Source organism: Cajanus cajan, chromosome 10, assembly GCF_000230855.2.
Source record: "Cajanus cajan strain Asha chromosome 10, NIPB_CcT2T_4, whole genome shotgun sequence".
Classification (NCBI taxonomy): Eukaryota; Viridiplantae; Streptophyta; class Magnoliopsida; order Fabales; family Fabaceae; genus Cajanus; species Cajanus cajan.
This window is the reverse complement of record NC_138526.1, coordinates 18366133-18422118: the sequence shown is the minus strand read 5'-3', so window position 1 is coordinate 18422118 and position 55986 is coordinate 18366133. Positions and strand designations below refer to the sequence as shown.

The window sequence follows — 55986 nt, the reverse complement described above, 5'->3', positions numbered from 1 at the left end:
GGAACGGCCCGTTCCAGGTGCAAAATTAACACACTAAAAGTGCAACCAGAACGGCCCGTTCTGGTTTCAGAACGTGCCGTTCTGGTTTCAGAACGTGCCGTTCTGGTTCCAGACTGTTAAACATAAATGATCAATGATTATAGTTCACGGTTGTGAATCATGGAAGGAAAAAGACCCAAGGTACAAAGCATTTCAAACACTGAATTTGGTAATATTGTCAATGGAAATTTAACTTCAATTGCTAAACAGTTAGGCTATACAATGTATTATTAAGGACAATGCAATGTATCACTAAAGGATGAACCACTTACTACCAAATTGACACTACCAAATTTTATATTTTATTTTATTGTTTAATTGTTTTTTATTTTGTGGTAAAATTATATTCATTTTTAATGAAGAAAAAATTTACTTACTTCAATAGTAAGTCTTGATAGATTTATTGTATTTAATAATTAATGTTCTATATCAAATTTTTAAGAATTTAATTGTTAAATTAAAAAGTTTTTCATATATAGATCAAATTTATAAAAAAATTTAAAAATTTAAAAATCATATAATATTTCGTTAAATTAATTCAAATTAACATATAAAATATTTTTATTTTAAATGAATGTAAAAATTTAAAGGGCACTAAAAGGAAATAAATTAATAATTTTATTATGTTTATCCTATTAATTTTTATCATTTTATTCCTCTAATTTTAAATAAGTTACAAAAAATTATAAAGTGACACTTAAATATTTCTCCAGATAGAAAGAAAAAAAGAAAAAGTTATTACTCTATTTATAAGGCAATTGTATTTTATAAAAATAAGTAATTTTAAAATTTTTACTATAAAAAAATATTTTTCAAAATTATTACATTTTTTAATAAAATTAATAAATAATATTCTATTCAGTTTTGGAACGGGCCGTTTTAGTTTCAGAACGGACCGTTCTGGTGTACTCTTGGTGTGTAAATTTTGCATTTGGAACGGCCCATTTCCGATGCAAAATTAACACACCAAAAGCGCATCCAGAACAGCTCGTTCTGGTTTTAGAATGGGCCGTTCTGGTTCTAGGTGTTTTCAAAAAAATTTCATCCACGTGACATTCACGTGGCATCCACCTATGCATCTAGGTGGCATCCACGTGGCCAATAGTTAACTCCGTTAAAGAAATTTGGACGGAAGTCTCACATTGAAACCAATTAATTTATTAGGGACCAAATTGAAACCAATTAATTAGTTTGGGACCAAATTGAGACAAAAAATAAAGGTGGGACTACATTGAAACAAAAAAAAATTATAAGGGATCAAAATAGGTATTTAGCCAATTTAAATCGATATATAAAATACTTTTATAATTATTTATCAATTTGAATTAATAAAATAAAATGTTAAATAACTTTTTGAATCTTAAAAAAATTGTAAACTTAATTTATATATTAAGAACTTTTAATTTAACAGTTGAATTGGTAAAATATAAAAATATTTTAGCATTTATATTTCATAGACTAAATATTTATTATATATAACTAAAATTTATAATAAATTATATATACAAATAAATATTAAATTTAAATATATGAATTATATTTAAATTTTATATAATTATTTTTTAAACATGTAAAATTATAAATTATATTTTAAATTTATATTAAATAATTTATATTGTTAATATATTTTTTAATTATAGATCATTTATTTTAAAAATATTAAAATTTAATTCATAAATAAGTATAATAAATAAAAATTAAATTAATTAAGAAGTTCAAAAAATCTCATACTAAGTAAAAGTCTCTAAAATCCCTCACATTCATATCTTATCTAAAATCTCATATTCCATAAGTTTGACTTTGTCGGTGACTTAAGGAATTATGGATTGACCATATTTGAGGGTATTTTGCAAAACCTTATTAATATTATTATAATAATAAATTTGAGAGCTTCACGCTAACTAACTAAAACTACAATGCAGAAAAAATTGAAATTACAATCACCTCAAATTCAAGTGTGTATTTAATGTTTTATGAACCTATCTTTGTATATCGTATCATAAGTCATCTCTGGCCATTTACGTTGTTGACACTTGACATTAAAGACTTAGAGTCATTGCTGATATGAAGATATCATTGTTCATTGAAACAAAAGCTTCATTGTTAAGGAAAATATACGTTGAAACAAACACATGCAATTTATGAACCTCGAAGCTTTCCCCTTCCAAAAGTTGATTTTATTGAACAGATCCACTAACTGCCAACTACTTTTCTTCTAACACAGATAAACTCATCCTTGCACAGCTACACTAACTAGTAACTGCTACCTGACGGAATATCCTTTATTTAGAGCTTTCCCTCAATTCCATTTGATTAATCAGGTACCATTTTCATAACAGAGTTATTGTTATTCTGTTCATGGGGCAGCATCATAAAGCAATTGATTGAAAAGCAGAAACCATGATACTTGTTCCTTGAATCAAATGAGTTTCCATAATAGAGCCAAATTCACATTAATAAAAATTAAGCTAAACTAAAGCAAAGTCCATTATGCATTTTGTCCTCATCTCTTCACTTGCACAAGACCACAAGGCTTTCCTTATCCGAAAACAAGAGAGGGGCAATTTGGTCATTTCCAAAATGATGAGTTAAGAAATCAAATCAACAACAATTTTATGCTTAAAAATATCCTATGATAAAGTCCTATTTTTCAAAATACTAATAATTCATGTAAGAAAATACTCAAGCATAATAGGGCCCCAAAACCACCTGTTAGTGCTAGTCAGCATCAAACACTTATCTAAGCCAAATTCAAAAAACATCACCTGCCGAACCATAGTTGAGAATAAACAAAAAGAAAAACCCACACCAAACATAGGAAACCAAACCAAACCAAACCAAGAGGGGAGAATCTCTCTGGTTGTTTGAGTTTCAAGCCACCCTTCCTCTCTCTCCTTTTCTTTCCTCAATGAACATCCTCACAACAAAAACAAAACCACCACAAGGTTTCTTTTCTTCCTGTGCTTGAACTCCACAAAGCCAAGGAAGGAAACCAAACAAAACCAAACCAAACCAAACCAAATATCCCTTATTTACCAACTTGTTCAACCTGTAGTTTTTCCTTGGAATATGGTTCAAAGAAAGGTGCCTAGCAAGCTTGGTATCCAAGAGGAACATGTTAAATCAGATAGGAGGTTGGCAAACATGAAGCTATCTTTATCTCAGCACCAAGATGGAAAAAGTAGAGGAGCTGATATGAAGAAGAAAATGAAAAAATCAAGGTCAATAAAGCTTTCTGATCTTGAGGCTCTTCAATCGACACCATCATCATCACCACCTTCAACGAGAAGCTTATCTCAACCAGGAAAGCCACCCCCTCTTCATGTTCCAGCAACTGCAGCATCAGCAACAACATCAACATCACCACAGAAGCAGCAACCTTTGTTCAGAACAGTAGATGGTTCACCCAATTACATGAAGCCAACAAGCAGCTCTCATGCAAAAAAGGAGCTTTTCCCGGTAAGCCACAGGAACACTCAACCTGGTTCTGATTTTAAGAATCTTCCAAGAAAATTTTCCAGTGATTCCAAATCTGCCTGTGTTAAAAAACCAACAAAAGCGTTGACTAGATCATCTAGTTTGAGTTTGGTGAGAACATTGACAAAAACCACTAGTTTCAAGGCTTCTAGAGCTTGCTCTAGAAAATCCCCCAGGGCTGTTATGTGTGCAGATATGAGTGCACCACATAGAGCCACTTGCTCTTCAACTTTGAAGGACTCAAAGTTCCCATCATTTCTCATGCTTAACCCTGGGGGAACTGAGTCAGAGGGCACTTCAACCATGAAGGTTTGCCCTTACACATATTGCTCTCTTAATGGTCATCACCATGCTGATTTGCCACCATTGAAGAGCTTCATGTCCGCGAGGAGGCGCCTTTTGAAGACGCAGAAGCGCGCAAAGCTTGAAGCTCTTAGCCCTCGGAATCTGAAGGGTGCCCTTGAGGCAGAAAAGGAGGACTCTGATGTTGAGCATGAGCTGAATGTCTTCGATGCAAAACCTGCTTGTGATGAAATTGGCATTGATATCTTCATTGAAATCTATGCCAATGAGAAGGATGCAAAACCTACAGGAGAAGAACAAATGGGGAAAATAGATTTTCTCAAAGAGATTGAGGATCAAGAAGATAACAAGTCCATAATTGAGGATAATGGCATAGCAACAAGTGAAGAGGGTGTCATGCAAGTGATTTCTCCAAAAGTTATAGGTATTCCTTGTCCCCATATATCTGAGATTGATCTTGAGGAGGATTTCAAAAAATCCCTTGATGATGTTGCAATTGAAGTAGATACCAAAGGGAGCTTTCTCCAAAAAGAAAATGCAGAAGTTGCAGCAGAAGAAGATCACCAACCTGTTGTCTGGTTTCATGAAGAAATGAGTATGGGAAGTTACTGCAGTGATGGGGAACAAGACATGGATGATTCTGATTTCAAAACCTATGATATGGAGTGGGAGGAGGAGCGATTGTGCGGATTTGATCATGAAGAGGATGCTGATTCTTCTGTGTACACAGAAGACTCAAAAGTTGAGTCCTCATCAGAGATTTCTCATGATGTGTCCGTGACATGGTTAGATGATATCCTTGGTGGCTATTATGAGAACTTTCAGGTTGATGAAACACAAAAACAAGTCAATTCAGAAGAAAGCACCTACTTTGAAGAACAACGTAATCGCATTAGTTATGTTCTTGAGGACGCAAGTGGAAGCACCGAAACTCAAGAAATTGAATACTCCTCCACAGAAATGGGTTGTGACCAATCTTCTTTTACAGAGGAAATATTTAAGTACCTTACAAATGCACAAGATTATGGTGGAGAAAATAAAGAACTTGTGGATGATGAGGCCAGTTGCAACATGAAGGCACTTGATGAAGAGAAAGAGACAATTGACAATTCTCAATGTCAGAAGATGAGTGAAACATGCAAAATTGATGAGGCCAGTGAAGATGGAAACTCAAGCAGCCTAGAGAACATTGATGAGAGCAACAAAGGGGAGAGGCAAATTGAGTTGGTTGAAGAAAAAGACCAAGTCAAAGCTAAAAGGTTCCAAAGCACAAGTGACAAAGGTGGTGAAGAAGAAAGCACAAGCAAGAATTGGAGAGGTGCAATTAGGAGAAAAAGGGGTGTTGAAGATGATGATGAAATGAGAAAGTTCAACCCAAAAGAACCAAATTTTCTGCCCTTGGCTCCTGAGCCAGAACAAGAAAAGGTTGACCTGAGGCATCAAATGGTGGATGAGAGAAAGAATGCCGAGGATTGGATGCTTGATTGTGCACTCAGACAAGCTGTCACCAAACTTGCCCCAGCTAGGAAGAAGAAGGTGGCACTGCTTGTTGAAGCCTTTGAAACGGTAATGCCAGCAGCACCCAAATGTGAAACCAATGCGAGAAAAAATTCAGCATTTGGACATGCAGGACGAATTCAAGCTTGTAGCTGATGAATGCTGCTTAGGTAAAATTCAATGTATAACCTCTTTTTACATTCTTTCTAAGCTTTTCTCATTAACCATCCACAATTGTTACAGTCTTTAAGCAATTTAAAGTTTATGGAATTCTGTATGGACGGTTAGGTTATGTTATTTATATCACTTTAGGCATACCTGTGTTATTTGGATTTGCTTCTTGATTGATATGATTTATTTTCATGATTGTTTTTAAAAAATAAGCTATGTAATGATATCTGACAATAAAAAGTATTTTTATAATAGAATTTAATGGTCATATATTATTAGTTTAAAATGTTTTACATAGTCAATTAATAAAAAAAATTATAATTTATGAGATTTTTAAGATAATTATTGTAAAAGTTAATAAAGTTATTATTTGTGATAAATTGTGATTGGATGACATTGTAAACTACTTTACACCGTCAGTATACCATCATTAAATCCTTTATAATATAATGAATTTGTACTTGCACTATTAATCAATCACAAACTATCATATATTGTAAGTTTGATTATTTTAACAATAACTACTTTGAAAATTATATTAATAATCATTTCAGATTGGTTGATAATGAAAAACATTTTATATTAACACTGAATGACTATTATTTTTCTTTTTCAATTTTAAAAGTCTCATTTAATTTATTCTTATATAATAAAATAACTATATACTCGTAAACACTCTAATAGGTATCTCGCTATATTTAAGAAGTTATTAACAAGAAAGTTATAATGATACTTATGTAACTTCTTTTTTTCTTGGTTCGTCTACTGGTATAAGATCAACCAAGTCAAAGTATTGCTTGCACTCAAAGCATAACCAAACCTCCGAGGAGTAATGTGCATGGCCATTGCAACAAGTAATTTTTGGTCGGGCATCTCCACCATTCTCATAATGGAGAAACTCTGCTTGGAGCATTGAGGGATATGTGATTGTTGAACGAAGAGTGAAGCTCAAGAGAGGAAATTTATGGTTACTATTTAGTTACATAGGTTTGCTTTACAAAAAAAAAAAAAATGTTTGCTGAACATTAATTATGTGTTGTATACTTTGTTATGTTTGTATCTGACGCACGAATATATTTGTGTTATAAGATTCTGTTAACTTATTAGTTGTAACAAAACCGAATACCAACTAATTATAATGTACTATGTAATATTTATTTTTTTTTATTTTTTTTTCGTTCCTGGAGTATCCACTGCCGATAGCAGTGACTAATCTCCTAGTTACGCTGGAGGTGACTAATCTCATAGCTATGCTGGAGGCACCTCAAAGGGTGGGATAACTGGCCCCAAGATTTAACGCAACTGCATACAATTTATTTTTTATTTCATCATCGGGAATTATAAAAATATCATATATGTAACACATTTAAATTTACAAAACTTTTAATATACTTTTAATTGTTATAATTTACTAAGAAAGATTAACACACCAATCCAAAAGTTACAACAATATAACCCTCGCTTCTAGCTAAGAAGTATGACCAAGAATTTTTTTTGTACGTATGCCCAGGTGTAGAAGCCGACCTTCCAACACTAGCAGTTCCTCTACTTGTAGAAGACCCAACATGCTTCCACTTCGTCCAGCTTTACTCCCATGAAACTTTTGCAGGTGCGGAGTATGACTCACTCTTGCTTTGACCTCCAAACCTCCCATCTCTGATAGGACTCGCACTCTTGTAGTGTGTAGTGCATGCTCCGTTATCTTGATCGTAGATCCTACAATTGTTTATCAGCGTCAAGTAATGATAGATCTTCTAGTAGTCGATCATCGTCTTTATCTTTAGATGGAGACCATTCACAAACTTAATGCACTTTGCCCTTTTACTACCTTCACCATGGTAAAGAGAGCAACAATGGACCAACCTCATTGAATTTGGCAGCATATTTTCCCACGGTGCCATCCTACTTTAACTACAAGAATTCCATCCCTCTATGGCTTCGCACATCATCTAGGAAATAATTTTTCAAGAAAGTCCTTTTGAAGTTATCCAGTGTGCCTTCAAACATCTTTCTTTGCAAGGCACCCTTCTACTAGAAATGTGCATTTTCAGTTAGTTTAAATGTAGCTAGATTCACCTTTTGACAATAGAACACTCCATATAGACTTAAACATATTTTCCATGTGTTAGTCAATCAAATCATAATAGCTTCAGGTTCATATCCCCCTTGAATGAGGATGGATGATGATGCTAAAACCTCTCTAACCAACTAGGCACAACACCATCTATCAATTTCTATCGCTCATGTTAATGCTCGAAGAGCATCAACGACATTACAGACATTACAATCATTCCTACCAAATGATGGAAGGTGGCTTAGTTCCATGCACGCCCTTGATCTTGGTTCAACAAGGGAGACTCCAAAAGATGATGAAAAATGAAGGAGATGGTGGCGGAAGCACAAAGGTGAAGGTGAAGAGGGTTTGCTCAAGGTTGTTTCATCCAAGTGTAGGATGAAACCTATTTAGGGTTTTGCTTTTATGGTGGAGATGGGAGGAGGTTAGCCAAAGGCAACCTAGTGCTAAGGAAAAGGTTGGTGTTTAGGGTGATGGAGGTGGCGCACAAGGTGTATGGGAGGTGTTTGGTGGGGTGTTGCTCCTTTTGGCTAGCTCACTTCACTAAGGTTGGTGAAGGCCACCCAAGGTAGGCCAAACTCACTCACTCACGGTGGTGGAAGGAGGAGGAGAAGGGGAGGAGGCCGTGGAGTTCCTAGAGACTAAGGAGAATGACAATGAGGCAAAATGCACACTCAATATCATTAATATCCAAAGTGTCTACAAGGAGCTAGACTAGGGGAATATATAGGAAGGCTTGCATTTAGGGTTGCATTTAGGGTGAGTGGCCGAATTTCACTAGGGAGAAATGCACCCTAAATGAAATGCCAAATGCAACCCTAGATGCTACTTGGTGGCCAAGTTTGGCATCTTTAAGGGTTTAGGTTGGCTACAACAAGGTGCATGATAAGTCCATGCATCCTTGGCCCTCCAATTGGGCCTAAGCCTACCTAACACCAAAAAAATGACCAAACAACACCACTAAGTGTGCGTCACCTCCTTAATGGATGCACCCTAGCCTAATTAAAATCCTAAGCATCTAAATTACCCCAAAATACAAGGGCAAAAATGGGAAATTCAAAGAAATAAATCCTAGGACTAAAATACCCCAAAATACAAGGGTAAAAATGGAATAAAGCAATAAATTCTATACTACTCAAATTAGCCATAGTCATGAACCATGTGATGGGTCTCACATGAAGTGAAGTACCAAGGATGGTCCTCCATCATACCCTCCTTCTTGAGAAGGATTTGACCTCAAATCTTTAAGCTCTTCCATTCCATTGATCCTTCAAAAGAAGTGAAACCACAATTAGGGGAGTAAAAATTAAAACTTAACTATGCAATCCTTAGTACATAATTTGTTGAATGAAAGTGCTTAGGGCAAAGGGGAGAGCCAAAGAGGCATCACCAAAATTTTATTGACCCATGCAATTCATTCACCAAATCATCTAACTTAGGATTGGGTGCCTTTTATGCAATGATGGCTTTTTAAAAAAGGTGCTCATCCTCCATTGCCATCTTTCTTTGGCACCAAAAGAAGGAGGATGGCACAAGGGTTAAGGTTCACTTGAACCTAGCCCTTTTTCTTCAAAGGAAAAATTCTTTTTTTCTTTTCTTTTCTTTTTGTTTTTGTTTTTGCTTTTCTCTTCATCATCTTTCTTAGCCTTTAGTTTGAGTTGGTCCTCATTCACTTGAGAGGGTGATAGAGGACACCACACAAACTTCTTACCTAAGTGTTGGAAACTTATTTTATTGGTGAGGCCATCATGGATTATGTGCTTGTCAAATTGCCGTGGCCTCCCAAGCAAGACATGACTAACCTCTAATGGCACTATGTCACACAAAACATTTTCTTTATAGTTGCCAATAGAGATTGGTATGCTTGCTTGTTGGTTAACTACAACACCTCTATCCTCATTGATCCATTGCATTTTGTAAGGTTTAGGATGAGGTTTTGTAGTCAAGGCTAACTTATCAACCAATCTAGTACTACAACAATTTGAAGTAGACCCACTATCGACAATGAGAGAACAAGTACTTTCTAAGACATTGCATTTTGTTTGAAACAAGTTCTCTCGTTGTGATTGGTCAATTTCACTAGATTGATTGTTAAGGAGCCTTCTAACCAACAATAAGTCTCCTTCACAAGGTAAAATTTCTTCCTCGGAGTCTATGGCTTCTTCTTCACTAGAGGAAGATGAAGTAGCTTCATCAAGGCTACTATAGTGATCTTGGGCTTTTAAAACCATGGTTTTCTTTGTAGGACATTGAGAAGCAATATGTCCTCTTCCAAGACACTTAAAGCACTTGATTTCACTTGACTTAGACTCTTTGGAAGGGGCTTTAAAAGATGAATTTTCTTTTTCTTTTTCTTCTTTGGGATAAGGTAGGGAAGAGTGGCCCTCCTTCTTAAAACTCTTGGAATAAGAGGGAGTGGAGTCTTTTCGAAAAGGTTTTCTTGTAAGTTGATGCTCCACTCTTGAACAAAGTTGAACAAGTTCATTCAAATCCTTATAAGAAGTTCAACTTTGTCTCTTATCTCAAGATTAAGACCACTTTGAAATCTAGAGATTGTGGTCCTCTCTTCCTCCCTAATCCCAGCCCTCATCATTAGCAACTCCATAGATTGCCTATATTCTTCCACACTAGAGGACCCTTGTTTCAATCTTTGAAGCTTATCCATAAGCTCTCGGTCATAGTATGGAGGAATATGCCTCCTTCTTAAGGCACTACGGAGCTCATTCCAATATTGGATTGGGGGCTCATGATTTATTCTCCTTTCTTTTTCTAAGGAGGTCCACCAATACATAGCATGCCCTTGGAAGCTAAGGGTTGCTAAAGAAACCTTCCTATCTTCACTTATTCCATGGCAAGAGAAAAGTTGCTCAACTTTCATTTCCCAATCTAAATAATTTTCAACATTATCCTTGCCATGAAATGGGGGAAGATTGATGTTAGGTTCCCTATTGGAGGACTCCCTATTTCTATGATGTCTTGGGGGCCTTTGATAGTAATCATCATTGTGATGACTACTAAAGAAGATATCACTTGGAGGTTGGGTATGATGCCCTTCCTCCTCATGAGCACTTGTATACATGTGCCCCTTTCCTCTTGAGGGTTGAGGAGAAGTGACTTTTGGTCTTGAACCACTAGCCTCTCCTCCCACAACTAATCTTTCTAGCAATCTTTTTATTTCTTCATTATTTCTTTCTTGCTCTTTTTCTTTTCTTCTAATTTCTTCCTCTCTTTTTATATTTTCTTCCTCCTTTCTTCTTAGGTAATCTTTCAATTGCCTAAGCTCATCCCTAACACTAGACCTAGAACTATGCGAATTATGACCATGTACACTAGAATGCTCACTCATCTTTGATCAAAAGGTTTTCACAAAATTTTCACAAAGAGTTAAAAAGGTTTTCACAAAGATTGAGTGATAAAAAGGTTTTCACAAAAAGTTTTAAAGGTGCAAGATAAGTAGAAAAGGCCTAAGTATACAAATTGAACCTTCAAGGGGAGGTGGACTACAAAGAATCACTTAATAACCAAGCCCTTTTCAAGTAAAAATCACTAAGCCCTTTTTACCTTTCTTACAAAAACAATTTTGACACTACCAAGTGTGTGTGTGCACGCACCCCTAGTAGGCAAAAGAATTAAGCCTTCTAAACGTTTTGGAAGCAAAAGTAAAAATCCTAGACAATTATACTAGTAAAACTATAAAGCATGCAATGGAAAGCAATTTAGAACATACACTAGTCGAGGTCCTAGTGAAGGTTTTCAAATCACCTTCTCTACACGCTCTAAAACCCAAGTTGAAGAGGTTTAAAATGGCCAAAATTACAAACCAAAGGGAAGAAATGAATGGCCTAAAACAAAGTTGGCCGAAAACAAAAAAGCAAAGTAAAAGATGAAAGCAAGAAATTGAAGTCTTCAAAACTCCTTCTCTTTGGCTCCTTCACAAATAGCAAACATGTTAGCACCTCTCCAAAGTGTTTACTCTCCTTTTGGTTTAATGAAAACCCTTCCAAAGGCTAGGTTGGGTTTTGGTTCACTCCTCCACTCAATCCACCAAAGAATTGCTACTTTGCTAGATAGGTGCTTCACCTACAATCAATGAAAACCAACCAAGAGCAAGAGTTCCAAAAAGATAAAACTGAAAAGGCACAATTAGGAAAGCTAAACTCAAAGAGAATTTATGGAGACAAACAAAAGAGGCCAAAAGAAAGACAAGCAAAAATTAAGACTCAATCAATAAAAGATAGCACTCAAAAGAATAAACCTAGAATGGCACTAGAATGGGTTTGTGTTTAAGTTTCACTTGCTTAAATCTTTTAATGTTTTCGGTCCAGCCAAGGTATAGTCCCAAAAATATGTCCAAATTGTCAAATGTCCAACTCCAAATGCAAAGGTAATGGTCCAAGTCCACAAGTCTAGCAACAATTCCTTTTTGTCCAAGATTTTTGTTCTTGTTCTTTTTGGTCACGGCAATTGGCCTTTTAATTGTCCTTGGGTCAATTTTTTTTTAACTTTTTTTTTTTTCAGCCCAATTAGTTGCTTAGGTTTTGCACTTGTGGTGGCACAAAAATTAGGTCAAAAATATGTAGCATAGGAGCAAGACAAGTGGCGCATCCTTAGAGGTTCTTTAAGGAATATTTTGAGTGGAATTGGTTTTGTACTATTTAGGTCAAGTTGTTTTAGCACAAAATATCCAGCACCCCTTAGATTCTTTTAGGGTTCTTGGAAAACAAGAAAGCAACTTAGACAAGTGAAAATGCAAGGGTAAAGATGGGCGGTTTTTCTAGCATGTGCAAGAAGGTTCACACATGGAAAATCATGGCAACATAGAACATGCTAGAAGCTATTAGCATGCATGAATGACCTAGATAGGAATTCTATATGACACGCCCACTTAAGATGTATGCATCATGGTATTTTTCATGTTTTCATGCAAGGTGTTTGGGCACATACATGGAAAATATGTAAGACAAAATATAGGAAGTAAAAATGACAAAACAATAGGTAGATTCAAAAAGAAAAATGCATGAACATGTAATACTCAACCTAGCATAGAAATATGACAACCTAACAATGGAACCTAAAACATGGAAGGTTCAAGGAAAACAAGTATGAACCACACAAAAAATATTCGGTCAAGAGAGGAGAAGAAGAGAAATGACCGAATACCAAAAAATAGAGAACAAAGAAGACTCAAAGGAAAATAAGGAAGGAAAACATTTACCCTTGAAGAACCATGGCTCTAGATACCACTTGATGGAAGGTGGCTTAGTTCCATGCACGCCCTTGATCTTGGTTCAACAAGGGAGACTCCAAAAGATGATGAAAAATGAAGGAGATGGTGGCGGAAGCACAAAGGTGAAGGTGAAGAGGGTTTGCTCAAGGTTGTTTCATCCAAGTGTAGGATGAAACCTATTTAGGGTTTTGCTTTTATGGTGGAGATGGGAGGAGGTTAGCCAAAGGCAACCTAGTGCTAAGGAAAAGGTTGGTGTTTAGGGTGATGGAGGTGGCGCACAAGGTGTATGGGAGGTGTTTGGTGGGGTGTTGCTCCTTTTGGCTAGCTCACTTCACTAAGGTTGGTGAAGGCCACCCAAGGTAGGCCAAACTCACTCACTCACGGTGGTGGAAGGAGGAGGAGAAGGGGAGGAGGCCATGGAGTTCCTAGAGACTAAGGAGAATGACAATGAGGCAAAATGCACACTCAATATCATTAATATCCAAAGTGTCTACAAGGAGCTAGACTAGGGGAATATATAGGAAGGCTTGCATTTAGGGTTGCATTTAGGGTGAGTGGCCGAATTTCACTAGGGAGAAATGCACCCTAAATGAAATGCCAAATGCAACCCTAGATGCTACTTGGTGGCCAAGTTTGGCATCTTTAAGGGTTTAGGTTGGCTACAACAAGGTGCATGATAAGTCCATGCATCCTTGGCCCTCCAATTGGGCCTAAGCCTACCTAACACCAAAAAAATGACCAAACAACACCACTAAGTGTGCGTCACCTCCTTAATGGATGCACCCTAGCCTAATTAAAATCCTAAGCATCTAAATTACCCCAAAATACAAGGGCAAAAATGGGAAATTCAAAGAAATAAATCCTAGGACTAAAATACCCCAAAATACAAGGGTAAAAATGGAATAAAGCAATAAATTCTATACTACTCAAATTAGCCATAGTCATGAACCATGTGATGGGTCTCACATGAAGTGAAGTACCAAGGATGGTCCTCCATCACCAAACATAATACTAATACACAGAACAAACACATTAACTACCATATGATGGAGGACCATCAGAGGAGAGTTCACATATGAGGACCATTGGGCCTTTAACTAGGTCCATTGTTAGGAGGCTAAAAGAGGCTTCTATAGAGGAGGTGTTTCATAGACCTATACTCTACATGAGCATTGAGTACGATTTCTCTTATTAGTCTCTTAGTTTGCATTATTGTATATACATTGTATAGTACTTTTACACAGTAGACACTTATATAGCTGTATTTTTGCCTTTGTATTTGTGAGACACTTTTTTCTCTCTTTGTTGGTCATACCCTTAGGATTCTAAGGTATGTTACTTGGAGACTTTTGCTCCATTTGACCTTGTATTAAGTGTCATTGATTTTTTATTTTTAGTACTAGAAGTGGGAGTGGCAAATAACAAGTATGTAGGTGAAGTTAGTAATTAGGTCTTTGTTGGGCCTAAGCCAAATTTTACATATTAGGCTTGTTTTCCTCCCTTTTTTCCAAGGAGTTGATTTAGCTAGGTCTCACCAACATTTGGTGAACCTAACTAAACCAATTCCAAGAGTTTTGGATTGGATTGGATGTAGGAAACATGCCTTGGCCACCTAGCTCCTTCAATGGCCGAATTCTACTTAGCTTCTTCTACACACTTTGTTCTTGTTAGCCAAGGAGACAAGGTGACACTTGGCACCTCTTGATTGACTATTCTAGATCTAGGTGTCTCCTCCAAGAGACAAGGTGACACTTGGCAAGCTAGGATTGGCTAATCTAGATCTAATTCTTCCTACTTTGTCCCTACCTTGTCTAACTTGCTCTGCAAGCTACTCCACCTCTATATATAGGTTGCTTCCTTTGTAAAACTCACTTTGGAAGATATATTTGAGAATTTTCGAGTTTCTACTTATAAATTCTCTCTCCCTAAAGTCTTAAAACCTTTTTGATTAAGTTCCAATTCTCTTATCCTCTTCCTAAAGAGTGTGGTGAGGATTGAAGTAGTTCATCTTCTTCCAAGGAGTGGCATCACTTGAAGAATGTTTTTCACCTCCTAAGGTGAAAACTGAGACCTCTATCTCTATTAGAGGTCTTGAAGAAGCTAAAGAAGTGTCAATAAACCAAAGGTCTAGGGAGGAACTTGAAGGAGAAGCCATGACAATTCGAATTCTACTATATGGTGCCTAACACCTTCCTTACACATAACCGACTCCCGAGCCCAATTTTAACTATGAAGGCTGTTTTTGGTATTTTTAAAAATCTTTTCCTTTTTTCAGATGTTTTGAGTATAACATCGATGAAAACTCCTTCAAACTCTTTTCAAAACCATTAATTAAGGATTAGTCTAATTTCTGACATTCCTTAATATATGAGATTTTCAAAACGGAAGTCCTAATCATTTGTGGGCAAGATCAAATTTTTTTGGGTTCTGACAGTTATAAGTCATTTCTAACGCATAAGAAAAGGTAGGATCTCCTTTAGGTGATGTCACACTCATATGTTATTGATAATGCTATCGCATGCTATCAAATAAAACTAGGTTTTCCCTCAGAAAAGTATTTGGAGTATAGGGAACAACTTAGGTCATCTCCACGAAGGACACAATTAATAGGAACTTGAATTTTATCAACAATTAAAGTGGGGGACTTTTATCAAACACTTTATGGACAATAATTATAAACTGAAATTTAAACTCTACAAAATCACAAATTTTAAAATCCAATAGGGTGAAACATCGATTTAAGTTTTGATTATTCCAGTATAAAAAATGTAATCTTAATTCCAACATTTAATATTTAATTCAAATCAAAGAACAAAGAACGCAATTGTGCTCTATGAAAATCCTACGAAGACAAATTTGTTTCATATTGTTCCAATCCGAATTGAATCCAATTCAGTGTTCTAAAATTAATTTGAATTAATTATATTTTTTAATAAATCAAAAATTAAATTTATAATCATAAATTTAATTCAAAATTAATTAAAGAATAGAAAAGAAGAGAAGAGAGGAATTCGAATTTGAAAGGATTTTACCACATAATCGAAAACTTGAATTGATTAAGAAAACTTAGTCGCGCATCTCTATCATTATCCACGCACAAATCTGTTCGGAGAGAAGATGAAGAGTCTCGACCAAAATAGGGAGGAATTTATGAAATAGAAAAGAAAAGAGTTGAGAGAAAATGAGAGAAGCTTCTAGAGCAAGAAATCTGAAATATTAAAAATGAAGTGTAAAGTGTACACAACAAGACTCGCTAATCACACCCATGACTAATTCTGATATATGCAACTTTGATTATTTCAAACTTGTTTCTCATCTCACTGCCAAAACTCATCAAAATTAACCATCAAATCGATAGAATCATAGATTAAAAGTCTAAAACCATTTATCAACCCATTAATTACATATATTAACATGCTCTTCCTAATTCCTTATACACACCAAAATGCATTCTCTTAAGGCTCCCTTAAACTGATCATAACTTTTTTTTTAAAAAAAACATAACTCCTTCTTAACCCCTCAATTAAAACATTTAACCATGTTGGTCCCACTGTACTAGAATCTAGAAAGGGGGTTGAATAGATTCTATCCTAAGATAACTCTTTTTTACATTATTCTTGAAAAACAACCTCTCAAGAAATCTAAAATGCAACCATAATGCAATTTGAGTAACAAACAATAGTAGATTACAAGGTTTATTACTGACGTAGTATAATATCAAAGTATGAGCAGCAAATCAATGACTTGTAATCAAGGTTGATTTTATATTACCTTCCTTTTACTCAAGTTCAATTACAAGAATTAAGATCAGAATTGGTACTGTAATTGAAATTTCATTTTTCTCAAATCTTTAAAATCTTTAAAACATGAATTCAAAAAGATTCTTTAAAGATAAGGGTTAGAAGATAAAGAACACATAAATTTATACTAGTTCAGTCACCCACTTGGCCTACATCCAGTTTTCCTTGATTTAGCACCCCACCAAATCAAAGATCATTAACTATTATATTGTTTACAAACACCTTGCACACACAATATTACAAGAATATCAAACACAAATCAATCTTGACACCAAAAGATTGAAAACAGTCAAAATTTCTGTACCCCACAAAAATTACTTGAGAAACCCTTCTCAAGATTTCACCATCTCTTTTTGAGACACCCTATCTCAAGAGATACATCAGTCAAAATGAAAATACAAGTTTAAAGATCAGAATAATATCACTTAATTCTGTGAAGATGTTGATCTTTCACTCTTGAATACAGTTCTTGAATTTCTTCTTTCAAGAATTCATGTCCTATCTTTGCACTTCTTGAAATTTTAGAAAGTTTCTTGGGTAACACCTTAATCTTGTTTCTGAAAATATTTCTTTTCTAAAAATATTTCAAGTTCACTCGGATCTCTTTTTAAATTTCAAAAATATTAATTTTATAGAGTGCAAGACGTGATTCAGTTATAAAGAGTAATAACAGAAGTAATCTACTACCTGTGAAGGCATTCTGTTACCAACTCTTTAAAATTGAATCAGAACATGAAAACTGTCCAGGGTAATCGATTATCCCAGGTGGTAATCGATTAACCCGAGCTTGAAAAATCCAATAATTTCATTTCACTCTATGGTAATCGATTATCTATCTTGGTAATCGATTAACACGATGAAAACTTCATTTTTTCAGCCTTTTTTCCAAGCAAGAGACTGTTTTAATCTATTACCAACTTTGGTAATCTGTTACCTCAGAGAGTTCTTTAAAAATATGTTTAGTAATAGACTTGGTAATCTATTAACACAGAGGATATTTGAATATTATTTTCCAGTAACAGGTTTGGTAATCTATTACCTTGAATGGTTATTTGATTAACAAAGTTACCTTGAAAACTCTTGTTTGAATCAAGTCATATTTCTATGTTTAAACACTTGGTAGTAAATTACCCTTTTCAAGATAATTTATTACTTCATGTTTACTCATGGAAATACTTAAAAAAAAATTCTTGGATTCTTTAAAAGCTTGACAGATTCTTAAATTAAACATACATCATCAAACATAAACAAACACACACATAAGAATATATCTATTACAATCAATACAATATCCTTTTTCATAGGCTCAAACATCATTTGTACAATATCATCAAAACTAAAACTTCTTTAGGGGTCTTCTTGTCATCTCAATGAACTTCATCATCTCAATCCATCTCCAAAAAACCACAGTTATTAATTTTCTTCCCAATAATTAGTTAAACAAAACATTTAAATAAAATATTTAATTAAACCAACTTATATTATATTCCAAAGCATATAAAATAATTAAAATAAATATTAAATAATTTCATTAGTTAAAATAAAAATAACAATATTATTAATTAAATATTTATATAATATTTTATGAAAAATAAGGTGTTACATCTACAAGGGTAAGCAAAAATTGCAGTCATCCTTGGATGATATGTGATATTTGAGATATGCAAAGTGTCATCAGTCTAGTGCCTCTAATAAAGACAAGATTGAATGTCTACCTTACACTGTTGGAAGAAGCATGTAGATATACCAAATCCCCTCTTCAACTATGTCGTCCATCTCCAACACTCTCTTCACTCGTTGTAAGATCTATCGCTACTCCTCTCCCTTTACTTTTACATTTCATGTTTTTCTCCTTGGTAACATTTTTATATATAGAAAAATTGTTCATATGCCCACCTTTCATCAACTAGGTTCGTCTGCTCCACCCAAACTCCTCCCCTTGCCATTGAAGGGGATAGAAACAACCTTCTTGCTGGACTCTTTGAGGCTCTTCGTTATGCTTACTAGAGGCAAGCTTGACATGATAGAAAATTCCACAAGTTGCTTTGTTTTCTAAACATCGAATTAAGCTTTGATGAAGAGGAAGAATAATCTTTGGGCTAGCTTTTGTTGGTGCCAAAAGAAGGAGTAGACATTATGTTTTTAAACAATTTTTTTGCTCTATTGTTTTTTCTCTGATTATAATTTTTCTAACTTATAACAATATGCTTTTAGAGAAAGTAAAAATGCTTTTACGTCAATATCAATCTCTTTTAGATCATGCATATTTTCGAGAGGAGACCCTTGTGTATTTTAATTCACACTTATATATGCTTTTGTATGTATGTCATGCATAAGTATATGCTTTAAAAAAATAGACTCTAATATGCATGATAGATAACATGCTATGATAGATATCTAAGGCTCTGATATGCAAAAAAAATTTGATATGTTCACTCTGATAGGTTTCAAAATGAATAAGTATTGCTAATATACATATTTGCTCAAATATTAATAATTTTCCGATATAACTAATAAGATCAAGATAATATGCTAATATACATGTTTTAAATGAATGCATGCGTAAAATCAAAATTTGTATGATCTTATACACAATTTCTAAAGAATGTGTTCTTATATCACTCTGATGAAATTATAATGCTTCCATGTCTTAAAGAAAATTACTTTCTAGATAAAAATGATTTTCTTGAATTAATTTTTTTTGTAAAAATTATTTTGTATTAATAAAAAAAATATTTTCTAAGTCAAGCAAAGCCTTAGTTTCCAAAATGTGTCACCATAAAAAAGGAGAGATTGTTAAGTCAAAAGATGATATTGGATCCTCAAGCTTTCAAAATTTCAATGATAACAAACAAAACATTTTTCTAAGAGAAAATGTTTTTCACAAATATAAATCAAATGAAACATAAGACACAAATTGTTAGATAGATGATGTGTCATCAAACGAAGCATACAATATGACTTCATAAAGTCTTAAGTGCATATCATTTATAATGAATAACGACTACTAGTTACATGTCTAACTAATTCCTTAACAAATCTAACAAGAATCATGCTTTGGAACTAACAAATTTGTTAAAGTGAATGAATTCCTCCTTTGTGTGAGAACCAAGGACAAACAGATCTTTGAAATCATAGAGAAAGTTAGCAAAAGTCAATGCAGAACCCACTCCTCACTGACACATATTGTAGATGGTCCGTTTTGTATCCTAAAGTTCATAAGTAGCCTCCTAAATTAGATAATAAGTGACAATTTGGTGAAATACATTTAATGCATCAACGTATACTTCTTACCTCAAGGAACCTGAAGTAAAGACAAATGAAGCAAGCTTGTGAGGAACCCTCAAGGTTTTGCAACGATCATCTCCATCTGGCTACAATATAAAAAGTTTCACGATTGAAAAGAAAAAGAACTTTTAAAAAAAAATTTGAAAAGAATTTAGTACAAATTATTATTAATTCATTCTTGTTGTAAAAGCTTTTATTCTTAATTGGTTGTATCACATCTTATTTGTAAGATGAACTATTGTTATAAGGTTGAGCTAAGAGGGACTAGAGCGAAAAAGAATACTTGTTTAAGCCTGAAGAGGTTTGTCTACAAATGAATACTTGTTTCAGCCTAGAGAGACTTGATTGCAAAAGAATACTTGTTTGAGCCTAGAAAGACTTACTTGCAAAAGAATACTTATTTGAGCCCGGAGAGACTTTGTTATAAAAGAATACATAGTATTGAGGCTTGAAGAGGCTTTGTGTAAAAGAATACTTGGATAGATTGCTTGAAGAGGCAATCAAAGAACGCTTAGGTTTAAGCCAAAAATGGCTTGTTGAAAGAATATTTGTATCTTGCTCAAAATAGTGGAACTCAATCTGGAAAAAATTGAGAATTAGACGTAGTCTCAATGGTTAAGATGAATCTATATAAGAATATAGAATGTCTCATCTGCCTCTTCTCCAACTATTTATTGTTAACATTACTACTTCACAACTTGAAAAAGTGAGAGTTTTTAATTGACAATATTCAACCTCCTTTCTAGAGAAAAATTTGTTTTTTGTGCCTTAATTCTTTTTAAAAAAAATTAGTCCCTATAATTTGAAAAAAAAAATCTTATTTTAGTGTTTATGGTCAAATTCAATTAGTGAATCAATTAAATGATGTTGCATAAAATCCACCTAATAATACTATTATAACTTAGTTGATATTGCATATTATCTCAATTTATCGTTGTGAGTTATGTTATTAGTGTCTAATAACAGACTAAAAGAAAAGTGTTTTCTTGTTAATTACAAGACTAAAAAAGTTAATTTTAAATTTGAGAAACTAAAAATATATTTAAACACAAGAATATATAAAATACATGTAAATCTAGATACCTTAGTAGGTTAGATGTCCGGTCCAGTTTCTAAAATATTAAATACTATGTACAAAAGTTTTTTTCTTCTTTTTGTTGAAACCGTCCATAAGAATGACAATTTTAGTTTTTTATGTTCATCAAGGGTTCAATGTATTAATTTAATCATAATATATTAATTATAATCACCTTTATTATTAGAATTATTATTCTTAATTATTAATAAATTAATAAACAATAACAAATCACTTATTTATTAAAATAACAATAATAATAATAATTATTATTATTATTAGCAATAAAAAATATGCTATGTGCCTTTGTAAAAAAATAAATATATATTTTTGAAAATAAGTGGATAGTTATTATTTTTAAAAAAAGTAGTTATTATTTTGCATATATACATTATATTCCTTGTTTTAATTTTAGATATATATTAATAAATAAAATAAAATAAAATATAAGGATATAATTTTCTTTGAAAAAGTTAACATCAAAATGGAATATCTATTATTATTAATTATAATAATAATAATAATAATAATAATAATAATTATTATTATTATTATTATTATTATTATTATTATTATTATCAATATTATTATTATTATTATTATTATTATTATTATTTATTATTATTATTATTATTATTATTATTATTATTATTATTATTATTATTATTATTATATAAACATTGCATTTCATCGATTTGAATCATTATAATAATTGTAAATGAAAAAGGGAGAATTGAACGAGTTAAGATATCAGTACTAGTAATTATAATATAATCTATACTAAGAGTTCATTACAATAATTTTTTCATTTGAGTCAAGAACTATGTATTTATGATCTCTAAACAAGAAATTGACTATATCTGAATGTTTTCTTAACTCATCAAATTTAAAATACTTTCTCGTTACCAAAGTTTCACAAAAAGGAAAGAAAGGCATGCTTTTGTGACAAAAAAAGACAAGCAAATCTCTACAAACCCAAAAGTTATAGTCAAAAATTGTTTACAACATCTTGACACATGCATGATTCTACCTACTTGATACCAAAAGGTGATAAGGAACTTTTTTGATCAGATAGGAAGTGACAATTTGATGAAAGCATTTAATTCAAGCATTTATTATGCCAATAGAGATTTCTCTCCTCAAGAAGCAAATTATGAAGACAAACAAAGAAAAACATAAAAGAAAAGATAAAAAATTTACATCCATAATCTTCACTAAAGCCTTATAAAACGAATTTTAAATTTCAAGAAGGGAATGACGATTGTATTATTATTTCTTCATTTTTTGTGTAATCACTTTTGCACTTAACTTGTTGTATCAAGTCTTAAAAGGAAGACGAAACAATTTTGTAAACCTTTGTAACTTTAAGTTATTAGGTTTAAGCCTATAGAGTTTTGTTTGTAAAAGAATACTCAATGTTTGAGCTTAAGAGGCTTGTTTGAAAAAAAAATACTAAATGTTTGAGCCTAAGGCTTGTTAGTAGAAGAATATTCGATGTTGAAACTTGGAGAGGCTTTGTGTAAAAAGAATACTTGGGTAGATTGCTTGAAGATGCAATAAAGAATACTTAGAATTGAGCCAAAAGTGACTTGGTAAAGAATACTTGATCTTTGATAAGATAGTGGAACTTGATTTGGTTTGATGAAGAACTAAACATAGTCTCGATGATTGAGACGAACCAATATAAATTTCTGAGTTCATTCTTTGATTTGTCTACCTGCTTATATGCATTACATTACTACTTCATTGCTCTGCAAAAATGGAAGTTTTTTATACAGTCTCCTTTTCAAATCTCAATAGGACAAAAAATATCATTTTTTAACTTTTCACTAATTTTTATATTTTATGCTTAATAAGATTTTAATTAATTATCTAATATATTAGTTTTAGCGTGCTTTGTCCTTATTCATTTACTTTATGAAAAACTTCATAAAAGGTCACTTTTTCCGAAATTTCTCCAATCCAAGCATGCTTAATTGTGGAGTTCTTAATTAATGAGTTACAGAAAAATAGATACATCTTGTTAGTATAGGTGATACAAATTAATTTCCTTTTAAGTTATCCTTAACTATACAATATCACACATACAAATCTTTTGATTCCTCTCATTCTAGTGTGTCCTGACTATTACAAGCCCACCCAACTTCCACTTTGTTCGTCCTCAAACCACATCGTATTGGGAGAGAAGACCTTCTCCGATACCAATTGTAACACCCCTAAGATTTGATGTTTTAACGACTCCAGTCCACGACACTTCACATAATGACACTTCACACAACTCCTCGTTGGTCAGAACTCTCCATGGGTACCCCTTCCTAAGATGTTTGATCATTGCTAAGATCAATGACCGTCCCCACAAACCAAGACAAGAATTTTCAACATGCTTTGTCCTTACTCACAAACTTTCTAGAATGTCATCCATTCCTAAATTGCTCTCAGCCAAACATGCTTAACTGTGGAGTTCTTAAGTGATGAGCTACTAAAAGTAGATGTATCTTTGTTGATATAGGTAGTACAAATTAACTTCTATTAAGACATCCTCAATTGTACAATCTTACACTTGTACAAATTGAAGTTTAGTGGAAAACACACAGAAGGGGGGTTGAATGTGTGTGAATGAAGGATTTTAAAAAACATTTTCGCAAAGGTGCTACTTTCCGTTAGAAAATAATATTTCAACTACGTATGGAAAGTGCAAGATTGGTTAAAAAGAACTTTGCGTCTGAAGATCTATCGTTGGTTTCCTTAGTCAAACAAATATAAGTTCGTCTAAATAATGTTTAGAAAATAAATAGTAGTAGACGAAGTTTTTCAGAGTGATAAGTCAATGTAAGTAAAACAACATTTCTAAATCAAATGACAATGAACATAGTTTTTATACTGGTTCACTCGTTCTAAGCTACGTCTAGTCTCCTTCAACTGAAGGGTTCCACTAATCACAATGAATTACAAGTATTCTTAACCACTTCTGGTTCGTCAACTTCACTTGCTGATGCTAGTATTCTTAAACCACTTATGGTTTCCCAAGTATTCTCAACCACTCCAGGTTCGTCAACTTCACTTGCTGACGCTAGTATTCTTAAACCACTTCTGGTTCTACAAGTATTCTTTTTCTAGCCTCTTCAGGCTTTACAGACAATAGTTGTTTTGAGTGTGTTTGTAACTCTCAAAAAGAGAATGGAATGGTTTCAACACTCACTAAGGTTTTCAACCTTTGTTTTACAAGAATGTGTTTAGAGTGTGTATGTAACTCTCACAAAGAGGATAAAATGATTTCTACACTCGCTAAGATAAACTATCTTAGTTTTACACGGATATTCAACTTTTTCACATGAAGAGAGGTAAGATTGTTTTGACGCTTGTTTTTGCTTATTGCTTATTGCTTCTCTTTTCTTCTTTCTTTTCTTCTCAGGTCTTGCTATTTATAGCCTTGTGATGGATCTGCCCGTTATTTGAATTTGAATGTGTCTGTTGAGGCGGAGCTTTTCATTGGTGCAGATAAACGTTCGTTCATGGCTACACAAATCTTTTTCATTTAATGCGTTTGATTTTTCATTAAATACTTTGCTTACTTAATCTGTGTTACGTGAAGTCCTTTTCATAATTTGTCTCCTTTTATTTCTAACTTCAATCATGACCTAGGTATGTTTGTCCTTTTTCTGTCATTGTAGCTACGGAGGCGTTGCCTTTCTCTGAAAAGTAGGTGCACTTGCCCTAACACACGCAACTTTGATTTATGAATTCGCGCTCTTGCATTTTTCTTCTTTCTTTTCATATCTTTGATAACTTCGTGCACTTTTCTTATGAAAGGAAATGATGTATGATTTTCCTCGTTGTGACTAGAGGACCCTAGACGCTTTTCATCATGCTTCGTTTGCGTCTAGAAAATTGAGTCTCCGTCTAAGTATTAGACTTTGACTTTTTCATCTCGTCTGATCAGTCTTGAGGGTGAATAACTTTTTATTCCGTCTGGAATGTTTCTTCGTCTTGTGTTATCCAACGAATCATGATTTTTTTGTTGACTTAAATATATATGGTTGATCCTTGAGCTTCGTTTTATGTTTATTTGGTGCTTGAGCCAACTCTGTCTTGGTCTTGCTTTGCTTCTTGTTTCTGATTTCTTATATTGCGCTCTAGATTGTTCTTGGCGTATCTTCGTTTGATATTCATTATCGTCTAATACGCAAGCCATGATCCTTCTATTATTTGGATTGTTTTGTTGGATCCTTGTTTTGCTTGACCCTGCTTCATGCTTTAGTTTTGCCTGTTCTTATACATATCTGAAACACTACTACACAGATTAGTAATAACAATGTGTATTATATTTGTCATATTCAAAACCTTGCTGGGAATTGCTTCGTCTAACTTAACACAAATCTCTAGATTCCTCTCATTTCAGTGTATAAATCTCACTTGATGAAGATGAATAGCAACAGGAAAAAGAGGCAAAATTGAGAGAGGGAAGTGGAGAAAATAATTAAAAAAAATAGAAAATGTAAAAGATAATGTCATAGAGGGAGAAGAGTTGGTTGAGGAAGTTGTTAAAAAATCAAAGAGCCAGCTAGCAAGAGAATTGAATATGAATTCCAAGGTGTCTAGTACCAAGGATGTGGCATATCCCCAAGCCCCAAGCAAGAAGGATAAAGAGAAGCAATTTGCACGCTTCATGGAGCTTTTTAAAAAGCTTCAGATCAACATTCCATTCTCAGAGGCATTAGAGCAGATGCCTACTTACGCGAAATTCATGATAGAGCTCTTAACCAAGAAGAGAAAATTCATTGAGCAAGAGATCATTGAGTTGGAAGCGGGGTGCAGTGCCATAATTCCAAAGAACTTATCTCCCAAGTTTAAGGACCCTGGAAGCTTTACAATTCCAATTACTATTGGGAACCTATCAGTTGGAAGAACACTGCTAGACTTAGGTGTAAGCATTAACCTCATGCCCTTGTCTATGTTGGATAGAGTTAGACAGGTGGACGTAAAACTGACACGTATGACTTTGCAATTAGCTGACCGATCTATCAAGTACCCATATGGTGTGATTGAAAACATGCTAGTTAAAATTGACAAATTCATATTTCCAGCTGATTTTGTGATTATGGACATGGAAGAAGACTTTTTTGTTCCTATTATCTTGGGGAGGCCATTTATGAAGACTGCCCGAGCAATCATTAATGTAGGGGATGGTGAATTTAAATTGAGGGTCCAAGATGAGGTGATCACTTTTAATGAATGATAAAGGTGCTAGTTTCCAAATGGATGTGCTAGATGAGGTAGTGCTTGAGGCTACAAAGACACTAAAAAAATAATCTTCTCTTGAATGTGTGTTGACTGATACTATGGATGAACTCAATGAGGAAGGTGTGATTGAAATGTCTGAATGCTTGAAGCATCTAAATACCTTCAAGGAGATTCCACCTAGTGATGCAAATCATGAAGAGTTAAAAGGTGATAGCACACTAGTGAGCACTATGCTGGAGCTGAAAATACTTTCAATTCACCTCAAATATGTCTTTTTGGAGCCAAATGGTGAAAAACCAATCATCATTAGTAACTCGTTGGATCAAATGGAAGAAGAAAAATTGATTAAAGTCTTGCAGGTTCATAAGGAAGCTATAGGGTGGCCCATTTCTGACCTTAAAGGCATCAATCCAGCCTACTGCATGCATAAAGTAAACATGGAGAGTGATTACAAACTAGTAGCTCAGCCTCAAAGAAGACTAAATCCCGTTATGAAAGAGAAGGTGAGAAAAGAGGTTCTAAAGCACTTAGAAGCTGGCATGATATATCCAATTTCAGACAATGAGTGGGTGATCCCCGTACAAGTCATGCCAAAGAAAGGAGGAACGATTGTGATTACCAATGAGAAGAATGAGTTGGAGAATATGCATAGACTATCGGAAGTTAAATCAAGCCACAAGGAAGGATCATTTTCCTCTTCCTTATATGGATCAAATGTTGAAGCGACTGGCTGGTCAAACTTACTACTATTTCTTATATGGGTACTCGGGGTACAACCAAATTGTGGTTAACCCAGAGGATCAAGAAAAGATTGCCTTCACATGCCCATTCAGGGTGTTTTCTTACAAAAGAATGCCCTTTGGTCTTTGTAATGCACTAGCTACCTTTTAGAGGTGCATGCTGGAAATTTTTGCTGATTTGGTGGAGAAATGTATTACGGTCTTCATGGATGACTTCTCTATTTTTGGGGCTTCATATGATTTGTCTTTGGAGAATCTTGAGCTAGTTTTGAAAAGGTTCATTGAGACCAATTTAGTTCTGAATTGGGAGAAGTTCCATTTTATGGTTCAAGAAGGCATTGTTCTTGGCCATAAAATTTTAGCCAGAGGAATAGAAGTGGACAAGGCCAAGATTGATGTGATAGAGAAGTTGCCTCCCCCAATTAATGTTAAGGGTGTTCGTAGCTTCCTTGGGCACTCCGGTATCTACAGGAGGTTCATCAAGGACTTTTCTAAGATTGCCAAACCATTGTGCACCTTACTGAACAAGGACCAACCCTTTTCTCTTTGACAAAGAGTGCATGAAAGCATTTATGACCTTGAAGAAAAAGCTCACTACAGCTCCTTTGATTATTGCTCTTGATTGGAGTGAGAACTTTGAGTTAATGTGTGATGCCAGTGACTATGTTGTTTGTGCTATCTTGGGGCAACAGAGGAATAAGGTGTTTCACTCTATTTATTATGCCAGTAAAGTGTTGAGTGGAGCACAACTGAATTATGCAACTATAGAGAAAGAGCTGCTAGCCATTGTGTATGCCTTGGAGAAATTTCGATCTTATCTTATTGGTTCCAACGTCATCGTATACACGGATCATGCAGCCATTAAATACCTGCTCACCAAAGCTGAATCAAAACCTCAACTAATCCATTGAATCTTACTATTGCAAGAATTCAATTTGGAGATAAAGATAAGAAGGGGTCTGAGAATTTAGTGGTTGATCACCTCTCAAGATTGGTCAATGAAAAAGTTACTTGCAAGGAGGGTGAAATCAAGGATGAGTTCCTAGATGAAGCTTTGTTGTTAGTGCAAGAACATCCGTGGTTTACTAGCATGGTGAACTTTAAGGCAACTGGTATTATTCCGGAAGATTATACCTGGAAACAAAAGAAAACAAATTTTTGTGATGCCAATTACTATGTTCGGGATGACCCGTATCTCTTCAAGGTGGGGGCTGATAATTTGCTAAGGCATTATGTATCTCAAGAGGAAACCAAGAACATATTGTGGCATTGCCATAATTCCCCCTGTGGAGGTCATTTCAATGGTGAACGAACTGCAGCCAAAGTCCTATAATCGGGGTTCTTCTGGCCAACATTGTTTAAGGATGCCTACAATCATGCAAAGAGTTGTGGTAGATGTCAGAGAATTGGAAATATCCCCAACCGCCTTGAACTACCATTGTAGAACATGCTTGAAGTGGAGGTCTTCGATTGTTGGGGGATTCATTTCATAGGGCCCTTACCATCTTCTTATTCAAATGAGTACATATTAGTGGTTGTGGACTATGTTTCCAAATGGGTTGAGGCCGTGGCTGCACAAAAGAATGATGTTAAGATAGTGATCAAGTTCCTCAAGAAAAATATCTTCTCCAGGTTTGGTATCCCAAGAGTTTTGGTTAGTGATGGGGGAACTCACTTGTATAATTCTCAGTTAAAGAAAGTGTTGGAACACTATGTTGTGCGACACAAGATGGCTTCTCCTTATCACCCGCAAACAAATGGGCAAGTAGAGGTCTTGAATCGGGAAATCAAGCATATCCTTGAAAAGATGGTGAATGTAAGTAAGAAGGATTGGGATCACAAGTTGGATGATGCGTTATGGGCCTATCGCACTGCATATAAGACGCCTCTTGGACTGTCACCATTTCAGATGGTTTATGGAAAAGCATGTCACTTGCTAGTTGAGATGGAACACAAGGCATATTGGGCTATCAGGTTCTTGAATTTTGATCCAGCCCAATCAATTCAAAAGAAACAATTATAGCTGAATAAATTAGAAGAATTATGTCTCAATGCTTACGAGTCAGCTAAGCATTACAAGGAAAGGGTGAAGTTGTATCATGACCGAAAGATACTAAAATGAGAGTTTCATCCAGGATAACTTGTGCTCCTTTACAACTCCTAGTTGAGACTATTTCTAGGGAAGTTGAAGTCAAAGTGGTCGGGGCCATTTAGAGTTAAGCAAGTTAGGCCTCATGGAGCAATACAAGTGGAGGATCTTGCCTCCAAAGAGAGTTAGGTGGTAAATGGCCAAAGACTCAAACTCTACCTAGGCGGTGAAATTGAGCGAGCTTATTCCACCGTTGAATTGAACAACCCTTGAACTCTTGGCTTGTCAAGATAGTGACATAAAATGAGCGCTTTATGAGAGGCAACCCATCAATCCTAATCCAAAAACAAGTTAGAATGCATTTAATTTTAGTTATTTTTTGTTAGTGTGTTTTAGGTGTAGGTACATATTTAGTCATTGTGTTTGCTTCTTAGTTGAGAAAACATTGTGATTGTGATGGCTTGAGGAACTTCATGTTGAGCTATATTTGAAAAGTTTGAAAAATCTACAGTAATTTTGAAATTCAAGCTCAGCATGAAGTTCCACGCTAACTATATTAATGCAGAGGAAAAAAGAATTCTTTAGAAGTTCCACGCTCAGCCTCATTTTCATGCTGAGCCCCAAAAATGAACTGGAAAATTGGGATTTCTCTCTAGAACACCCATGCTAAGCTCAGGATTCACGCTCAATGTGGACTAAGAGAATTTAGGGGCCTGGAACTCTCACGCTAAGCCCCGGAACCCACGATTAGCCTGGGAGTCACTTTTTACAATAAATCTTTTCACTCTCTTTCCAGGAGCCCATTCTTTTCCTCTACCCTTATTTAACCTCTCACTATCACTCTCAAACCCTAGGCTATATTCTTCTCCTTCTCGAGTTCTTTCTTGCTCTTGGTGTGGGTAATGCCACATTTCTCTCTTCTTGTTCACCAAAGGCGCGAAGGTAAGTCTCTTTCCCCCAAACTTTTGTGGTTCCTTCCATTGTATGCTTCTTGGTTTCATATTCTTATCTCTCCATTGATCTAATACCCCTACCCATTTTTGCGCAAACCCTTTCATTCATGGTGTTTTTTATTATATTTTCATGGTTAATGTTCATTGATGGTGTTTGCCCATGTGTAGTGATATATCTTTGAATCGATCTTCTTTAAACCCTTAGAAATCTTGTTTTTGTAAATACCTAGTACAAGATTGATGCTTTTTTCTAGTGTAGTTGGTTGTGGGTTGTTGTAAAGAAGAACCAAGGGGGAGCATTACTGCTGTAACCCCTCACGCTGAGCCTGGGCTTGGCGCTTAATGTGGATCTGGCAGAAACTTCTGCCCTGCATCTGCACATTCATGTTGGACGTGTGAATGACACTTAACGTCTCAATAGCAGCTTGGTTGTTGATTGTTTTGCCTGATTTTGTGCCATCCTGATTGCATGTTAGAGGTTCTCTTATTTACACTATTAAATTAGTTGGCTGCCATGTGATTTTTGCTCCATTATTATTCATTGATGGTGTTTGCCCATGTGTAGTGATATATCTTTGAATCGGTCTTCTTTAAACCCTTAGAAATCTTGTTTTTGTAAATACACAGTACAAGATTGATTTTTTTTTAGTGTAGTTGGTTATGGGTTGCTGTAAAGAAGAACCAAGAGGGAGCATTACTGCTGCAACCCCTCACGCTGAGCCTGGGCTTCGTGCTTAGCGTGGATCTGGCATAAACTTCTACCTTGCATCTACACATTTCACGTTGTGCGTGTGAGTGACGCTTAGCGTCCCACTAGCAGCTTGGTTGTTAATTGTTTTGCCTGATTTTGTGCCTTCCAAATTGCATGTTAGAGGTTCTCTTGTTTACACTATTACATTAGTTGGCTGCCATGTGATTTTTGCTCCATTATTATTCATCGATTGGCTTTAATCGTTGCTTTCATTACCCTTGTACCTTCATGTTACAAAACTTTCAGGATGGCTCCACCAAAGACACGCCCTGAGAAAAGAATTAAGACCACTGCAGGGTGAACATCCCGTTCACCTGCATTTGACTCTCACACTTTTCGTGATAAGGAACATCAGGATTTTTATCCAAAGTTGGAAGAGAGAAGTCTCTGGATGGAGAGGATGGTTAAACTCACCTAATAAATACCCTAAATTTCAAGAAGAAATCAAAAGAAGGAAGTGGGAAAAGCTAGCCTCCTATATGGCCCTTGCCAACATTTCTGTTGTGCGGGAATTTTATTGTAATGGTCGGGGTCTTAGTAATGAGTTCCTTGAGTGCACCAGCTATGTTAGGGGTATCACTATCAGGTTTGATGCAGCCACCATTAATGCTTTTCTAGGCACCTATCTGATAGAAGGCCTCAAGTATTGTGAGTATTCATATTGGATATTCCGCAACAAGTATTATGAGCTAGTGGAACAAACTGTTTGTAAACCAGGGAAGAAATTTCAGTACACGAGCAAGGGAAAGATATCTTATATCCTAAGGGAAGATTTAATCCCAATGGCAAAAATTTGGGTGGCTTTTATTCATGCCAATCTTGCTCTGTGTTGCCACACTTATGATGTTTTGGATTCAAGGGCATTGCTTCTCTATGCTATCATGGATAAAAAAGTTATTAATGTCAGGGCACTCATAGTTGATGAGATTGGAAACTATGCACAACATACAGGTATCTTGGGTCATCCTTCACTCATTACACATCTCTATCATCGAGCTGGAGTTGATGCCACTAAAACACCCTTTGAGAAGCTGAAGATGCCCATCAACAAAGTCTACATTGATACCTATTGCTACAAGGAGATTCGTAGAAAGACTTCCAGTACCACAGCTTCTTCCTCTCGAGCACCGCCACCAGTTAATGTTATGGACTCCCAACACTAGGAAGCTATTAATGCTGCTATGCTTCGTAGTGAGCAGAGGGATGAGGCCATGTTTAGAGTTGTTACTATGGTGATGGACAATATTCGTGGCCTTTCCATTCATGCACCAGGACTCATCCCAAATTTTCACCCATCTTCAATTGCAGCTTATTTTGCTCATTTAGCATGGCCAGGGGGCCATCATTAATAGTAGGGGGAGGTGATGCAACTGATGATGATGAGGAGTATGAGGATGAGGAATTTAGTGAGGAGGATGACGATGAAGAAAAGTCAAACATGGCTAAAAAGGATGAGGAGGAAGACTAAGCTATTTCACTTTGGAAAACTATGTTCTATTATTTTGTTTTGTTATCCTACTGTTTACTACTTTATTAACCTTTAACCTTTTGTTGTGTATTGTGAGTGGTATGGATGCTAATTAGTAGTAAACTTTGCATGTGTACATATTTCAATGATTCTGACTGTGTGGTTTTAATGCATTTTGAAAACTAGTAAATAAAAAATCAGGTGTGCATGTATTCCTTAGTGAACAAGGGTATTTTAAGACACGAAATCAAATATGCTTGTGGTTGCACTCTAGGGATGATTAGTGATTGTGTGTGATAGTTACTTTTGTGGTTAATGAAAAAAAATACTCACACACCCTAGGAAAAAGATAGTAGTCAGATTGATCATAAGAGGAGAAAAGTCTTAAGTTTGGGGCATTTTGGGTTGATCAATGTTGTTGAGCATATTGATAGATGTTGCATGTTATGGTTGAACCACTATGGCCATTAGTTAGCTGTTATTCAAAAAAAAAATCAAAAAAATCAAATAATCAAAAAAATTCAAAAATCAAAAAGGTGATTAAAATGTCTGAATAATTGTGTTGTATGAACTACATGTTTTGAATGAAGGTATTATCTTGGGACTTTTGGGGATAGAGAGTGGAAGACTTACTCTTCTACTCTTTTGGTGTCCTTTGTTTACCTAGAAAAACCAATTTTCTTTGTTAGCCCAGCCACATTACAACCAACGAAAGACCTTGTGATCTATGCATGATTATGTGACTATTTGAATTCAATTGAGATGAAAAGCAAAGTTGACTTGTATGATTCAATTGTGTAAATTTGAGAGATATTCCCACCTGAATACACTGGTGTGAATGAGAGAAACACTAACCTTGGTGAGGAAGAGGTTGTTCATTAATTTTCATTAGTATCACTGCCATGCTTGTTAATCCCTTTGGGAACTGTTGCAATACACTTTTGATATCAAATTATGTGGGCACCACATTGATTGGCTAATCAAGTGTCAACATTTTCTTATGTTCAACTCTTGGAAGACATGTATGGTTGTTTGTTGTAATTATCAGTGTTCAAATTGTTTTCAATTAGGAGATTAGGTTGTGTGTTAACTTAGTTGCTTTATTTTTCTTTGCTTGAGGACAAGCAAGATCTTAAGTTTGGGGTATTGATAAGTGTTATGATTTCATTAAGTTTATGGCCTAATTTGGAGCACTTATATCAATTTTATTTGCTTTAGATCTTGTTTTTAACTCAAAACATATATAAATTGTTAGGTGATCACATTTTGTCTTTGAATAATGTTTTTAGGTAACTTACAAGTATTTGGCTATTATTTTGTAGTTTAGGAGAAAGCTAGGAAAGAAATAAGGAAGCAAACGACAACGTGGTGAACTCAAAGCAGAAGGAATTTTTAGTTAAGTCTCTAGGCTAAGCCTTAGACCTATGCGTAGCCTCATCTTAGCAGAGAGTCAAGGAACAAACTTCAATTCTCAAGCTGAGCATGGAAATTGGTGCTGAGCATGAGTGTTCCAGAAAATCACTTCTTTCCAGACCCATCCTTCACGCTTAGCGTGAATTGTGCTAACATGTCATTACTCAGATAAGACAAAAGCTTTTATGACATAAAAGAGGGATTTTCAAAGACAGAAAAGAGAGGAATCATTCTTGGAGTCTTTGTGGCGGTTGGAGAGCTCTGGAACCTTCAAGATCAAGCTTCTTCCTTTCTTCATCATTTTGTAGAGTTCTACATGTCTATGTGTAGCTAATCTCACCCTTGTTGGGGTTTGAAGTAACAAAACCTATTCTCATGTGTAAACTCTAAGTGATCAATGTTAGTTGTTATTCAGTTTTATTGCTCTGTTTCTGTGCATAATGCTTGTTATGGCTTGATCACCCTTAACTTGAGGTTTTTAAGAGATTGAGAAATGATTTTAAACCTTTGATGGAAATAAAGCAACTAATGGTGCTTATTCCTATAGATAGAGTAAATGCCATTAGTCTTTCTTAAGCTCTGGTTTTTAAAGCTGGTTTCTTGGTTAAACTATGCAAGAGATTGATAGTTTAATCTAGCAACTTAGATGCCAACTTGTAAGAGATTAGGGTTGGTTATTTTTTAGAGTTATTGATAAATTCTGAATGATGACTATTATGAGCTTAATGATAAACATGAGAGAAGGTTTAGTGATGTCAAACCCAACATTTATTAATATTGCTTTAGAATCAGGTTTTGCACCCTAAGTCCTTACAAAAATACAAAAAAGAATTATGATTGCTTGCTTACATTATTTATTGCAACAAATTGAACTCTTATTGTTTTTTGGTAGCTTAGTTAGTATAACAAGTGAATTTGTAAAGTGTTGCGCAAGTCCCTTGGGAGACGATACTCATATTTTCATTGAACTACTTATATGATTTGGTACACTTACCAAGGGAGATAAAAAGGACCTCGAAACCTTTGGGTGGATACTCGACGGTAATCCTTTTTAACTTGAGGTACTCGATAGTGCCCTCGTTGTCGCTCACTAAATTGAGAGGCTCGACGGTGGCTCTCAATCAAGATGAGTATTGAAGTCCTTTTAAGGAGGTCCTCAAAACGTTTGGGTGGATACTCGACGGTAATCCTTTTCGACTTGAGGTGCTCGACAGTGCCCTCGTTGTCGCTCACTAATTTGAGAGGCTAGACAGCGACTCTCAATCGAGATGAGTATTGAAGTCCTTTTAAGGAAGACCTCGGAACCTTTGGGTGGATACTCGATGGTAATCCTTTTTGACTTGAGGTACCCGACGGTGCCTTCATTGTCGCTCACTGATTTGAGATGCTCGACGGTGGCTCTCAATCGAGATGAGTATTGAAGTCCTTTTAAGGATGACCTCGGAACATTTGGGTGGATACTCGATAGTAATCCTTTTCTACTTGATGTACTCAACAGTGCCCTCGTTATTGCTCACTGATTTGAGAGGCTCGACGGTGGCCCTCATTCGAGATGAGTATTGAAGTCATTTTAAGGAAGACCTCGGAACCTTTGGGTGGATACTTGACGGTAATCCTTTTTGACTTGAGGTACTCGACGGTGCCCTTATTGTCGCTCACTGATTTTAGAGGCTCGACAACGGCTCTCAATTGAGATGAGTATTGAAGTCCTTTTAAGGAGGACCTCAGAACCTTTGGGTGGGTACTCGACGGTAATCCTTTTCGACTTAAGGTACTCGACAATGCCCTCATTGTTGCTAACTGATTTTAGAGGCTCAAAGATAGCTCTCAATCGAGATGAATATTGAAGGCCTTTTAAGGAGGACCTCAGAACCTTTAGGTGGATACTCAACGAGAATCCTTGAATTGGTGTTATTGAGAATGGATGACAGGAATTTTGGTGTTGCCCCTGTGAGTATTGTGATGCCTCTCCAGGTGTCTTCCTTGGGGATTGTAACTCTCCTTTTGTTGATGATCGAGTGTGGATTTTCTTGACCTTGTTGAATTGTATAATTTGATCGTTGTTGTGAAGGGTCCCTACCTCTTGCTTGTAGACGGATCCTCGGGCTAAGGATTTCCTAGCATTCTTTTAATATTATTATTATTATTATTTTATTTTTATTAGCTTCGGCTCTTTTGTTGAAGCTTTGCCTTTTTCTATTTTGTCTTTTGCTATCATCATTGGTGGAGGGATCCTTTCCCATGATGATGTTATTCGTTGAATCTTCATTGATAAGTAGTATTTTAGAAGTCACTCCTGGCTTTGGTAGGAAGTCATTCTTGGTCTTGGCATTCTCTTGAATCATCCTTCATTCAGTTGAGGAGTAAGGCGCGATGGCCTCTTCATATTTATAGGCTTGCTTGTTTGGTTGATTCCACCCTATTCTATAGTTGACATGTCTTTGCTTGGTGGGCACATAGAATCACTTGGGTTTGCCTTTGTTGGGCGAGGCTTTTGACACGGTTTCAGCTCTTGCTTGGCTGTGGAGCTTTTACGAGTGCTTTGTCCTGATGACTCCCTCTGACCCATAACAAGTATAATGCATGGATGCATGGATGCAATGAAAACGCAAGATAGGAATGGATTTCCCTTTTTATTATTTTATTATTATAAAATCTTGTTTAATGCCCTTCCATATGCCCCCACCACATGCATGCAATGCGGTTTGTGCTTCTGTTTTATTCCTTAAAAAATGCAATTCAAATTTTAATTTCAGGAAATTAAACTGTACGTGTTAGGGTTAATGTTGACGATTCCTTTCTATCTGTGCCTTTTTTGATTATTGTCGGGATATATTCCTTTAAACCCGAAGTTTAAGTGGCTCTTTAATTATCTAGTCGATGCGTAGTCAAATGTCTCTAGACTTCGTTCAGGGACGTCTCCGTCTTTCCTTTGTGAGTATTCACTTTACACTTTTCGTGTATCTTTTCGGTACCGTTTTAATGCCATAAGGGTCAAGAGAAAAGAAAGAAGGGATGTTTGTATATTTTTTTTCAAAAAAGGTTGTTAGAAGGGATTTTTTTCAAAAGGGATTTTTTAGAATAATGGTTGGCCAAGGTGGGCTTTAGTGTTTAGGGTTATTAAACAAAATGTATTTGCCACAGGGAAGTTATTTGTTGTGTTTTAGCATTTTTTGGAAAGTGGAGTGATGACTTGGGGTCGCACTTTGGTTAAATGATCCCCTTGAGACGTCTTTCGATTTTCGATTCAAGTTGTTGCTTTAATGTGCTAACTTGGGCTAGCGGACATTTTTCTTTTGATCCTTATTTTGCCTAGGTTACCTCTTTTGCTTGTGGGTCTCCTAGCGAATCTTGCCCTAATTTTTGCGCAGCCCTCCTTTAGTGGATTTTCTACCAGGCTTTCATTTTTTTAGCGTTTTTTTGAGGTGTGGGATGCCCTATTTTACTAAACCCTAGTCATGTTTTGATTTACATGATTATTCCTCTATTACCCTTTCCATGTTATTGCCTAAATAACGTTTTTATCACAAATATGCTTTATTTATTAGGGGTTAATGGATGAGGCCTAGAGTGAATATTTAAAGGAAGAGATAAAAAAAATCAAAAAAGTGTTATGTGTAACGACATGCCTTAGTGATCGAGGCCGTACCCGGTCAAATAAAAAACAATTAATGTAGTACTAGGAAGTGACTCCTAGGTCGTCTCCCAAGGACCAATTGTCTCAGTCAAAGGTTCAAACACACAGTGGGGGGGGGTTGGTTCAGATTATCGAGTTAAATAAAACGAGCAGAAGTATGGATTACTTGCAGTAATTAAAATAGGTCAGACCCCTGAACATAATGCACCTCTGATTTCCTTGGTTCACAACAAATAATCTGTCCAAACATAATCCTGTTCAGTCCATGATTAATCAACTAAGCGAAAACTAACATGAGACTTCACTACACGAATTAAGCAAACGTGAACCTTGCAAGACCTCCTTCCCCAGGATTAAGCAACCTGAGATACTGAACGTGAACAACCCAGAGTCATTAAGCATGGCTCAGATGTTGAACGCCTCAGAACAGAGATCCCACAAGGGAGGATCAAGCGGAGCAGAAATGCAACGCACAGAGAACCTCTTTCAGAGGATTGCATTCTGTCCAAGGGCCCAAACCCTGGGATTTAGCCCTCCATTAAAATAGCAACAGAAACGAAAATACAAGAAAACATGAAAGTGGCAACAGCAATGCAAGCAAAACGTAACAGAGAAGAGGAAGAAGAAAACGAAAATGGAAGCAGGAACAAAATACAAAACGTGAATAATAATAGCAAAACGTGAATGTTCAGATACAAGAGGAAGATCAACCAGAAAACAACGAGAAACCGTGAAGAACAAAGAGCCACCAGCATAAAACAAAAAAAAACAAAGTTCCAAGAGAGACAACAACGTGGTCACATCAAGTCTGCCTGTGGGTAGCTGCTCCTCTCCCTAGAAAAACCCTAATAGAGTGTAAAAATGGGCCCCCACTGGTCTGACCCGAAAATACAATAAAAATAAACGAAAAAGAAAATAAAATGCTGATATGGCATAAGTGGTGCAATGGTGACATGGCATGTGATGTGGCAGATCTTCTTGAAGTCCAAAAATTTATTCCAAGCCCAAATAATTATTAAATTGCCCTGAAAATAAAAATTGGGATAATAAGATCCAGAAAATTCAATTTAGTTAAAATATGAATTACCGGTCCAATTAAAGCCCAAATAGAAAACAGTGCAGAATATAAACAATTAAGCACAAATCAGAGATTAAGATAAGCACAGAAAGGTAAGAAAATAAGGGAAAATAATGACTCATCACTTAGGCCATCACATCAACAACCAATATGACAACTAAAATAAAATAATATATAATAAAGAAAATAGAGCAAAGGCCAGCTACACTAGAGTGTAAATATACAATAACGTATAAATTGTTTCCATAATATAAAACATAATTTTATAAAATAGTCATCCTCAGCAAGGTTATACAGTCATCCAAAAAGATAATATAATTACAACATCATGAAAGTATCAAATAAGACACCCTAGGTGCTGGTCAAACTCTAAGTCTAGCCACTTCTCAAAGCAGCTACCCAAAAGACTCCTTGCCATCCCAAAGCCTCACACCTGATCTGCTCCCCCACATAATGAGATCATCACAGTCCACATCATGGAAATATAAGGGTTAACACGTATAAAACCAATCATAGTACAATAAAATGAAATATCATTAAACTAGATATTCATCAACAGTATGTATCCATACCAAGGGAATGACAACATTATAACAAGTCATTTCCATGCCAAATATAAACCAATCTAAAATCCAATGTATACACATCCATGCCAATGCATACATATTCTATGATAATAAAGAATCCATAATCAATGTATACAATCCATACCAAATGCATACATAATCCACATCCAAACCAAAGTCACACCACTGTATAATCCCATGAAGTAGCCAACACATCCAAACCAAATGTTGACCTCAACACATCCAAACCAAGTGTTGAATTCGTGAACATGTCACCTGCCCATGTCACACACCTAACCTCTCATGGAAAATATACAGTTGGGTTACATCGTCACATAACTCTGGTGATCGCAGCCACTTCATCCATCAGTATGACTCGGCCTTGCCCCCATACCGGTAGCAAATAGAATACTTAGAGGAGTACTTCAGAATTCACCTAACATATGAAGTGGTTTATTATATAATCTTTGGAAAAGTTCCATATTGGAATCCTCACCATGGGACTCCCAAATTCCATATTTTCCCAAAGATTATATCCTGATCTCACCAAGAGATCTCCCAATCCATACCATAACCTTACTCCTCTAAGTCCTATTAGCTTTCCAAACCAAACACACATAGCATATTTCATAATTACATACAAACTTTTCTATAACCATGCCAAAATACTTAATATAACAACATAAATAATTAAACACCAAAAACAACTATCAATTTAACCAAATCACTCTTTGTGAAATGGCAATCTTCACATAAAACAGAATATCAAGAGTTATACTACTCCTATCATTCTCATCTTTATCTCATATGAAAGATAAGAAGATTTCCTACAACTCTTATGAATACATAAAGTCCCAATTCCATCATCTACTTGGTTAAAAATTCTAAAAACCACAACAGCTATAACCAATGCTGGCAGCTTGACCCCTGTTCACTAAAATAGTCATATCTAGAGTTCTAGACCTTCTTTTTGGGTGATTCCAACGCCATTGGAAATCTAACATCCAAGGCTACAACTTTTATGAAGACTTAAAGACCAACATACTCACTCCCAGTGCACTAATATCCCGCCCGGCGCAAAACTCAAACAGAGACCTACAGAGGTCTCAGCACCCGGCGCAATTATCCTAGGCCCGGTGCAATTCTAGACGGAGACTCCCAATGAGTCTTTGCGCCAGTCGTGCTTAGATCACGCCTGACGCAATATCAGTAACCAAAACACAAGGACCACGTCTGATAGTGCGCCCGACATGGTTCTCCCCACGCCTGGCATGATTCACCCAGGGATTCCCATTTCAAATTGTGCCTAGCGTGACTAGCCTCGCGACCAGCGTGAAAAGACAATGGTAGCATCTGATGAATGCACGCCCGACACAAAGAACTACGCCCGACGCAATGTTTAACCACAAACCCTCGAAAACCTTGAAAATTCTTTCCCAACACGAACCCAATCCAAATTCCATGAGTTCAAACCATTATAAAGCATAAACTTTATCCAAAAACAACATATTAAGCGATAAAATCAAGTTTTAACCATTAATCCATGGAAATCATGAAGAAACCCAACTAAACCCTTTCCACTCAATCCAACCTTAATCATGCATAAAACATGGAATCAATGTGATATTTTAAACTCGTACATACTAGATTAAATCTCATAAGTACTATCCTTACCTTAAAAATCTCAGAAATGCAAGGTTTGAACAAAATCCTCGAATCTCAACTCAAACTTTAATTCCCCTTTTCAAGGCTTTAGAGGCCAAATCTCTTGAAACTGCAGTTGTGAAGATTGATCCTAGCTTGATAAACTTCCCAAATGCGTCCTCAGCTTCCCTCCGGACCAGAGCCTCTCTCTCTACTTCCTCTCTCTAGAAACTGTCTCTGTTTGACAAATAAGACCCTTCGGTCCTAAGTCCCTATATATAGCCATTTTCCAAAATTTCCAAATTTCACCCTTAGCACCTATTCACCTCAAATATTCTATTTCTTGAAGTATTTCAACTCCCTAAGCTCTAAAACAACCTCAAATTCACTCAGAAAGACCAGATTTATCTTATGTTCCTATCTTTCAATCTCCTACCCATCCTATTCCTTTTCATGCATTACTCACAACTCACCACCATATGAAATGCAACATGTATTAACATGCAAACAAACATCACATTCATATACATATTCTTGGAATAATGAGTTGCATGTCATTATACTTCACTTAACTAAGATGAGAAGGAAGGTGATCAGTCTTCTTCCCTCTTAGTACCAATTCAGTATAATGGTGTACAATGCATCATTCACCAAATTCATGCACACACATGCCTATATAAACCTCTCATCTCATACTACAAAATCACTACTATATCCAAGCAACCAATCAAAATTACATAACCATACAACATGCACAAGATAAGTACATTTCAAATCCACACCTCCAAATCCAATCCAAATCCAAATAAACAACATACACATATATACATACATATATATACATAATATAAAGTATATCTATCAAATAGCTCGTTATTTCCATGGCGTTACATTATGGCATTAAGAATGGCACTTTCAATTTACGCATGCCCCTTTAACGTAACTCGAAGGCTTGGGCATGCCCTGAGTTCATGATTCATACACAAAGAGATTGATAGAGATCACCCCCTAAAGAGGCATGGTTGATTTGACATGATTGGTTTGATTATTTCAGGAACACCCTTCTACTTGTTTGAACGCCAGTGCTTGAAGTTCGGAGTAAAACCTTTATGGAGTCTTGCTTCTTAGAGGGAATACTTGAGCCGCCTTTCAATTTTCAACTCGAGCAGGCATTTCTTTTTTTTATTATTTTATTATATATATATATATATCCCTAACTTTTTCATAGGACGTATCCTATCGGGGTTTTTGATTCTATTTCTTTACCTTAATTTGTGCCTAGAACGCCCCTTGCAGGTTTTCTTCCTAACGGGTTCTTAACATGCAATGCCTTTCTTCTTAAATTGGATTTTTTCTTGTAATTCCCAAGGAGAAAGGATCGTCCATTCTTGATCATTCTTCCTATCCCGTTAATATTTAACGAGACCGTTATTGACAAACTCTATAGTCCATGGCACTACCTTATCGCTTCCAAATGGGGAAGTTTCGGTGTTTGAATCATCAATTTGAGCGTGCTATGCCCCCCAATTATTGGTTTTAAGTTAAGTATTCCCCGATTTGATGTATCGGGTTCTCATTTGATTACCAGTGATTATTTGATTAACACGCATAGATTAGGTTTCCCTTTTTATTCTTATTTATTATTTACAAGGAAGACATGTTATCTATATTAAGTGCAAAATAGGATGCAAAGGCAATTGCAAAATTCAACAAATATCATCCTCATTGATTTGTTTGTTTAGAGAACATTCTTTGTACAAGATTTTTCAGTGCACTTTGACAATGTTATAGCAGCCTAGAGAAACTCATGCTTGGTTGATATCTCTATAGACATGCCTCCTCATTTGTTGACTTGCAATTTTTAGTATTCATCTCTTCTTGGATTCTTCTTCACTCTTACTATCCGCATCAAAATTAATGTCAATGAGATAGGGTTTTCGGGTTCACCACTGTTTCGGTGATTGCCAAAATTCTTATCTTTATCGACAAGGTTGACGGGTCGGAGAAGAAAGATGCGGTTAGGAGTGGTATGATAATGAATCAGGGGAATAAATGGTGCTTAACGTTTTTCAACTCCTCGAGCTCTGATTTCCTTAGGAAGTTTCTTTTTCAACTCCCCTAATTGTGTTCACACGAAGCATTTTTTTATTATTTCTTTTTTTAAAAAAAATTCTTCAATTCTTCTCCCTTTTTTTTTGAAATTTTTCTTTGGATGATTCCAACTTCATTTTGAGCATGGCATCCATCCAGGTTGGAAGAACCCTAAGAAGATGTAGACTTTGACTTTTAAGAGTGCATTTGATGGTAGTCCCAAAGTCTAGTCGAACTTCCCTAGTATTAGGGGACATGGACTAATGACTCTTGTAGTTTAGAATGTTCTCCTTTCCCAAAGATCTTTGCATACTATTATATGTGCCTTCCATTTCTAATGGGTGTATGATAATGTATTATCCTAGGAGATGCATGATATTATCCTAGGACATGGACTTTGACTTTTCAGAGTGCATTTGATGGTAGTCCCAAAGTCTAGTCGAACTTCCCTAGTATTAGGGGACATGGACTAATGACTCTTGTAGTTTAGAATGTTCTCCTTTCCCAAAGATCTTTGCATACTATTATATGTGCCCTCCATTTCTAATGGGTGTATGCTAATGTATTATCCTAGGAGATGCATGATATTTATTTTTTGCCTAAATTTTATCATGTTTTTTACTAAAGGTTATGATGCATGATTTTTCTTTTATTTTGCTATATCTTTTTTTTTGTTTTTGAAATAAACTATCTTATATGATGCTTTAGGGTTAGGGTATACAAAAGGGTGTTAGTTTTTTTTTTTGTTTTTTTTATTAATACCTGTTTGTTTGCTTTTATAATTCTTATCTATTTGAAATGAACAGAAAAAAAAAACACAACAAATGCAGCATACAAATGCTCAAACAAATGTACACCCGCGAACAGTCACGTCCAAATCCTTGGTCTGTGGTCCCTGTGAAGAAAAATGCATTGTATAGGACGGTTCTAATCTCACTGGTCTTTAAGGCTCTTAAGGTGCCCTTATTATAGGGACCCAGTACCTCTATCGTCGTCACCTGGCAAACTCTAAGGTCTGTCGCAGTATTTCGAGCTAGAGTAACTAGTTATCACCTTGAGTGTGATTTCCGACAAGGCTTGCAGGCTCTAAGGTCGTTCTTGGGCCGATTGTACGTCAACCACTCCCTATGTTTACGCTCTCATGCCCTCGAGTATAGAGGGGAGGACTGTTGTGTGCAAGGGTTTGTGTACATTTGTTATTTCAAACATGTGGGAGAATTCAAACAAACAATAGATATTAAAGCCACTATAAAATAGATAAGCATATATTTACAAAGAAGATAAAAGATGAAGAAAAAGATAAAGATAAAGGTAAGGATAAAAGGTAAAGATAAAAAATAAAGATAAAAGATAAAGATAAAAGATAAAGATAAAGATGAAGATAAACAAGATAAAGATAAATATTTATAAACATGATGAAAGGCGAAAAATATTTGAATTATTATTCTACTTTTGCTAATTTCATCATTTATTTGGGCCTGGCCCTCTTTAAGCTTCCCTAGTAGAGTCGTCATCTGTCGAAACCCGAAAGATTCTAATCTTGCCCACAGATGGTTTGGACTTCCGTTTTAAAAATCTCATCGGTTAAGGAATGCTTGGAAATCAAACTAATCCCTAACCAACGGTTTTTGAAAAAGGTCCGAAAGAGTCATCACCAATGTTTTACTCAAAATATTGGAAAAAGAAAAGATTTTTGAAAATCTAATAATGGGCACAATAACCAAAATTGGGTTCGGTGTCGGTTATGTGTAGGGAAGGTATTAGGCACCCCCACAACGCCCTAAATTGGTACCCTGTGATGAAACTAATGCAATAAGAATTAATAGTTTAAATATTAGATCCCCTTTTTATTGATAATTATTTACATGCTTGAAACTTAAACTACACAATTTACCCTAAGAGGTTTACATTATTATTTATTGGCATATAAGAATTTTAAATAAAATAGTAAATAAAGAAATAAATAATAAATAAAATAATAAATGAAATAATAAATAAAACAATAAACAAAATAATAAATAAAAACGATAAAGAAGAGAGAAAAATTTAGAACCTCCGAAGCAAGCCTTTTATAAGGGAATCTTCCCAAATGTGTGCGGAGTGCGTTTTGGCAGTCCTTCACTCTACAAAATCCTCACTATCACTCAGAGATTTCTAGATTGGGGGGGGGGGGGGGAAAGCTATGCAGCTTTTTCTATCCCCAATCCCTTGGCCAAAGGGTTTCTTATATAGTAAACTAGGAGACAAAAGCATAAAAGAGCTATCCGAAGGGCTAAATTTTATAAAAATATAATCTTTTCCTAGGCACCATGTAGGACCTCTACAGAACTCATTAACCATTGGATCGTGCTGGTTTTTTTTATGGTATCCTCACAATATATTGATCTTCAATTTAAACGGTTGGATCGTTAAAATTAGGTATATAGTAGGGATACTATTATAACAAAAACGTTGTCTGGTACAAGATTCATATTTTCCAGTTGTAATGTGAGGGCACTAGAGATATCATTAGTCATTGGATCATGCTAAACACTTGATGATATATTCTTAAGACATTGATCTTTAACTTCAACGGTCAAACCGTGAAAATTCGGTCTTTAGCAAGACATATTATCAGAACAAAAACGTTGCCCAATGTAAAATTTTCTAAAAAGGGGAACGAGTCGTTTTGATTTTGGAACGGGCCATTCCAACATTCGGAACGGCCCATTCCAATATGGGAATGGATGTTTCGTGCCCCGAATCAGTTTTTGAGTTTTTTGGGCCTTCTAGAGCCATCTCGGCCCATTTAGGTACTCTATTGGGCCCTTAGGGGCCGTACATGCTATTTTTTCCAACTACAATGCGAGGCTTCTAGAAAACTCGTTAACCGTTGGATCATGCTAGAATTTGGATGATATCTTCTCAATACATTGGTCTTTAATTCAATAGTTGGATCGTCAAAATTAGTTCTGTAACGAGAGATAGTATCATAACAAAACTGATGCTCAACGCGTTGGGCCCCTCAAGGGTTGTTTGTCTAGCTCTAGTAGACCTTTGTTCTTGGTTTGGGTACCTTGGACAAAATTGGGTGTCTACAATGTGTAGTCAATGATGGAATTGGTCAATCATTTGACTTTAAACCCTTAGGGAAGATATATTATTTACAAAACATTGTGTGTTATTTATAAACAATGAGGAGAATGAGATTTTATTAAAGTTATTTGAAACAAACAATGATGGTAACCCAACATTTGTGATTGGAGATCCCATGAAGAAGGTTCAATAGCAAAATCAAGTCACTAGTTAGTTTTGTTAACACTAAAATTGATTTAAATCAATTTTAATTTTTTAATCTCTTCCTATGGTGTGAGAAAGTGTTAAAGTTGCATTAATGAGAAGATAATTTTTATAGTTGAGCTTTATGTGATTATGAGAAAGTTTAACCTCTTATAAAGATTTTAATGCTTTTCATATCCCTTATGAGTGGTGTATGATTTACAACATATTCTTGTGAAATCATCTATATGAGTGTGAAGTGGGATTGCTTACATGGAATCTTGGCAAGATCTCTAAAGTATTCATGAATATCGGGCATGCGCATGGCTCAAAAGCGTAACACAACGATAATGACAAGGATTGTGGGGGTGTATTGTAATTGGTTAACTTCTAATGCAAGCCAAGTGTTTTGGGTTCAATTGCTTGCTACACTCATTATACTATGTGTTAAGTTTTTATCGATCTAAGTTTAGTTCAATAGTTTGCTACAACAAATCCAACGCATTACATCCTATATGAGAACCTAGAATGTATTTCTAAACCTTTTGAGATAAATGAGGGATTGTTGTGTATTTTGAGATATTTCCAAAGGTTAATTTTTTTCATGAAATTATTTTAAATTTAAATTTAAATTCAAAATAATTATTTTATTAATTATTGGTATTAAAGCCTTATTATCATCAGTTTTAATAAGATATAATAATAACTTAATCATTATATTTTTAATTAACTTTAATGATCAAACATTTCAAAATTAATTAGTTTTAATTATCATGATTAATTATAGTCACAATGACCAGTATTTACTACTATCAATATTGAGATTCAGTAGAAGTCAGATGCACTGCTCTCTTTTCTATTCTCTATTTTCTAGATTAAGAACTTATCAATTCTGCATGATCATGTTGTATCCAGGGAACTTGCAAGAGAGTCTGTCAATAAGTACTTCAGGATAGTACATTTAACATAGAGTTTAGATTAGTTCATATTCTTCGTATTGATAGACAAATGTCACATGTGACATCTACATTTTTTTGTTAATTCTTAAAATAAATATTATTTATCTACTTTAAATTAGGAACTAAAAATAAAAATCAAAGAAAAATATTTTACAAAATTAAAATTCGCTCATTTTGCATATACTTAAAATAATGGTTCTAAATTTTAAATAGACAAAAACAAATTGCAAAACTTAAAATTAAAATTTGCATATTTTATTAACCAAAACCATATTAATACTCATCTTATAAGTCACACGTATTAAAATAATAGTTCTATTATAATTCCTGCCTGTTCCAAAGATATGTAAGTATTAAAAAAGAAGATCGATCTGATTAAGTTGCCATATTATAATGATCGCACCGTTCACGTATTGTCATGTTCTAAAATTCTAAATTCCTGTATCTTTTTCCTTCATATAAACCAATTTGGTAGCTTTGCTGTCTTGTTCCAACCATTCCAGATATATATATATATATATATATATATATATATATATATATATATATATATATATATATATATATATATATATATATATATATATATATATATATATAAGAATAATAAGAATTAAGAAAGGGGACGACAAAACATGAGTCAGTGAGGCAAAAAATAAAAATAACACTTGTTCTTTGAGTGAGGTGTTGGTCATGTGTTGCATGTGAAATTAAGACACTTATGTAAAAGCATTTGCTTTACCAACCAATCCTCTTCAAGTCAATAAAAAGCTTTACTTTTTTTTTTTTTTTTTTTCTTTTCCAATCATACTTCCTTCGATATCTATCCTTATTTCGATCATTATTATAAGTAATAGTTTTGAAAAAAAAAATTCTTTTTATAAGATATTTTATAATTTCTAAAAATATTAAATTATTTTTTCCTTATTAAAGATTGTAAAAATATATATTTTTCTCTCTTATTTTTTAAATTCTTTTCAATTGTCATTTATTATTTTTGTTGATATTGGTGCATAACCTTTGACATGAGGTAATATTTTCACCTTTTATTAAAACTTAATGATATGTAAGAAGGATAAAATTAATAAATCGTGCTTTATTTTATAAACTCAATAAATCAACTATCATAACTATTTATATCAGTTTATGTAATTCGGTTAAAAGGGTCTTATAATAAGAACCGAAGAGAGTATCACATTAATTGATAACCCTTTTCATATATACGACATGGGTAGGGTTTTACTTACTTCACTCAATAATTCTTGTTTTATATTAAATTTTAACGATCTAACCGTTAATTTAAAAGTTCTTCATGTATAAATCAAGTTTACAATTTTTTGTAAAGTTTGAAAATTATATGATACTTCATTATGTATATTCAAATTAACATATAAAATTCTTTTATCAATATTCATCAATTTAAATTATTAAAATGAAGTATCAAATAGTTTTCAAAAAAAATTAAAATTTGTAGATATATATATATATATATATATATATATATATATACATTAAAAACTTTTAAATTAACAATTAGATCATTAAAATTTAATGCAGATATTATGAATTATTGAGTGCAATAAATTTATTGAGATTTACTTTTAAAGTAAGTAAATTCCTCATATGACATATATAGTACGAGATCAAAATAATTAATGTTTATACTATATATATATATATATATATATATATATATATATATATATTTTGATTTTCTTGATACATATTAGTTTTTTATAGTAAATAATATATATTGATGATTAACATTATTATAACTAATTAGTTAATTAAATTATACTTTTGATCCTTTATTTTTTTTTAGGTTTATTTTTGTCCTTTTATTTTATAAAATGCTTATTTTAGTCTTTTATTTCTTAAATTTGTGTTTATTTGATTCTTTTAAAACAATGATTATTTTCAATTTTAAGACACGATTTTGAATCCTTTTTTAACTAATTCAAGACTTGAAATTTATCTCATTAAATTCACTTATATGAAAGTTGTTAAATATAACTGAAATTCAAACAAAAAGTGTTATAAATATGATGAAAATTACATACAAATAAGTCCAAAAAGTAATTAAAAGTTCAACAATCTTATTTTATATTATTTTCTAGTTTCTGGTTAAATATATTTTTCACATGATTTCCACTATGTTTATAGCCATCTTAGATTTGAGTGTTAATTGAATTTGTTCGTTTTCATATAGGTGAATATAACGTTACAAGTTTCACATCTTCGATCAGTCAAAAATTGATTCAAAGTTGTGTTGTAAAATTGAAAATAATTATTATTTTAAAATGATTAAAACGATCTAAATATCAACATTTTGATAGATAAAAGATTAAACTAAATATAATTAAGATAAAAAATCAAAATTATAATTTAACTTAATTAATATTAATTATTTATTTAAATTATATTGTTGTGATTCATTTTTTTCATCTCTTACCTAAAGTAGTGTTTCTTATTAAATGCAATAGTAAATTTTTACTATATTATCCTACACAAATAGTTAAATTTTTTTTATTTTTTTATTATCAATTTATCATGTTATAGATAAAAAGGATTCATTAATTTATCAATATTATTTAATACAAATAGTAACAAGTCGATTCTCTTAATTAAATTATCTAATACTCAAATCTTAACATTAAATATGGAAGAAATTATAATATGAGAATAAGATCTAAGTTATATACACTCACAGTTTTCAACAAATATTAATAACCTCTATCTGCAATAATACTTTACATTCATGAGATGAATATCTAAAAGGAGTATTCATTAAATTTTGATTAATTCTTGATAATACTTTATATTCATATGATGGATGTTAAAAAAAAAAGTTGACAAAAAAAAATTCTAATTATATTTTTTTTCTCCAATTTAGTAGGCTGAAATCTCCGGTCTAAAATCCAAATTTATTTCCACTCACGTGTAAGTGTTATGTCTCTCTATATATATATATATATATATATATATATATATATATATATATATATATATATATATATATATATATATATATATATCACATTTGAAAAACGATTATTGCTGTGCCTCGGTTCAGGCAACCTTTTCCATACATTGAGTGCAGAGAGACAAACTAAAACTTTGTCCAATTCTAACCAAATTATCTTCAACTATATCTATCCACAACACTCAATTGTTCCTAGTACAACGAGTGCTATTATGGGGTTATATGGTTTGATTTTTGGGGTCATTTTTGTGTGTCCATGGCTCTGTTTGGCCAGTGGAGTTGAGTCCAATTTGGAAGGGCCAAGAAATGAAATTGGTTGCAACATTTACGATGGAAAGTGGGTGTTCGATGATTCATATCCTCTTTATGACTCTTCAAATTGCCCTCACATTCGTCAAGAGTTTGATTGCTTGGGATTTCGTCGTCCTGATAAGCAATACCTCAAATACAGATGGCAACCCAACCAATGCAACTTACCAAGGTACCAATTATGCTTCCTAAGTTCTTCAATTTCCCTTGCTTTTCGCACATCAATTCTTTTGTGTTTAGTTTCTTCTAATTTGCCTTAGTTTTCATACATATCAATTCATTTGTAAATATGGGTATTGGTTTTTTCATGTTAATTTGCCTTGGTTTTCATACATACCAATTCATTTGTAAATATGGGTGTTTGTTTTTTCATGTTAATTTGCCTTGGTTTTCATACATATCAATTCGTTTGTAAACATGGGTATTGGTTTTTTCATGTTAATTTGCCTTGGTTTTCATACATATCAATTTGTTTGTAAACATGGGTATTGGTGAGAGAATCGTATACGACATGGACATTCATGAAAAACACAGTTCGCATAATGAGTTTCACACGAGGATAATGATTGATTCTCATTGATACGGACATGGAAGGGACATAAATATTTTTCACCCTTTTAATGTACAGATATTGAATAAAAGTAAATACGTTTATCTTTAAAAATATTAATAACTTTTTATTAATGACTTTAGAGTACCATTATTTGAAAGTTAAAAAAACTTCTTAATTTCATCCGATTCTGAATATATAGGGGAAAGATCACCTTTTTCTCTATTAAATATAAGTAAAATTTAATTAATTTTACTTCATTTTAATTTTTCTTAATATATTCTTTATTTAATTAAAATTGTATTTCAATAACCCTTTTTATTCTTGATTTTAATTTCTGATGAAGGGTAATTTAAGAAAATGTCATTTTTCGAATGAAATTAGTAAAATCAAATTATTAGTTAGTGGATTTTTTGTTTCTTTTTGTATGTATTTGATCCTGGAAGGACTAATATTTTACGTCATACTCACTTTAGTGCTTTTTATAAAATTCAATTAACTTATTCATCATCAATGTTAAAAATAATGTTTTCATTGGTGAATAAAATTTATTAGAAATCATAATTTTTGTGGCTCTTGTGTTTTATTTAAAGAGTCTCTCTTGATTCAATAATAAAACTCATCAAAATTTATAATTTTCAATTAATAACAAAAAGAATATTAGTAAAAAAGGTGTTAAAATAATATTTCTCTGATTAAAGTAATTCGCTAATTAGTAACATTAAATTTGTCTTAAATTTACACATTCATTTCAAAATTACGCTTAACATTAATGAAATATATATTTTTATTTTTTTCAAATATTTAATTCTTTTAATGTCTCATAAATAATATATTTAATGTCTTGACTTTTATTGATCATGTAAAAGGACAAAATAAGAGCCGAAGACATTAATTTATCTTTCCTACTTCATCCGTCTCATAAAAAATATCACATTTGAAGAAAAGCGAAATCCTAAAATAGGTGTTATTTTAATTTTTTAATACAATATTAATTTTTTTTTCATTTGTAAAATTGAGAAAAAGTTGTGTGGTGTTGTGTTTAGTGAAAAAATATTATAATAAAACTAGTTTTATAAAATTATTATTTTATTTATTCTATTTTTTTTAATCTGTGTAAATAATATAAGACAGCACACATTATAGGACGGAAAAAAGTAATATTATCAATATTGAAAAAATAGACTCATTATTAAGAGTGATTTTGTGAGAATATAATTATTGCAAAAATGTTCTAAATAGGTTCTGATAAAACTTACGCCAAAAAATCCAGCGAGTATATATTACACAAATAATTTTCTTTCTTATAACGTACAGGCATTGAATAAAGAATAAATACATTTAACTTAAGGTATTAAATACTTTCAATCAATGATTTTAGAGTATTTATTATTTGAATTTTGAAATTTTAATATTTAATGTAACATTGTATATAATTTAATAATTATTTTATTTATTATTAAATAATATTATATGCATTGAAGAAATTTAATTAATATTTTCCCTTAGTGATACCCAGTAAATATATATTTGTGAGTGTGTGTGACAAAGAGAGAGAGATATTTCATGTATGTTTAGAAAAATTAATTAATTAATTAATTAACTCTTATATATTAAACACAAATTTTAATTTTGTATGAGAGAGTTTTTAAGAATTTTTTTAAATAAGAGAATTTGTAGGAAAATTTTTAACTTATCTAATTCAATATCATAAATATTTATAAATTAAATATTAATATTTTAAATAAGTTATCAATAAATAATATTTTTGTGACAATAGAAATAATTTATCATAAATCTAAAATATAATTTATATATTTTAAATATTTATGTATATTAATTTTAAATATAATATTTATTTATATTTAATTTCTTATAAAATTTAATTATATAATAAGCATGTCTGTATTACAAACTAAAATATTGGTTATATTATATGAGGGTAGTTTTAAAAGTTATTATTTAATTAAATTATTTTTAGGAGTTTTCTTTACAAAAATTTGTTTTAGAAAATTTTTCTTAATCTTTTATTTTTTAATATATATTTTCATTTATAATTTTAAATTCAATTTTCATATTTTTAAAAAATAAATTGTCAATAGGTTAAAATAACCACGTATCACAGTATAAATTATTTATTATAAATTTAAAACATAATTTATATGTTTAAAAGTGTTTATTTATTATAAATTTTAATATAATATAATTTATATATTAAAATATTTATTAATTAAATTTAAATTAGATAAAATAAATATTTATCACGCCATACATAATAAAATACAGTTAGCTAAAAGTTGAAAAGTTAATTAGGAACTGAAAGCTAATAAAATGGAAAAATTATGAAGAAGAAAATGGTTAATAATCACTTTATTTTTAATATATTTTATTATTAATTAAATGAATTTTACTTTCTCTTTTTTAAATAAAAATCTTATATCTATTTTTCTAATCAACCCATATGTAATTTACTTTCATAACTGATACATTAAAAGAAAATGAAGTGTGTGAATAAATATTTTGGTAGCATTTATTGATACACAATTCATGTGTATGCCAGTAGTTTGCATGTGATAGAGAGCTTGTTTTGTTCTTCTTTTCTGGAATAGGGGGTTTGTATATACAACATGTGATTCTTTGCAACATTTTTTTTCAATGAAAAAGAATATAACCCGTGACCTTAAATTGTTTTAGGTTCACACACCCTCCACGATAAAGGTTTGATCCTTCATTGGGATTTCAAATATAGCTCTGTATTAGCCAAATTGGAAATGAGCACGAGCCTTTGTCTTGTTCACAATTCCCATCATTACTTTTTTTCTTTTTAATCTTCCTATAGAATAAAATGGGTACTTACTAAATTATATATACAATGTTAAAAACCTCTATCTTGTATTAAAAATATATTTAAAAAAGTGTGTGATGGAATATAATATTACATATGTTGTCAAATTTTTCATGTGCAAAATTTTTAAAAGAAATATTTGATGCAGTAGTGTATGATACATTAGTGAGAAATCTCGTATAAATCTAGTATTTATATCACCAACCTAATATGCTACACATTTTAAGATCATGGGAACTTGACACCCCTAACTAATAATCTTTACCAATTTTCATGAGTTGGTAAGATGCCAAACATATCTTATAACAAATGAAAATGAAAATTTGGCATATCATTTCTGTTTCTAGTATTGGATTTTTAGGCATTAATGACATCATCCCCATTTAACTCTCCCCACCAAACCTAATGCTTTAGCTAAATTTTGAAACAATTTAATAATATTAATCTAATTTTGTACCCTTTTGCAGATTTGATGCAAAAAACTTTTTGACAAAACTTAAGGGAAAACAGATAATGTTTGTAGGAGATTCAGTGAGTTTGAACCAATGGCAATCGCTTATGTGCTTGCTTCATTCTTTTGTGCCACAAGCTCAAATATTAGAGCAACAAATCGATAAAACCGTGTCCATGACTAACTTCACATTCAAGGTATAAAACCCTCTTTCACATTTGTGGTCTATTTCTACCTAAATCTTGAAGCAATTACAACTACAATTACAATTCCTCTGTAGGACTATGGAGTTTCAGTGATTGTTTATCACACAACATATTTGGTTGACATTGTTGAGGAGAAAATTGGTCGAGTCCTCAAGCTTGATTCTCTTAAGAGTGGAAGCATATGGAAAAACATGGATGTTTTGGTTTTCAACACTTGGCTATGGTGGTACCGTAGTGGACCCAAGCAACCGTAGGGTTTCTTAAAAATCATTTGATTTGTGCACCAAAAATTGTGATTATGACAATAAGTTAATAACTAGCAAGTAAAATGTGGCCATTTTGTGTTGTAGATGGGATTATATTCAAGTGGGTGACAAAATAGTGAAAGACATGGATCGCATGGAAGCTTTTAGACATGGTTTGAAAACATGGGCTAAATGGGTCGATGCAGAGGTGGATACAACCAAAACCCAAGTTCTTTTCCAAGGAATTTCTCCCTTCCATTATCAGTAAGTTCAAAAAAAATTTCTCGTTAATAAATTAGTTAGCATGTAATGTCTTCAAGAGACATGCTACAAGACTTTTTTTTTTTATAGTTAATGACAAAGTTTTCCCTTGAAATTGAACCATGTTATATTAGTTTTTGAACAGTCTTTAAAATTTAAAAAAAAATAATAATAATAAACAACTCAATTAAGTCCTTAAACTTTTTAAAATTTCATTGAAGTCTCTAAAATTGACCACTTTTTTATTTTGGTCCTAATCATATGTTGTTATTATTATTATTAGAGTTAATCACCTATACACTGTCAGTGTAAAATTTTTTACACTGACAACCAATTATATCTTTTAATTGTACCATGTCACTATAAACACATTTACTTTTAACAGTGACATGACACAATTAAAAGATATAATTGGTTACTAGTATAAAAAAACTTTATACTGGCAGTGTATAGATGATTAACTCTTATTATTATTACTTAAAAGAAGTCCATTAAAAGAGTTATAGATTTTAATGAAGTCCTATAAAATTGAAGACTTTTTTTATATCTTTATTAATTTAAGGAAATATAACAAGGTATAAATTTAAGAACTCAATTGATTATTTACCTAATTAATTTTGTTAAAAAGTGTGTTATTAACATTTTTTTTTAATTCTAATTGGTGTCCAATTTTTTCTCCTACTCCTTTTATAGTGGCAGTGAATGGAATGAACCAGGAGTGACAAATTGTGCAAAGGAGACACTGCCACTAAATGGATCAACTTACCCAGGTGGATCGCCACCAGCATTATTAGTAGTGGAAGATGTGTTGAAGACTATAACCAAGCCTGTTCATTTTTTTAACATTACAACTCTCTCACAGTTGAGAAAAGATGCACATCCTGGTCCGTACAATGACTTTAGAAGCATGGATTGCACTCATTGGTGTGTGCCAGGCTTGCCAGATACATGGAATACACTCTTGTCCGCTGTAATCACAAAATAGATGTAAACATTTATTTGCGCAAAGTTATGAATTTTAGGAGAAAATAATCAATTCTCTAATCAATCATATTTTTTTTCTTAGTTACAACTTAACTTATTCAATATTAAAAGGGGAGAGAAAGATCTTCGAAAATTGGTAAATAGTGCAAACAAAAATCTATGCGGCAACTATCATCACATTTCCTACAAATATAGGTAGGAGAAAGTTATTTAATCATTATTAAAAAGAAGAAATATGATTGTTTTAACAATGTGATGGTCTTAATCCTATAATTAATCATTACTATCGTCATTGAAACTAAATGATTATATT

At 33.4% G+C, this 55986-nt stretch overlaps 4 protein-coding genes across 5 annotated transcripts; all 4 read left to right on the top strand.

Moving 5' to 3' along the window:
* Nucleotides 1–2788: 2788 nt before the first annotated feature.
* On the top strand, nucleotides 2789–6654 carry LOC109817808 (uncharacterized). 2 transcript variants are annotated; one of them, XM_020383148.3, is made up of 2 exons: nucleotides 2789–5498; nucleotides 6263–6654. In XM_020383148.3, the coding sequence occupies exon 1, from the start codon at nucleotides 3109–3111 to the stop codon at nucleotides 5470–5472; it is 2364 nt and encodes a 787-aa protein (XP_020238737.1). In that variant the 5' UTR covers nucleotides 2789–3108; the 3' UTR covers nucleotides 5473–5498; nucleotides 6263–6654. The 2 variants fall into 2 exon arrangements, with proteins under 2 accessions (XP_020238737.1, XP_020238736.1); XM_020383147.3 differs by having other exon boundaries at nucleotides 2790–5486.
* An 18876-nt stretch (nucleotides 6655–25530) lies between these two features.
* On the top strand, nucleotides 25531–26187 carry LOC109817802 (uncharacterized). The gene has a single exon (XM_020383142.2). It carries the CDS (start codon nucleotides 25531–25533, stop codon nucleotides 26185–26187), a length of 657 nt encoding a protein of 218 aa, XP_020238731.2.
* Nucleotides 26188–26290: 103 nt separating this feature from the next.
* LOC109817803 (uncharacterized) lies at nucleotides 26291–27482 on the top strand. The gene is made up of 2 exons (XM_020383144.1): nucleotides 26291–26953; nucleotides 27084–27482. Exons 1-2 carry the CDS (start codon nucleotides 26291–26293, stop codon nucleotides 27480–27482), a joined length of 1062 nt encoding a protein of 353 aa, XP_020238733.1.
* Nucleotides 27483–49883: 22401 nt separating this feature from the next.
* Nucleotides 49884–55754, top strand: LOC109817814 (protein trichome birefringence-like 38). Its single transcript, XM_020383154.3, has 5 exons — nucleotides 49884–50303; nucleotides 53994–54174; nucleotides 54258–54433; nucleotides 54534–54692; nucleotides 55383–55754. Exons 1-5 carry the CDS (start codon nucleotides 50035–50037, stop codon nucleotides 55672–55674), a joined length of 1077 nt encoding a protein of 358 aa, XP_020238743.1. The 5' UTR covers nucleotides 49884–50034; the 3' UTR covers nucleotides 55675–55754.
* Nucleotides 55755–55986: the final 232 nt, after the last annotated feature.

Excerpts from the sequence above, each read along its gene's own strand:
- LOC109817808 (XM_020383148.3), top strand. The coding sequence starts at position 3,109 with ATGGTTCAAAGAAAGGTGCCTAGCAAGCTTGGTATCCAAGAGGAACAT.
- LOC109817802 (XM_020383142.2), top strand. The coding sequence starts at position 25,531 with ATGAATTCCAAGGTGTCTAGTACCAAGGATGTGGCATATCCCCAAGCC.
- LOC109817803 (XM_020383144.1), top strand. The coding sequence starts at position 26,291 with ATGGATGAACTCAATGAGGAAGGTGTGATTGAAATGTCTGAATGCTTG. Across the intron at positions 26,954-27,083 it reads TACTACTATTTCTTATATGG|AGGTGCATGCTGGAAATTTT; the intron begins GTACTCGGGGTA and ends GCTACCTTTTAG.
- LOC109817814 (XM_020383154.3), top strand. The coding sequence starts at position 50,035 with ATGGGGTTATATGGTTTGATTTTTGGGGTCATTTTTGTGTGTCCATGG. Across the intron at positions 54,175-54,257 it reads TGACTAACTTCACATTCAAG|GACTATGGAGTTTCAGTGAT; the intron begins GTATAAAACCCT and ends ATTCCTCTGTAG. Across the intron at positions 54,434-54,533 it reads CGTAGTGGACCCAAGCAACC|ATGGGATTATATTCAAGTGG; the intron begins GTAGGGTTTCTT and ends TTTGTGTTGTAG.